The sequence below is a fragment of the Lynx canadensis genome, chromosome B4 (assembly GCF_007474595.2).
Source record: "Lynx canadensis isolate LIC74 chromosome B4, mLynCan4.pri.v2, whole genome shotgun sequence".
In the NCBI taxonomy this organism is placed as follows: Eukaryota; Metazoa; Chordata; class Mammalia; order Carnivora; family Felidae; genus Lynx; species Lynx canadensis.
In genome coordinates, this window is record NC_044309.1 from 44,835,805 (window position 1) to 44,907,893 (window position 72,089).

Here is a 72,089-nt window from a genome sequence, read left to right on the forward strand (position 1 = left end):
CCCATGAACAGTGAGATCATGACCTGAGCCGAAGTCGGACGCATACCTGACTGAGCCACCCAGGTGCCTCGGAACGTGTATTTCTTTACTGTAGAGTAATTGAGACTCAGTAATTGTGGCTCCTCCATGGTTACAGAAAGTCAGCTTCCGAGTCAGGATCCGAACCAAGATCTCTTTCCAAGTTAAATGCTTTATTAAGTACATACTTGTACTTAAATATCTGAAAATTAATAATAAAACTCAACTTTAGGGGCACCTGGGTGGCTCAGTCAAGCGTCTGACTTTTGCTCAGGTCATGATCTCACCATTCATGGGTTTGAGCCCCACTTCGGGCTCTGTGCTGACAGCTCAGAACCTGAAGCCTGCTTCGGATTCTGTGTCTCCCTCGCTCTCTGCCCCTCCCCACTCACGCTCTGTCTCCCTCAAAAATAAAATAAACATTAAAAAACTCAACTTTAAAATATATATAAATATCTAAAGTCTCTAAGAAGTGATTAAGAAATGCATTGAGATTAGGAAACCCAAATCCTGTTAAGGACTCATTATGTTATACCAATGCAGTGGTCTAAGTAGAGTAGAGAAAAAGAAAAACCAACGAGTGAAATTTGTCAAGTGCATTCAGCATCACCTAGGGGAAAATATGCCTTGATCAGATGATGTGAACATGTTGTTACTGTTACATCATGCAAGATCCACAGTACCTCTCTGACTGCACCTCCCCGGCTTCCTACTTTCAAAAACTCTAAACATGTTCCCAGACCAGTGTCCTTGCCATTTACTGCTTCTAGAACGTTCCAGATTTTTGCACAGCTAATCACCTCACTTCCTTCGGTTCTCTGTTCACATGTCATCTGGTCAGTGAAGGCTTTCATGACCATTCCACGCACTCCATCTTGGTACCTCTATCCCCCTTACCATTACCCCCTCTTAGGACTTAGCAGCCCCACACGTACTAAAACATCATTTATTTATCATCTCTCTTCCTTAATTACATAAGGCCAGAATTTTATTCTTTGCACAGATGTATCCCCAGAACTAAAATAGTATCTGACACATAGTAGTCACTCGATAAGTATTCATCCATCATGAAATAGATGAATGGATGAACCAACATTCCATGGGTTATATTTCCTTCTGGTTTGAATATTTATTGTGGTTGTACATGTTTTTGAAGCAAATGATTTAATTCTTCTCATAGATTCAGTGCACCCTATAACTATTTGTGTTTCCATCTTAGAACCAAATTCATTGTCTGCCCTATTATGTATATGATTTCATGGCTAACATATTGAATTCTGCTTCAGTCTTGACTCGAACCTCATCCGTCCTTCACCTCGTTCTCTTGTCAATGTTTCACTGATTTGATCTTTTTGTGTCATATATCATTGTAATTCATCTTAGAATAGGGAGGAGAAAAATATCACTAAGCCTAGGGAAGTTTTTAGGTTTAGATTATTAAAATGTCATTTGTAACAAATCATATTTTGTAAACACAGCAATAAACAATGCTCGGTGAGCTAACAAGTAGAAGGTTTATGAGGGAGCAGAGCTGAGGACCTGACTAGGCCCCTACCAAGTGCAGCACGAAGAACCAACTAGTCTTTTTTGTTGGTCCTTCCTTTGCTTTGCAGGGCAACATAGCATAAAGAGAAAAGCATAGATCTTATAGTCAATCAGACCACGATTAAAGCCCAGATTCATCTCCTAACACATCACGCTTTGGAATTGGGGCAGAGATTATGGTCAGATCTGCTCACCTAACCCATTTCCTCTCTCCCGATGCAGTTAAGGCCTTGCTCAGCCCTCTTAAATCTAGGTACAGCCACGTAACTAACTCTTGGCCCAGGGACTAAGCATCAGTGATGTTTCCCTTACGATCCAAAACAGACTTGTCCTCTCACTTCCCCATCTACCTGCTGGATGACAGTGGGACAAGCTGAGACCACATATTAAAGATGACAGCACCATGGCATGGGAGGAGACTATTCCTAAGGAGCCCCTGGGAGGAAAACTGCCCAGGGGAGCCACCCACCCAAGCACATCTCCAAGGAAAAAATGTAATCTATCAAGCCACTGAAATTTCAGACTGGTCGTTACAGCAGCTAGCCGGAACCTAGGGGGAAATACGCCTTGATCAGATGACATGAGCATGTGTGGTCACTGGTACATCATGCGGGATCCACAGTACATCTCTCTGCACCTCCAACTTTCCAGAGCCACTGTTCTCCACATGGGGAATAGTATGTCTTGAAATAAAGGTAGAAGACCACAGATTTACAACGCTGGGTGCCGAGGTTACATTAGTGAAAGCTATCTAAGTTAGGAGGAAAATACCAAGATTTGCTTGTATTTTTATCCTGAAACACGTGAAGGCCAGCTTTCACTAACATTCACTCCGTTTTCATATAGAAGAGCGATGACGGCACCCTCCGCGTCTGTGTGTCACAGCGTCCGTGTTAGCGCACATGGAAGATGAGGCATCCCGACGCAAAGGAGGGCTATGCATGAAAGAACGGAGTTGATCATTTGCAAGATGGATGTGTTCGTGCGGGTTTAACATGATGCCACCTGTGGTATCAGTGTGGTTTTTTTTATAAAACCCAAACCACTAAATGGTATAAACAGAGCAATACTATGAAATAAGAAGGGGACTAATACCTAAAACTGTCCTAGGGTGAGCATGGCATAAAGAACTTGAATCACCGTGAAGCACACCCGAACCTAGTGCAACACTGGATGTCAACCAGACTTAAAAGGAAATTCCAAATTAAAAAAAGGAAAATAAAGAAAAAAAAATTGTCCCACCCAGGTGCTTCGTGTTAAACAACTGTCAAAGTACTTAAGAGAATTGTCACTTTTAAAATATTATGCATTTTCCTGGGGCACCGGGGTGGCTCAGTCGGTTAAGCATCCAACTCTTGATTTCTGCTCAGGTCATGATCTCCCAGTTCATGCATTCAAGCCCCACGTTGGACTCTGCTGGGAGCATGGAGCCTGCTTGGGATTCTCTCTCCCCCACCCCTCACCATCCCTCCTGCACTCGCACATGCACGCAAGTGCATGGTCTCTCTATCTGAAAATAAATAAACTTTAAAAAAATAAAATAAAATATTAACTATTTTCTTTTTACGTAAAGTCAGGTCTCCTAAATTTATTCTTTTCTATGATGAGTGGCTGGCAGGAATATGCTACCTAGCAGATAGTTTTAGAAAAAAATGAACATCTTCAAAGGGAAAGTGATTTTTTACAATGAGTAAAATTCTTCACGGTGAGTGAAAATGGAATTTCTTTGAAAAGAACCTTTGCTGGGTTCAAAATAGGTTTTTGGAAATGTCACTATTCATCATCTGGTGTTTTTGTTGCTGAAGTAAAAAATGTCTCACATAGAATACTCTCATATTTACATATTATAAAACTTAAAAGAATTTTCTAAACTCTGCAAATTATCCTAAGTGGTTTCCATTTATTTTGGAAGTTATGTAACAATTTCTAACTGGTTTACATAAACTGTTTTGATACAAGGGAAATGGAAATTATGTAAATTTCAACAAAAACATTTAAATAATTGGTCAATGAAGTAAAAAATACGTATGATGGGGCCAGAATACTTTCTTCCATTCGAAACTGTATATTCTTTTTTTTTTTTTTTTTTTTCAACGTTTATTTATTTTTGGGACAGAGAGAGACAGAGCATGAACGGGGGAAGGGCAGAGAGAGAGGGAGACACAGAATTGGAAACAGGCTCCAGGCTCTGAGCCATCAGCCCAGCGCCCGACGCGGGGCTCGAACTCACAGACCGCGAGATCGTGACCTGGCTGAAGTCGGACGCTTAACCGACTGCGCCACCCAGGCGCCCCGAAACTGTATATTCTTTTCTGCTGTTACAGCCGTCGAAATCAACTATCAAATTAAACTGAACAAAAAAGTAGATTAAGTAGACACATTTACAAATAATGAAACATTTAAATCACTATACTGATTAGTATTAAAGTACTTTAGTAAGAAGTTTGTTACATTAATAAAATATTTGCAAAATATTTCATCTTGCAATTTTGTTTTTTGTTTTATAACACATGCTGTGAGTGGATACTCATGTACATACATACATGGGGTTTGTATACTAAAAATATACATGTATCAGGGTATATGCTTACTTTAAAAAATGGATTCAGGGGCACCTGGGTGGCTCAGTCGGTTAAACATTTGACTCTTGATTTTGGCTCAGGTCACGATCTCACGGTTCATGGGATTAAGCTCCACATCAGGCTCCATGCTTGGGATTCCCTTTCCCTCTGTCTCTCTGCCCCTTCCCCGCTCACAGTCTCTCTCTCTCTCTCTCTCTCTCAAATAAAAAAGAATTTGAAAACAATAAAATAAAAAATGGATTCAAACTGATTTTTAAAAATTTTTTTTAATGTTTATTTATTTTTGAGAGACAGTGGGAGTGGGGGAGGGGCAGAGAGAAGGAGACAGAGTCTGAAGCAGGCTCCAGGCTCTGAGCTGTCAGCAAAGAGGCCAAGCGGGGCTCCAGCTCAAGAACCATGAGATCATGACCTGAGCCCAAGTCGGAGGCTTCACCGACTGAGCCATCCAGGTGCCCCTCAAATTGATTTTTTAATTAGAATGAAGGATTAAAAGCACAGAGAGATGACTGCTCTCGATGGTATATCTAAAATGTAAATAACTCTGCTTGGAATCACTAGCAAAATATCATGAGAAAAACTGTACCACTGAGTCTTCTGTTCATGAAATTCAGGGAACTTATTCCTGAGCGTTGTGGCAGGGAACCCCTCTCCCCCCACCCCACCCCCACCCCCCACCTGCACACTCTACGTTAGAAGTACACAAACGGGCACTGTGAGGAGTGAGATCGGGAAGGGAAGTGCAGAGTCGAAGCACTGGAAAAATCTTCCTGGGTTTTATCTACAACCTTTGAACTGGGGTCATATATGTAAGGGAAGATGGTACTGCTATAATTAAATCACTATCTCAATATCCATTGATCGCTGCTTGTTTGGGATGATGGGAATGACTAGCAATTGCACACAGCACGAGCAGTAATTTACTCCTAAAGTGAATAAGAAGAAAGAGGAGGAAAAGACTAAACAGAGAAGCAAAGAAGGAAAGGCCTGAAAAGTTCAGCTCCGTCAAGGGAATTTGGGGCATCTGGGTGGCTCAGTCGGTTAAGCGTCTGACTCTTGATCTTGGCTGAGGTCATGATCTCACGGTTCGTGAGATTGAGCCCTGCATTGATGGAGCCCCGTGTCAGGGGTTGTCAGCTCAGAGTCTGCTTGGGGTTCTCTCTCTCTCTCCCTCGCTTCCCCTCCCCTGCTCACTCGCTTGCTCTCAAATAAGTAAATAAACTTTTTTAAAAATTAAAAAAAAAAAAAGAAAGAAAACGACTTCAGTGATTTTTAACCTTTACTAGTATGTTTTCCTTTGAATGACTTCAGGGTTACCTCAAACTATACTTGTCAGAAAGGCTCTCATATTACAATCTAAACACAGTATTCTAAAGAGACACTAAGTGAGCAGAGAAGGCAAGGTGTCTCATCCTTGCTCAGCCTCTCCCTTATTGGAGTTATACTTACTGCACAATGTTCCCACACACCGGGAACACTCTACATTGACTGTTGTCTCCACGAGCCTTCGTCCTTCAATTACGTACAGCTATAGATTACAAATCTCAGCCAGTCAAATACAACTCTTTCATGCCATCCCTAGGTGTGACCTTGACAGAGTAACACGCAAAGAACAATGGCATATTTGAGTGGAGGGGGGGCTGACGATAATTCTTTTTTTTTTTTAACGTTTATTTATTTTTGAGACAGAGAGAGACAGAGCATGAACGGGGGAGGGGCAGAGAGAGAGGGAGACACAGAATCGGAAGCAGGCTCTAGGCTCTGAGCCGTCAGCCCAGAGCCCGACGCGGGGCTCGAGCTCACGGACCGCGAGATCGTGACCTGAGCTGAGGTCGGACGCTTAACCGACTGAGCCACCCAGGCGCCCCGAGGATAATTCTTAAATGACCTCACTCTGACCACCGGTTGAAAACCTCTGATCCATACGACTCCTTTTCAGGCAAACACCTTGAGACCATGATGTTGGATGAGTAGCCTGAGGTTAAAGATTGTGACAGCTTTGGACTTGAACCTACATCTACTCACTTCCTACAGGCTTTTCTCTCTGTAGGCTCCATTTCTGTGAGTTTGAGCCTTATAAATGAATTTGTGTGACCTAGATCCACAACGCCCTTACTAAATAGCAACAGAAGTTTCCAGGGGACTCTTGGATGGCTCAGTCAGTAGCACATGTGACTCTTGATCTCAGGGTTGTGAGTTCAAGTCCCACACTAGGCATGGAGCCTACTTAAAAAACAAAAAACACAAAACTACTAGCCAGGATTATTGTGAGGGTCCAAAACAATGAGAATGTTGGTACTTAACATATTCACTTATGCAAGAAACTTTAAAGTTTTTAAGTTAATGATACTATAATTTCTTAACGTTTTTTCACAAAATTTTTATCTTGTGTTTTGTCCCACCCAGTTTCTTGAACATTTGAAGGAGTTAAGATAGGTTTAAGTCAGGTCTAATGAATCCATAATGGAGGTTTCAAAGAGGGAGAGGTACTAAGATCATGCCCTTACTTCACACAGCCTGGCTCATAAGTCTTTTGACAAACTCAGTTACTAAAGGGCCCCAGATTTCTTTTGTCTCCCCCCAAACTCAGCAGTATCATGTTCATGGAGCAGAAGCCACAGGTCCCAGACAGATGTTCCCTCAGTGCAAAAAATACAGAAAAATTTAACAACACCATCCATCAACAGGATCTAGTTGGCATTTATAGAACACTCCACCCAAAAATAACAAAATTATTTTTAGAAGCCCATAGAACATTCACTAAGAATGTTCTTTTTTTATGCTAAAAACCAAAATACTGATGAAAAATCAAAGCTCTGAAGAAACAGATACATACCATGTTCATGGATTAGAAGACTCAATGTCAATTCTCTTCAAATTGATCTATGGGTTTAAGACATTTCTTTTTTTTTTTTTTTTTTTTTTAATTTTTTTTTTTTTTTCAACGTTCATTCACCTTTGGGACAGAGAGAGACAGAGCATGAACGGGGGAGGGGCAGAGAGAGAGGGAGACACAGAATCAGAAACAGGCTCCAGGCTCTGAGCCATCAGCCCAGAGCCCGACGCGGGGCTCGAACTCACGGACCGCGAGATCGTGACCTGGCTGGTCGGACGCTTAACCGACTGCGCCACCCAGGCGCCCCAAGACATTTCTGATCAAAATCCCAGCAAGACTTTTTATGGAAATAGATAAGATTATTCCAAAATGTACATGGAGAGGCAAAAAAACTAGAATGGCTAAAATAATTTTGAAAAAAAGAATAAAGTGGGAGGAACTCTACCTGATTGTAAGATTTACAGTACTCAAGGCAATGTGTGGTTGGTGGAAGGAAAGACAAACTAGACCAGTGGAACAGAAGAAAGACACCAGAACTAAACTCACATGAGTAAGGTCAACTGGGTTTTAGCAAAGTTATAAAAGCAGTGCAATTAAATAAAAACGGTCTTTTCAAGAAATGTTTCTGGGATGATTGGAAATCCATAGGCAAAAAAATCAAAACTCACCCTAAATCTTACATCTCATACAAAAATTATCTTGAGAGGAAAACGGAAAAAAAATCTTCAAGGCTTAGGCTAGGTGAAGAGTTCTTACGTACCACACTAAAACCATAAGCCCTAAAGAAAAAATAATAAATTGGAATTCATCAGAATTAAAACCTTTTGCTCTGCAAAATGTGGTGTTAAGGAGGGTGAAAAGACCAGCCACAAACTGAGAGAAAATCATTTACAAATCAGATATTTGACAAAGGACTCATATCTAGATTACATAAAGAACTCTCAAAATTTAGACAGTTTAGGGGCGCCTGGGTGGCGCAGTCGGTTAAGCGTCCGACTTCAGCCAGGTCACGATCTCGCGGTCCGTGAGTTCGAGCCCCGCGTCGGGCTCTGGGCTGATGGCTCAGAGCCTGGAGCCTGTTTCCGATTCTGTGTCTCCCTCTCTCTCTGCCCCTCCCCCGTTCATGCTCTGTCTCTCTCTGTCCCAAAAAAAAATAAATAAAACGTTGAAAAAAAAATTTTTTTTAAAAATTTAGACAGTTTAAGCAAAAACAAAATAAAGTGCAATAAAAAATTTTATAAAAGACATGAAGAGACATTTTCCAGCACATAAATACATGATAAACAGGCAAATGAAAATACGTTCAACATCATTAGCTATTAGGGAAATGTAAGTTAAAACCTAAATGAATATCACCACACACGTACTATAGAAGTGTTAAAATTTTTAAAGGGACAACACCAGATGCTGACAAGGATGTAGAGAAATGCTCATACATTGCTGCTGCAAATTAAAATGGTATCAGTTTGCAAAGGCTGCCGCACGAAAATATCACAGATGGAGTGGCTTATACAATCAAAATTTATTTTCTCACATTCCTAGAGATGGAAGTCCAAGGTCAAGGTGCCAGCAGATTTGGTTTCTCTGGAGGCCTCTGTTGGCTTGCAGACCGCTGCCCTCTTGCTGCCTCTTCACGTGGTCATCCCTCTGTGCCCGCAAACCCTATGTGTCTCTTTTTTTTGTAAGAGCACCAGTTCTTTTGGACCCTACCCTGACGGCCTCATTTTAACTTAATCACCTGTTTAAAGACCACATCTCCAAATATGGTTACACTCTGAGCTACTGGGGGGTTAGAACTTAACCTTACTGGGGTTAGAACCCTACTGGGGGGTAGAACATAAATTTGGGAGGGACACAATTCAGCAACAGCCATTCTGGAAAATAGTTTAAGAATTTAATAGTTTAAGAATTTCTTCACACACCCACACACACACACACACACACACACACACTTTCCCAGTATTTTTATTGCTCGAGAAGCTCTGCCTCAACTGATGAAAGGGACTTTCACCAGTGGTGTCCCATACACCCGGGAGGCATAGGAGTCATTTCGAACCCCACCAGTGTGAAATCTTCTATGAATTAAACAGTGAGATCCGTGCAGGAAAGGAAAGATACTATGGTAATAACAAAGCAGTGATTTCTCCTCTCTTTTATCACAATGCCTCCATTCTACAATCCTTTCAATAGAATACTGCCCACCAAACCACAGAAGGGTAGGGAGGGATCAAAGTAAGCAACATGTATCACATTCCCAGTGTGGATTTCAGTCCCGTTACAGTTTACTGGCCCTATTAATAGTGAAAATTTGGGTGGTTCTGGAGCTCGTTTGTCAGATGAATTGCTTTCACCCTAAGAGAATGATGAAACTGATGAAGTCTTACCTTTGCTGGATGAGATTACCTAACTTATAGAGATTTATATCAGCCAATTTCCTTTCTAGATTTTTCCTATTAAACAAAAAAGACACTCATGCCGTAATATACGAAATCACTCCTCTGAAGTCAAGAGATTTTGTCTTCTCCCCTTTTCAACTGAAACCAAGTACAAGCTCCCAAAAGTTTCAATCTGCATTGGCTCCAAGATTTAAAGAACTTTTTTATTTAGCATTATTAGAGATTTATGAACTTTATTCAAAAATCTCAAAGGATTAGTCTGTATAAATACATTTTTCCATTCCACTAAGAGCAAAAGTACTTTCAAAAATTGCACCCTTGCAATAAATGCAGGAGCCCCTTACAACGTGTCAATTGAGCTATTTGTGATAGCATCACTCTCGGCAAATGAAAAGCATGCAAGTATTTCGGGTGTAGGATTGTCTCAACAGGTGCTGTTCTATCAAACATGCAAAACTCATGAGCCTTATACCAATTACAGCTAATGTGTGACCACCGGATGATAGCCTTCTAGTTAATCTCTGGCTATGTTCTCACCCAGATAGCCTCTGTCTTTTGATAAAGCAATTCAAGTCCCCGATCCCTTGCTGTAAAGGAACAAAAACCAAAAAACAAAACAAACCTACTTCAGGCCCATCCAATTCGTATTCTTTCTTCTGTACCTTCAACCAGTGTTTTAGGGTCGTACTTATGTCCACTACTGAAGACTTTCCAACTCTTCGGCATTCGTTGTTATTGTTTTTCCCTCTAGCGATGGGATAAATGTAACCCGGAAACTGACAGTGTTTAGAGGTAAGGATGTTAGAACTATGAGATAAAGTATAATTGCAATTTTTAAAAAAAGCTTCAATATCCAGTAAGAGGGCTGACAAAATTATGGATAGCTATATAACTGAAGCGTTGAATAGCCAGTACAAATGAGAGGACTCTACCTATACTGATAAAGGAATAACAGTAAAGATACCAGATGGGCAAAAAATCTCAGTGCCGGGAAGTATAGAGTGTTTTTTGGTTTTGAATGCTTATTTACTTTGAGACAGAGAGAGACAGAGCATGAGCGGAGGAGCGGCAGAGAGGGACAGAGCCACAGAATCCGAAGCAGGCTCCAGGCTCTGAGCTGTCAGCACAGAGCCAGACATGGGACTCAAACTCACGAGCTGTGACATCGTGACCTGAGCCGAAGTTGGATGCTCCACCGACTGGGCCACCCAGGCAACCCAGGGAGTGCGTAGTGTTTTTTAAGACATTTAAAAAATGTTTGAAAGACTCCATCATAAAATTGTTTAAAATGAGCAGGAGCAGAGGGGAAAGGTATAAAACAGCACCAGCTGGGCAGTAAACTTACCCATAGGGTTTTAAAAAGACATTACCTAATGGTTGTTGTTAGAGTAAAAACGATGCCTTCCCCCCTTCCCTGAATTTGCATCAGTTTGCCAATCACACACACACACACACACATAAATCGGAAAGAGATTAAAAAAAAAAACTACTACCTGATTGCCTTGAGGGAATCAGAACTTGGATAATGTTTTTCCATAAAATACTTTCTTATACCTTTGAATATTGTCATTTTGTGTCTATTACCAACTTTTTTTTTTTTTAAACTTGCAAGGCAATCCAAGGTTCTTGAACTATCCACTTCCCCTTACTTGCCATTTCTGAAACAGGCCAAAGTATGCTCCCTCCCTGCGGTCTTTACATCTGCTCTCTGCCTAGATTCTTCTCCCTAGATATTCAAATGGTTACTGCTCTCCTACCTCACGAAACCATTTTCATATTCTCTCATTATTTAGAGACCTCCCCGTTTAAAATAAAGGTGCCTCCGGCAATTACGCCAATCCTTATCCCTTTCTCGTGTTTTTTTCTTTTACAATTATTTATTGCCACCTGACATTCTATTTCACGTTTACGTATTGGTTTATTCCCTGTATTGCTAAAATGCAAGCTCGTAGAGATTAGAATCTCTTGTTGGTTTGTTCCCTCCCAGCCATTAGAATAGTGCTTGGCACAAACCTGGGGCTCCAAATGTACCTGATGTAAAGGATCCGTAATTTGTGCAGTGTATCTAAGAAGTAATTGCATAGCACTGATTGACATAGTGTAACATTTCTCAGCTTGAAGGCACCATATTCCCCTGCGGGAAGAAATCTGTAATGCGGTTGGAAAGAGCCCCTCTTCCTCTCTTCTGAAAGACCTACAAACATACGACACAGCAGCTGGGTGTTGAAAACCTCGGGCTGGGAGTTCAAGGTTAGAACTACCCATTCTTTCATTTATATAAAGAAAACTGTTAACCTAAATGCCATCAGGTCACCTCAATGAAGATTACTCAAGAGACAGAGTACCAAACAAAGCACACCTACTGCCAAACCCCAACGTGAACTTGTTCATTCCCGGCTGTACATTCAAGGAGGAATCTCACGATCTCAAGCTCATTTGCCTACATTTACCAAATGGCACTAACGCACCTTTCCATTTGGCGGAGTTTACTATTACATGAGTCAAGTCAGGGGTGAAAGGGCGGGCCTACGCCGGCCGACTCCATCTTGTTCTGTGTCCTTCACCTAGACCACGCCTCCTCCCCTTGAGTAACCTCCCGCTCACCCGCTCAAACTTCCTGATCAAAACACACCCGGTGACCTGCGTAACAGGACACCGACCCTTCCCCAGCCAATAGGCTGAGGCCACAGCTGTTACCTCACCAACTGCCCCTAGGCCCCAATAAAACCTTTGTGCTTTTGAAACTCGCTCTCTCTCCCCAGGATCTCACCACTGCGTCGGTGCAGGTAGGGGATTGAGCTCAAGCTAGCTCGAATAAAGGCTCTTTTGCTTTTGCATCGGATTCGGCTCCCTAGTGGTCTTTGGGGATCATGAATTCTGGGCATAACAGGGGGAAGACAAAACATATGCCAAGACAGGAAAACGTACTCCAATTATACATCATTTCCTTTCAAGGGTAAAAATTTTATTTTTGAGGAACTCCATACTGCACATTTTTAGCAAGTCACGTAAGAAAGCAAAAATGTTATCCTCCCCTCATCCTAGAAATAAATAAGAAGGGCAAAAAATTTCTTTTTAAATCACGACACTTGGAAGTTTAGCACCAGCATCCAAAATGAACAAAAAAGGGGAAAAAAAAGCATTTACTATATATTTCAGATTTCTTTGGTTGGGGTTCTCCCCATGTGGTATTAATATTTCTTCTTTCAATTTATATTACCAAAACAGTAAAAACCAGGAAAAAAAAATATAAACCTAGTGGTTGCTGAAACTGGGGAGGTTGCTCTCTCGTCTTGTGTGCAGGCATTCCCGGATCTCAGCTGGCTAGGAAACTTGGCTGACATTTTCCTTTCATAGTTGTCTGTTTCATAAAGAATAGTAAACGTTCTAATGTCCACATCTTGGTCATGACTCTTCCACGTTATTGCTTGCATGTCTCTTTGGTGTTGGTAAGGTCACGGTCTGCTCTGTGCTTTCTTTTTCTAATGGTCATTAATTTTCTTAGGTCACCTGGAAAAAAAATGAAACCAAACTCAGAGTGACAAAATGACCAAGAGTTTAAGAATAAAAAGGCAAAAAGTATGCTTTTCGTGTAATTCAGGAGACAGTATTTCAGAAGGTCTACACATAATCCATTCTCGCATCTACAGATCTGTAACCCTACGCATTTAATACAACATTTGTGTAAACCTGAACATTCAGTACATAGTAAAAATTTTATAGAATTATATGAAAGCAGGTGTCTGAAGGGCTCAATCGGTTAGGCATCTGACTCTTGACTCCGGCTCAGGTCATGATGTCACAGTTCATGAGACTGAGCCCCGAATCAGGCTAACAGCGCAGAGCCTGCTTGGGATTCTCTCTCTCTCACCCTCTCTCTCCACCCCTCCCCTGCTCATGTGCACTCTCTCTCTGTCCAACATTTCTTTTAAAATTATATAAAAGAAAATTACCATCAGGACGCCTTTTCAAATAAATGATACTACGGCATCCATAATTCTTCATAATTATTTTGGTGGTTGCACAATATCTCCTAACGTGAACAAACCCAACACTGAGCCACTTCCCAACGTTAGACAAGTTATAAATAGTACAAATATTTGTTGCCCTGTACTTTGGATTATTACCTTAGAAGCAATACCCAGAAATAACGTTACTAAGTAGAAGGTTATAGCCAAATGACTGATACATAATTCTAAGTCAGTTAATGCAAGCAAATTTAAATAGGGAGTTTATTTCTTTTTTTTTTTTTTTTTTTCAACGTTTATTTATTTTTGGGACAGAGAGAGACAGAGCATGAACGGGCGAGGGGCAGAGAGAGAGGGAGACACAGAATCGGAAACAGGCTCCAGGCTCTGAGCCATCAGCCCAGAGCCCGACGCGGGGCTCGAACTCACGGACCGCGAGATCGTGACCTGGCTGAAGTCGGACGCTCAACCGACTGCGCCACCCAGGCGCCCCTAGGGAGTTTATTTCTATGATACTGTCCACACAACCTAGAGATAAAACTGAATATTCCCAGCACAGCAAATGTCTACCTGGTGGAAGGCTGTGAGTTTTACAGCCTCTTTTAACTAAAAGCGTATTTTTTATTTAATGCAAAGGACAACAACCAAAAAATATTCAAAAATTTAAGCCCCAGGAGTTAGTAGGTGAAAAACCCAGAAAGAAAACAACTATGGCTTATAAATTCCTTTAGGAGTGGCTCTACAATTGGGTCAGTCTAGTTCTATTTCTACCTCTATACTGAAAGTTTCCAAGATCTTTACCAAGAAAACAGAAAGGCAGGAAACATCAATAAAGACAAGCTAACCTTTACGGGGAGGTTATGCTTCACCACGCCCTGATTAAGCACCTTACACATGTTATCTCACTAAATCTTTGCAACAACACTTGGTGAGTAAGTCTAGTTGGTATCCCTGTTTTACCAGCAGCAGACATTGCTGGGGCAGAGAATAAACAAACTGCTCAGTATCACCCAGCAAATGAGTAGTGGCTCCCGCACTGAGTACATAAACCTCTTGGCTCTCGCTCATTATACTGCACGGCCTCAAAATCAATTATGTTAGTTATCAAAGGGAGAAGGGAAGGAAAAAAATACTCTAGTTTATTCTGTAGATCAGTCTCCTGTTCAAACTGGCCACTAGGTGTCACAAAAGTAAAACTTTCAAAAGTTAAGAGGTATTAATATTAAAAATTATGTCTATAGAGAAAAAACATGACCATCAATAACTGTCAAATGCTTATGCCCCCCAAAACCTAGCAAAGTAAGGTCAAATCCCATATTTAACCACTAAAACTGCTCTTTTTCCGGAGTCCTAAAGGAGATGACGGCTGATCCAAATGAACCACAGAACTGGCTCAGACTGAAATCAACAATACTTAAAATATCAGGGGCGCCTGGGTGACTCAGTGGGTTAAGTGTCCGACTCACGTCATTAAGCTCAGGTCATGATCTCATGGCTCGTGAGTTCGAGGCCCGTGCCAGGCTCTGTGCCGACAGCTCAGAGCCTGGAGCCTGCTTTGGATTCTGTGTCTGCCTCTTTCTCTCCCCTTCTCTCGCTCATGCTGATTCTCTCTCTCAAAAATGAGTAACATTAAAAAAAAAAAAAAAATCAACTCTAAGGCCCGGGCTGCCCGAGCTCTTACCTGCTGATGGTGAAGGTGCCTGGGGAGCCTGGTGTTACTCAGCACTGCTCTGCTCGGTGGCTGGAGCGGGGTTCTCAGATGGCGCTTCGCCTGCCTTGGTCTAAGTAAGACACAAAACAAAACCACAGTCCGGAAATGAATCGACCCAGACGACAATGGAAAGTTCAAGACTAAAAGGTCTCAAAAGTTGGGATCTTCCTGCTTACGAAGGTAAATCACTCTGCAAAATTAACTATTCTTAAGTGGGAGTCAAAATTTAGTATCAGAGAAGAACGGCCAATAAATGGCAACTAAACACCACCACTCTCCGCAACGAAGTCTCTGATACACAATTGCTTTTAATACTTGCTTAGAGAGACCTTCCTCTCTGTAAATGCTGTCCTACGTTTGACTTCAACATTTTAATTCTGAATCTCCATTAGTATGCATAATCCTTTCAGAGAATGATAGCTAGTTGAATTCAAATGTTTGTTTATGTTATGTACAGGGCATTCTTTCTCCATAATATATAGATGCATAGATCTTAACTAAAATATTAAAAATATTATATTATCTTTCATATACAGATTATATATAGAATACCTATAAATGCTACATACATATTACCTTAATATATAAGTAGTAGACATTTATATGATTTGTAAATATAAATACATATGTAATATAACGATAACATAAAAGGTTATATGATTGCCAGTTGGCAGGTTATCAAACCACACTTAGGATGGAATACTAAATAAAGTTTGACGTGATTAAGGATGATGTGGCAACATCCCCTTCCGGCTGGTTGGATTTACCTCTTTGCCATCTTGTGAAGGAGCATTAGGAGGACGGGGGCGACGCCTGTAGTTGTATGGGCGCCGGTATCCACGGCGAGCAGATGGCTGGTTTGAACCATTGGCTGCTTGTTGGTTCTCTTTATCTTCAGCCTCTCCAACAGCTGGGGCAGGTCGGGGGCGAGGAGGGCCTCTAGAGCAGAGAATGCAAAAGAAAAGAGAACAGTGCAACAGGACAGGGGGCCGCAAGAATAATCTTTACTTTTGAAGGTTAAGAAGTCAAGTGATCGGTATTTATTGCTAGAACACACAGGCTTGGGGCGCCTGGGTGGCTCAGTCGGTTAAGCCTCCCTATTTTGGCTCGGGTCATGATCTCACGGTTCGTGGGTTCGAGCCCCATATCAGGTTCTGTGCTGACGGCTCGGAGCCTGGAGCCTGCTTTGGATTCTGTGTCTCCCTCTCTCTCTGCCCCTCCCCCGCTCACACTTTTTCTTTCAAAAATAAACATTAAACAAACAAAAGAAAAAGAATTATACACAGGCTACTGCAGCAAATGGAGCAGAGATTTTGTGGAAAAAAGCCTATTTTCCCACCATTTTCCCTCTTCATCTGAATACCTATTTGTAGTGAATAAACACACTCTGGACACATATCATGGTCCTGCCAGGCACTTGACAGGCACAGATAGTAAAATTATAAAAGAAGAGTGGCTCCTGGTACCTGCCCTCCATGAACTGAGTTTAGTGGAGCCTGGAGGGATTAAACACGGAAGGAACTCTAACATTACTTCGTGCCAGAGTCTGTGCTGGTATGTTTTTGGGTTAAACATTTAATTTTTTTTTTTTTTTTTTTTTTAAATTTTTTTTTTTCAACGTTTATTTATTTTTGGGACAGAGAGAGACAGAGCATGAACGGGGGAGGGGCAGAGAGAGAGGGAGACACAGAATCGGAAACAGGCTCCAGGCTCCGAGCCATCAGCCCAGAGCCTGACGCAGGGCTCGAACTCACGGACCGCGAGATCGTGACCTGGCTGAAGTCGGACGCCTAACCGACTGCGCCACCCAGGCGCCCTAAACATTTAATTTCAATGCTAATTCTGTACATTGGATTTCTAGTGAGAAAAATCAAGAGGTGTTGAGAGGTTAAGTATTTGGATGGACCGTAGAGAAATGCTGCTTTTTACAGGTCGAAAAAAGTCAAATGTAACTTTCCCAAGATCACACAGCCAGGGATTGACCGGGATGGAACCACTGTCTCCTTTCTGTTTTTGTTAAAGCACTTCTGTGAAACCTCTTATTTTGGAAGTTCTTAGTATTTAATCGTTAAGAGTCATTATGTCTACAACTGGAATGAATCCTGTGAGGAAAAGGACACAGACTGGCATAAATCCTTTCCCAAAATAATATATTCTCCTTTCAATAAACCCATGTTGCCAAACCTCCAGGTGGTATAAATATTGATCAGGAGTGAAGGTCTACTTTCTTCACTTACATCAAGGACCAGGAAAAGGAATAGGAAGGCTTATGATACAAAGAGCTTTAAAAGGTTCTGAGGGAGTCGAGCTCAATTCAGTTTTCACAAGGCATGAAGCACAAAAACCTACTCCTTCACTAATATGAATACCATTGGTGGTGTAGTAACAGTATCTAATATTTACTGAGGGCTTACTATATATATACACCAGGTACCGTTAGCTTAGATTCGTTAGTACTTTTAAAAACTGTAAAATATTCCTTAATGTCCATTTTTATAGACCTGGTAAGTAAGTCTTAAGAGTCCAGGAACCTCCCAAAGGAGACACAGCTACTAACTTCAAGGTGGGAACGTACACACAATTTGATCTGTAGCCTGACTTAACCCCCAGACTGCCTTGGTGATGGGACTATTCAGTACCCCACACGCTGGCTGGCACTCACTTCCTCCTTTCTCTGGCATGGCCACTGAACAACGACCCATCAATTAATTTTCTGTTTGTTTCATTCAATAGAACAAAAAAATTAATATTCATCTATACCATATCACAGCTAACCCAAAAAACCAATGGTTTTGCACAAGGATACCAAAATATTTTGTTAAATAGGGGGGACATGCCCCATGGCTGTTGGAAAACACACTGCAGAGTCCCTCTAATCCTTAGACCTCCAGTCGAAGCAGCCACTTCTTCCAATGGATCTTCCAATAATAGATCCATAAAACAGGCCCCCAACAGTCTCATCCATTATGCTGTCTCTCTCAAGTCCTTCAACTGGCTGTTAGGGAGCAATGTCACATACCTCCGGTACCTTGGGCGGTAAGTTGGGTTTCGATGAACCGGTCCCTGAAGTTGTGTTCCCTCTGGGACTCCCTCCTTCATCTCTCCAATTTCACCAGCCTACAAGAAGGCAGTCAGACCCGAAAGTCAATGTCATACTACCAGACAGAAGAGACACAGAGCACACAGTTGCATTCAGATTTTTTTTTTAATTTTTTTTAATGTTTCCTTATTTTTGAGAGAGACAGAGCGTGAGTGGGGGAGGGGCAGAGGATGAGGGAGGCACAGAATCCGAAGCAGGCTCCAGGCTCTGAGCTGTCAGCGCAGAGCCCGACGCAGGGCTCGAACCCACGAACCACGAGACCATGACCTGAGCCGAAGTCGGACACTTAGACGACTGAACCACCAGGTGCCCCATCAGATTTTTTTTTTTTTAAGTAAAAAGTAAAATGCTTCATAATAAAGCTGAGAACCCTCAACTTTAACAGTGAACTGTTCAATGATTTAGATCTTTGTGAATGATAGGAAAGAAAAACTTACTTCTACTACAACAGTCTTTTGTGTGTCACAGAGCTCTTAGTCTTATTTGATAATACTAATTTAAACACTTTGAAATGTTTCATTCATCTCTTACCATGAAGAAAAAGAAAAAAGGACCCATTATTATAAAAGAAAAGAGAATGAGGGGCCCCTGGGTGGCTCAGTCAGTTAAGCGTCTGACTTCGGCTCAGGTCATGATCTCGCAGTTTGTGGGTTCGAGCCCCGCATCAGGCTCTGTGCTGACGTCTCAGAGCCTGGAGCTGCTTCGGATTCTGTGTCTCGCTCTCTCTCTGCCCCTCCCCTGCTCATGCTCTGTGTCTCTGCCTCAAAAATAAATACAACATTAAAAAAAGGGGGGGGGGGGCGCCTGGGTGGCTCAGTCGGCTGGGCGTCCAACCTCAGCTCAGGTCATGATCTCATGGTTCGTGGGTTCGAGCCCTGCATTGCGCTCTGTGCTGACAGCTCAGAGCCTGGAGCCTGCTTCGGATTCTGTGTCTCCCTCTCTCTCTGACCCACCCCCGTTCATGCTCTGTCTCTGTCTCAAAAATAAATAAACGTTAAAAAAAAAATTTTTTTTTTAAATAAAAAAAAAAGAAAGAGAATGATAGGCTACATTTGAGCAATGAGAATCTCTTCCCGCTTTCAAACTCAGATCCACTAATTCTATGAACAGGGTATCCCTTCAACCATTAATGGTTTCTACATTTAAACGTTTTCCCACACCTCTTAACACCTTTGCTTCTGACTGCTTCCTTCCATCTCTTTGCATTTAATTATAATCTTTTAAAAAATAAAATCATACTTCCTTGATGATGAACTTATTTCAAACTGGGGGTACAAAATTTATTTACTGTGGAACTTCCAAAGGAAAAGACAACTAAAAACAAACAAGAAAACCCACCAGACATCTCCAAAATTCTTTATAACACAGCCACATCTTAACCTTTTTTTCTCAACACTAACATCCTTTACTTCTCCATGTTACACCAGGAAAAGAAAAGCCATCGGCAAAGGATTTCCACATTCTTTCACTCTCAAATCTACCCACCTACGTGTTTGCTGTCATTTTCTTCTCTCTCCTAACCCTGGGTAAGTGGTCTATGCTCATATCCAAAGCCAACCCCTCTCTCACCTCCTAGAACACTTAAACTCTCTATCCCTCCTCCCCTTCACTGTATTCTTTTCCCCCCTTCTCTACTCCATCATTTCCATCCAGGTGCATAAACATGCTGAAAGGGCACCCATCTTTTGCAATTCTTACAATATAATCACAAACTTACAAAACAGTTGGAAGTACAAGATCTAATCCTCAGGCCCGGTTCAAGTATCACCAGTTGTCCCAGTAATGTCCCTGATGGCCAAGACCCATTCAGAACCATGCCTTGAATTTAGCTCTTTGCCTGAAACAGTTCTTCGACATTTCCTTGGCTTTCGTGACCTTGACGCTGTTAAAAATTAGAGGCCAGTTATTTTATACGCTATCCTTCAGTTTGGGGGTTGTTTGGTGTTTCCTCATGATTTAGCTCCTGTGTATCTGGCAGGGAAGCCATAAAAGTCACACCGCACCCTTCGCATCGCATCCCGTTGGGCGGCAGATGGTTTCAATTTGTGCCGTTACTGACAACGTTCAAGTTCAGAAGTAGTTAAGGTAGTATCTGGCAAGCCTACTCTGCTGTACGTTTACTCTTCTCCTCTTTGTAATTAGTGAGGATTTGGAGCAGTACGTTCAGAGTGTGTAAATGTTTCATTCCTCATCAAGTTCTCAACATATCCATTTATGTATTTATATCTGCATAGACTCATGGTTTTCTATTTTATTCAATGAGTTATAATCTGTTACTATCATTACTGGCCAATGGGAACCCTTTCAAACTGGCTCCTGTCCCTCTGACATGTCTCCAACATTCTTTGAGTACTTTCTTGCGTTTTGGCACAACAAGATGTTCCGGGCTCATATTGTACTTTCTCTGGCCCAGCTCTGAAATCAGCCACTTCTCCAAGAGAGCTTCTTTTTATTGGAGAATGGTATTTAGAAACAAAACACTGGAGGACAGGTATGCTCAATGTTATTAAGGAGTCACTGATTTCAGGCCATTTCTGGAGACAGAAATAAGGAACACACATATACAAATACATATATGCACACACACAGCACGAGTTCCACATATATAAACGTGGGTATATGTGTGTGCACGTAGAGCATACTTGATCTGTCCACCTATAACGGCTTTCACAAAGTTGTTGGTGAAGAGAGGGCTTGGGAGGCCAGGAGAGAACTCACTACATCTCAAAATCAAACAAAAACAAAAACCCTGCTCTGACCCCATAGCCTCCTCCCAGCTACTGCCCCATTTGAGTTCCTTTACAGACAGACGGAAGGAAAACCACCACCACTAACTAACCACCACAGAAACCTCCTCAAAGGAGAATAGGAGACCTCTTCTCCCTCTCTTGAACTCATGCTAATCAGACTTTTGCCCTTACCGGGCCACTAACTCCCAAGTTACCAACAACAGGAATCCACTCGCAGTCTAACTCCCTCCTCTCCTCCTCAGTATTTGACACGGCATCTCCTTCTGGAAATATGTTCTCCCTATCTGCTCCTTCTCATCATCCCAGACTCTTCATCTTCCTCATCTTAGAGGAAGCTGGTGTGCCCAGGACTCAGTCCTAGGATCAGTGTTCCACCTACACCCACTTTGGAGTTCATCCCATCCTGCGCCAGACCTTTCAAACTCGCACCTGGTCTCGTCTGCCCTCCTCAGGCTCTCTTCGGCCTCTGTCCCTGCCCTTCCCTCGGCCATTCGTGGCTTCTCCCAGGACCTAAAAGACTCGCTCCCTCGCTTCACGTAGGTCTCTTCTCAAACATGAGCCCAAAGACTTTGTAGCCACCTTATCTAAAATTATACCTTCCTAACCCGAGCCGCATATTCCCTCTTGGCTGCGTTTTATTTTTCTGCCTACTTACTTCACATCTCCACTTGGAGGTAAAATTTAACGTGGGGGGGGGGGCGGGGGCCGCAGGGGGGGGGCAGAGGGGGAGGGAAGATCTCCAGATGGTTTTCACCTTTCCCCTAAACCCAATCTTTATTATTTTCCTGTATTTGCTTAAATCAAAAACCACAGGGGTATCTTTTATGCCTCACACCACACATTCACTCCATCATCAGATGCCGTCACGTCTAGGTTTAAAATATTGCCAGAAGGTGACCACTGAGCACAGCCCCACTGCTAGTACTCTCATCCACGGCAGGACCATCTCCGCACAAGGGATTATAGCAGCCGGTCTCTCCCACGTCCACTGCTGCCTCCTGTGGTCTAGCTTCCATAAATAGTCCGATGGGCTCCTAAATATGTGTCTTCCCTGTTGAGATCCCTTCACTGGCTTCTCATCACATTTGGAGTAGGTCAGCAGTCCTTATCAGTCTACCAGACATGCTCTATCTGCTCTAAGACATCGCCCTAATCTCATGTCCTACCCCCCTGGGCCTCGCCCACACTGTCACCACAGGAGCCTCCCTTTAGTTCTCTGAACAGGCCAAGCTGCTGCTTCCTCAGGAACCTTGATCACAAAAAGCAGACAGGAAAAGCAATTAGCATGTGTGAAGGGCTAGAGTTTACTAGAACTGTGGAACGGGAAGAGCATTAGCAGAGGCTGAGTTTGAATCCAGTTCTACAACTTTCTGCCGCAGGACCTTAGGTACAAGTTGCCCATTTTTTAGAATATGAAAATCTCTTCATTTGTGACAACACCAACAAAAATATGGAAACCACTGCCAATTTCATAAAGCTACAGGGAAGACTGAACGAGAACGGATTTCAAACGTCTGCCACTTCGTCAGTGCCAAATAATTCATGCTCCCTTTTCTCTATCATACAGTTCTTTTCTCAGAGACACAAAATGTTGCTATTAGTTCAGTAACCGATTCGACTTAATTTCCAAGCGGAAATTAAATTCAAATTAAGCTAGATAGGTATTATCTTTGAAAAACCAGAAGTCGTGTGGTCACTGATGTATCATGCTATATCATGTCCTTTGTACAGAAGGGAAATTCTATTGGTCTGTATATTATCATTTTTTTTTCCCCTGTTGTGTCAGTTTCGGTTTTTATACGGTAAAAAATGTTTCCAAAGACTTTTCTATTTGACCTCAATATTTAACATCCTAGAGATCTCACTATACTTTTAAACCATTAGCCTAGCTATTATGGAAGAGAGTTTTAGGGACTTTCATTTGATGCTCTTGATTGCCTTAAGCAGACTTCTTTAGTGTCTGAACATCCAAGCATGGGATGTATTAGAAAGATTCTAAAAATACTGAAGGAATCTAAGGACAGCTTTTATTTCATATATGGAATGGGTAAGATAGTCAGCTCAAGTTAAAACAACTCCAGGTGATTATCAGAATAAGCACATGTTTTTCAAAACTAGTTTTCAACCAGCTTCTGCAAACGATGTTCTACATAGCACTGAAGAATCCCTTTGCTCTGAACCTTCAATTCCTAAGGTAAAATATACTTTATTTTAAACCACATAGAAAAGAATCGTGTTCTCAAAAAAAGATACGTGCGGATGTGCAAAATACTAAGAAAGATTATTTCAGGAAAGTACTACTAATGCCCTAAAAATAAATGTGTATTACAATCTCCCTGACTCTTCCTGTTCTCATTTCCTAGAAGCCCAGAGTGCTGCCCTAAAGAAACCTACTATGCCCCATGTACCCAGTCTCTCCATATATGCAAGTCTACTCGTTATTTTTAGCACATTCGTCAGGGACAGCTGTTAAAGAGTAGAAGAGAAATAACAAGAAGCAATGTAGAAAGAACATAGTCATGCATGAGGGGATAAGAGATGGGTAGCAAAGAACAGACTGAACATAATGTTCAGTCAAAACACTTCGTGGAAAAACAGAAAACAAAAACCAAGGACACTAAGAGGAAAAAGTTATAGCTAGTGGTAACAAAAAATCATGTCCTATGCCAAGTTTTCCAAGTTTCTTGGGGAACTGCAGAGTTGTTACAATGTTTATCGATTATAGGTCAGGTTCACAATAGCTCTGTCAGTATTTTTCAGCAAAAAAGGAGAATAACAACTCATCAACAATCCCCATCTACATAGCTTTTCTTACTAACACCATCTCATGCAAATTAAAAACTCTATAGATTTCCTCTATCCTAAGACACCGAGCTAAATATCTTCGCCTTTGATTTAATCACCATGACCCCATGGAAGAGGTACGTTATTATGCCCGTTCAATGGATGAGAATTAACTCAGTTTTTGCAAAAGCTCACAGACTCAAGTTGGCAGAGACAAGATTCAAATCCAAGTCTGCTGACTTCAGAGTTCAAAGTCTTAAAACGCATAACCACCTGTCTCTCTACTTTAAACTGTCCCGTGTTCCCCAGGGTGCCCAATTACGGGCATGGCTCCTGTGGTTATGCTTTTGAAAATGTCACTAGAATGGCTGCTCCGAAAGAGCAGACTAAAGGCCTCGCCTCACAGCTTTTGGAGCATCAGGAAGCCACAAGCAAGGTCTGATTTCCGGCGGCTGGTGTTGGAGGAGGAGGAGGAGGAAGAGGAAGGACGGAGGGGTGAGGACGGCTGAAGAAAAGTCCCAGGTGCAATTTTACCTGCATTCTGTTGGGATGGGGAAAGACCCGTGAGCGACGGTCAAAGGTCTGTCCCACGTGGTAAGGCGGGAACCGCCTCCGGTACTGAGGGCGATACTGGGGGCGGCGCAGCTGACTCCGGGCCCCAGAGAACTGCCCGTCAGTGGCAGGGGGGTCAAATCCTTCACTGCTGCCGCTCCCTTCCTCCTCCTCCTCCCCAGCGTACTAGCAAGCAAAGAAACAGAGATTCAGAAGAAGTTTCAGCAAGGACAGAACCAAAGAATACTGCTCAGGATGAATATCACCAAAGGAAAAACAAAATCTCCCCCAAAGGGAATAATCCCCTCTATTATACGGACAAAATGCATTTAACCCAGGTTATCGTGTGATTACCTGGGATAAACTACATTAAGATTAAAGTCGATCTGGGCAGATAAAATATTAAGAAGCAGAAAAGCAAAAGCAATCAATCTATAATGAATTGACGAGTCATCTCATTAGAATTGGTGAATAACGGTGGGGCTGGGGAGGGTGTCTGGGTGGCTCGGATGAGCGCCCTGCTCCTGACTTTGGCTCAGGTCACGATCCCAGAGTCCTGAGATTGAGCCCGTTAGTCTCTGTGCTGAGTGTGGAGCCTGCCTCACGTTCTCCCTCCCTTCCTCCCTCCCCCTCTGGTCTCTCTCTCCCTCTGTTCCTCTCCCCCACGCATGCTCTCACTCTCTCTCTCTCAAAAAAAGAATTGGTGAATCATCAGTTGAACAACCAAAGAAAACATGTACAAGGTTGTTAACAGTTTAATAGCTCCAGCTAATGTGTGTCTCCCAACATCTGCCATCCAATGGGGCAGAGTCAGGGCAAAGCAAGAAAAAAAACATTGTGTGGTGTTAACAGTTTTGTCCTAAGAGTCCCACCTTCCTAGAGCCGTTCTCAAAGTGTGGCTGGGGTCTCCAAAAACCTTTCTGAGGCAGGGGGCGGGTACCCAGTTCAAACGATTCTCAAAATGGTGCAAGGATACTATTTGCCCTTTCCACTCTTATTCTCTCATGGGTATATGGAGGCTCCAAACAGCCACAGGGACACAGAGCCTCTTAGCTGACTGAATGCAGGAGATACGAAAGCCCAGCTGGCTTCTATTAAACCTAGTAGAGATCTGCAAAAATATGAAGCAACACCACTCTTCTCACTCAATTTAAAAACCTAGTTTTCAGGGGCGCCTAGGTGGCTCCGTCGGTTAAGTGTCTGACTTGAGCACAGGTCACGATCTCACGGTCCGTGGGTTTGAGCCCTGCATTGGGCTGTGCTGCTTCAGATCCTCTGTCCCTCTCTCTGCCCCTCCCCTGCTCTCTTTCTCTCAGAAATAAACATTAAAAATATCAAAAAATAAATAAAAATAAAAGCCTAGTTTTCATTAAAAATGTTATTTATATTTATGTGTAATGAGCTTATTTACAATCAATTAAATATCTCTTAAATGTCTGCTCTAATTGCTAACAGATATAAACACACATAAAACCTCTGGGATCATTGATAATAATTAAATATACAAATGGGTCCAAAAACCAGTCAGTTTGAGAACCACTGACTTACAGCATGATTTTCTTTATAGGCTTTGGAATAAAGTTTTAATGGTACTTTTATAGTAGTAAGTAATAGATACAGGCAGTTTCTAAATATAGGCCTTATTAACAAAGGAAACTACCGACCCCACATTTTTTCCTATATTTAAGCTACTATATATCACATACTAATATTTTATATAAAAACATAAATAGCCAAACATCCCTCAAAGAATTTATTTCAAATCTTACACTAAAGGATATAGATATGCGAATACAAAAGACAGTCAAGGGAAGTAATTATAGTTTTCAAAAATGAATAAATTAAAAACTAATAAAATAATGACCCATTTCTTTTGGGGGTGAGGGTATTTAAGATTGAGAACACTCCAGAATCAGCCACACAGGCAACTAAATTCCCAAAAGGTGAAAGTTTCAGCTATCGCCTCCAGTAATTTCAGAAAAATCCAGCCATTGTATACTTCATAAAACCTGTACCAGCTACAATCTACAACTACGTAACACATATTAGCATAAAAAAGTAAAAAAGAAACATTAGCATAGAAATCATACACCAAAATAGTAAGTGTGAGACTGCATTATTCTTCTTTTTAGGCTATTCTATATCTTTTTGAGTTTTATACAGCCAAATCTTTCATTAATTATCTTTCCAAATAGGAATAATGGCATCACCCTTGCCAAACATGCTCTTGAGAGATACTCAATAAGCTGTCAGGATGTCAGGACATCCCAATAAAAAAAAAACAACAAAAAAAAAACACCTTCATTTACACGTACTTTCAGAATTTTGAAAGTTTTCTTTCTAAGTATCTTTCACACGCAGGACTTTGCAATTTCCAGCTGAGGAGGAAAGTCTTTAAGGAAAAACTGCTAACGTTTTTCTATCGCTTTTACTTCTGAATTCACGTAATAATCAAAATCCAGTTGCCCCTTGAACAACGAGAAGGTTAGGGGCACCAACGCTGTCAAAAACCCATGTGTTCGAACTCCCCCAAAACCTAACAACTAAAAGCCTGCTGTTTCCTGGAAGCCTACTGACAACATACAGTCAATTAACACCTATTTTGTGTGTTACGTGTATGATACACTGTATTCTTACAGCAAATTAAGCCACAGAAAAGACAATGTTATTCAGAAAATCATAAGGAAAATACATTTATATTCATGTACTGTATTTACCAAAAACACCTGCTGTCAGTGGACCCACACAATTCAAACACGTGTTTTTCAAGGGTCGACTGCCATCACAACCAGAGTTCTGTGAATCTGATGAACTTGGAAAAGTTAACATGCTATATAATAAACGCTACAGTAGCTCATTCCTACTCGCCACCTCCGGCACAGGTTTTTATTAACAATCAAACAGGAGGGGCGCCTGGGTGGCTCAGTCGGTTAAGCGTCCGACTTCAGCTCAGGTCATGATCTCGCAGTCTGTGGGTTCGAGCCCCGCGTCAGGCTCTGTGCTGACAGCTCGGAGCCTGGAGCCTGTTTCGGATTCTGTGTCTCCCTCTTTCTCTGACCCTCCCTGTTCATGCTCTCTCTCTCTCTGTCTCAAAAATAAATAAATGTTAAAAAAAAAAAAAAAAAAAACAATCAAACAGGATAAGGGGGGCACCTGGATGGCTCGTCGGTTAAGCGTCCAACTCCGTTCAGGTCATGATCCCAGGGTCGTGGGATCCAGCCCCACCTTGGACTCCTCACGTTGGACTCTACTGAGTGTGGAGCCTGCTTAAGATTTTCTCTCCCTCTGCCCCATCCCCACGCATGTGTGTGCTCTCTCAAAAATAAATAAACTTTAAAAAAAAATCAGTAAGATAAGCAAAACACGGGTATGAAAAATACAAAACTAGATGAGGGGATGGGAAGATGGGTGAAATAGGTGATGGGGATGAAGGAGGGCACTTGTCACGATGAGCACACGGTGATGTATGCATCTGTTGAATTACTAGATGATACACCTGAAACATGTTAATGTAACACCTATGTTAACTAACGGAAATCAAAATAGAAACTTAAAAAGAATAAAAATAAAATAGCAGTAAAATAAAAAAAAGAAAAATACAGAAAGAGAAAAATAAGAGGTCATCAGGTAGCTAATAAAAACCAATCTGGGGGGGGGGGGGCGCGCCTGGGTGGCTCAGTCGGTTAAACATCCGACTCTTGATTTCAGCTCACATCATGATCTCACAATTCATGAGATCAAGCCCCGTGTCAGGTTCTTCCCTGACAGTGTGGAAGCCTGCTTGGGATTTCTGTCTCCCTCTCTCTCTGCCCCTCCCGGACTCATTTGCATGTGTGCGCACTCTCTCTCTCAAAAGTAAATAAACAAACATTAAAAAAAATCAACTTAGGCAGGGTGTGAAGATGACAGAATGAAGAGGGAAAGCATTAAGGTAAGTGGAAAGATATAAATCTATCAAAGCATAATAATAAATCATTCTCATTTTGCAGACTTTCTTTTCTGGTGACATTTTTCAAAAGGTTTCCTCAAATGATACGCAAAGTCATAGTCTAGGGCTCACAAAGCATCTCGAGTCTTACTCTGTAAGTGCCAATCCCAAGTACTAATTCTAGAAACCTCAAAAAATGACTCAAATTTAACAGGCTCCTCATGACCACAAATGAATGGGATTCTTTTTGGGTGCCTTGAGCGTGCTTCAAACTGAGCCTTCTAAGTAAGCTCCAGACAGACCCGGTTGTAAACCCTTTCGCCTGGATTGTTACCAATTTAGAGAACTAAACATCTGGAGTATCACTTACTGCTTCTTTACTTTAAAATAATGGGAAAATGCTACGCTGAATAAACCAGCTACTTAATCGAGGTAAATTAATACTTCTGCGGTCAGTGCTGGGTTTTTTGCCTATTCCTGAGCTATCCCCCATTCTCCTTGCCAACCAAACACTTCTTTTCTTAGAGGTCAACAGTGCTGGTGCCAAGAGATGAACCGCGTTGGGCCAATCATGGAAATCCCGTTCCCCTTTGCCAGTGAATGCCACATGACCAGGTTCTGGCCAGATAAAAGAGCCAAATAAAGAGAAAGCCCTTTTGACGACCCTGGCACAGCCTATCTTAATTAAGCCCTCCCTCTTAAAAGATAGTTGTCTGTTACTTGCAGCCAAATACGTACAAACGGATACAACTTCTGAATGGCAAGTTTCCGAAGAGACCTGTGGCTGTGGATGAATTCTGGGCACTACAAATTTCCCTTCCCAAACCAAATCATTCTGTGCCTCCGGGAGGAGATACATTTATCTGCTGCAGGTATGTATACTTCATTTTACACGTGAAAACTCTTTCGGGCACTGAGACAACATACATTACGGGGAGGCCCACGGCGTCTGCCATAGTAGCCACGTCGGTAACGGCGCCGATCAGCAGCGTAACGGCTCCCTTCCACGGGAACGCCATCCGGTCCAGTCACATTGGCTGCTTCTGCACCCTGAGGAAGAAGACAAACAAAGACGGCCTCAAAATCAAAAGAAGCTAACTCAGCTAACCCCTTTCACCCCTGCCCCCCATAAAAAAACCAGCCTGGGACAGTCAGAATGTTAAAGCTGGCAGAACGTACCCACAATTCCTACCGTGATCTCAAATACACACCCAAGTCTTAATAAGATCAGCAAGGTGCTTGGTGTCCTGATTATAAATGTAGTTTCTTTGCTCACACAACCTAAACTCTCCCTTCTTGTTTGGTTATGCTAACTTCAAAAACGGTATGTACCTCTTTAAAGAACACACACTGGTAAATGTAATGCGGTTGTGAAAGAAGTAATGCTAGACCAGGAAGAATATTTCTCCATGGGAAAAAAATGAGATGTTATCTTCCTAGAACAACGCTGAAACCTAGATTATTCTAAGAGGCACTAAGAGAACAGCTCTTCATGGGCTCGAGTGGCTCTGTCCAGCACTGAGCTATTGAGAGGGAAACTTCTCCCATCTCGGCAGCAACAGAAGAGTCCTGGATTGAGTAAGACATCGTTTCCACAAATGTAGTGCTGCTTTAGACCGTCTTAGTATCCTTCAAACACACTCAGCGTTCTTATTCTCTTACGGACAAAGAGATAAAATAATGCTTCAAAAACATAAAAAAAAAAAAAAAATCAGACAAAAGAGATTCAAAAGAATATATTTCACATTCAACATCTATTTGTAAAACCTCAAGTTCTGAAAACATATGAAGGTGAAATTAACCTGGCAATACAAAATTTTAAGAGTTGGATGGGATAACAGAGATCATTACAGGTCAGCATTTGCTGGTGGATGATTTGAAACTCCAGGTTTGCAACACAGCTGAGGGATCACATTAGTAAAGAAATCATTTAAGTTTCTGTATTAAATAAATGTGGAGCCTGGGTGGCTCAGTCGGTTAAGCATCTGACTCTTGATTTTGGCTCAGGTCATGATCTCTTTCTGCACTTTCATTGTGGAGCCTGCTTGGGATATTCCCTCCGTCTCTCCCCCCACCCCCCACCCCGCCCCACTCATGCTCTTTCAAAATAAATAAATAAACTTTAAAAAAGATATCTTTTTCCCCAAAGCAACTTTTATCTATTTGTAATATTATAAGTGTTATGGGGCACCTGGCTGGCTCAGTCTGTGGAGCATTTGACTCTTGATTTCAGGGTCATGAGTTGGAGCCCCATGTTGGGTGCAGGGATTAAAAAAATACTATAAAATTTTAATCTACACTGGAATATACATTTGGTACCGAAATAAAATACGTCCTTTAACTTTTGAAAAATTAGCTTCTCCCTCTATAACTAAATAGGGCTCTTCATCATTTATCAAGTGAGAAATTACAACCTCCTTTTATAATCAATCAAAGAACATTTATAGTGGTATTCAGTAATCAAAAATTTTCTACTTAAAAGTCACTTCTGTCAAAAATCCAAAATAAGGTTAATTCATAAGGGGCTGAGAGACCACTCACTATGCAAGAAAACCGTGTGCCAGCACACTTCGATACCCAGCCACGATAGTCTCACCTTCTCCCCCTCAACCACATCAAACTCTACAGTTTCTCCATCTCCTACACTGCGCAGGTACTTCCGTGGGTTGTTCTTCTTGATGGCAGTCTGTCAAGAGAACAGAAAATTCTAACTGAAGAGTATGTCAATATTGGCCACAGATTTCATCTCGCAAGTTTACTGCATACGTTATTACTTTTTGAAATTACTCTCCCACTCACCTGGATCTTCAAAACAGTAATAAAAAACAAAACAAAACAAAACAGAACAAAAACACGGCAAAACTATGTTCCGCGTTTTCTTAATTTGTGGTATCCTTTGAAATTCATCTTGGTAGGTGGATTCAACAGGATGTGCAATTAGTACCCACCTCCGTTACAGCCTGATCATGAAATTGGAAATATTAGTTCCCTCAAGCTATTAGGCATCCAAGATTTAGACTGTACCTCTATGGGTGAGGGGAAAGGGGGGATGCCTTCATGAAGTCCTGCTTAACACACATATATTTTTTATTTTATTTGTTTATTTTTCTTTTTAGGTGGAGAAACTATCTACAGACAAGAGAATCTCAAAAAGAATTTTAAAAGGAGCGAAGGAGAGGAGGGATGATGAAGACTAGAGAAAAGGAATTTTAAAATGCCAGGGGGGGATAAATACACCTGATGGAACACACAAAATTACCTCAGGAACGAAACATTACTGATAATCATAATCTGGCCTCTTCTCCCCCTTCCTCCATTTTATGGAGAAGGAAAACAATGAAGCTGGTAAGGGATTTTGCTGAAGACATGAAGATACAGCCTGCGGGGGGGGGGGGGGGGGGCGGGTAGGCAGGGTGGGTAGGGGGAATCCATATCCCTGCACTGTATCCATGATATTTATCCAATACTTTCCCCATCACACCATTCGTATCTCACTCATCCCTACAAATTCTGTGATAATACATTAAAAGTTTAATGGAGATGCTCTGCTGCATGAAACACCTGCACCTCAGTATCTGCGTATGAAAAGGCCTCCCCTTTTCAGTCAGTGGCGGGGAGAATAATTCCTGCAAAGAATTTCCATTTCTTTTGCTGGTATCTCTAAATAGTTAAAGGGGCTCTGAGTTTCTATGGAACTAGGTCAACCTTATTTTATAAAGCGATTAGGCATGTGTAATCCAGCCCTTCCCTTACTCTGAGTGGGAGGGAGGAGGGAAAAAAAGGAGCCAATGCCACAGAGACCTCACCCGCGGAGGAAGAAAGGCGGCTCAGGGCAGGATATCTGCGCGCAGTTAGCACATTCAGCCATTCCAAAAACAGCCCCTCCCTGCCCGCTCGTTCCCTTTTTCCTGTTCAACGGGGCAGGCCTCAACACATGGAGGTGACTCACCACGCAACCTCATGGGGGCTGGAATCAGGTCATAGACTTGCAGGCTAATGATGCTGGCCACCAGGACACAAACTTGTGAGGTCCCTATAATGTAGCTGTCAAACACAGACTGCTTAACCCCAAAGGTCTACCTATTAACCTCTAGGTATGAGAAGCAACACTTTCTTTCAGTCTGTTTTAACTTTAAAGGTCACTGGGTCTCAACAACAACAACAACAAATCTCAAATTATCTAGGCACAACTGAAATACATCCAGTCAAGCAGAAACATAAACAGCAGAAACCACAATAGAGAGCTTAATCTTAGATATTACTCTCCCCAGTCACCACTCCCACCCCAATTTGCCCACGACCCAAAACAGAAGGAAACAAAACCAAAGAAAACCAGATGCTGCTTCACAGAGCCCTGCAGGTAGGTACTGGTCTTAGTACCTGACTCTGTATTTTCCTGTTACACACTAAGCTCCCCACAGACTTGAGACAATTGGCTGGAAATTAAATAAATATACAAAAAGAACAACGAGGGCAGGCATCTCTTCTTTTAACCTGTATTGTAAAACGAGTCCAGGCTGCATAATGAAATAAAGAGCATCCTAGGCCAGGAATGTAAAGAAAGACAAAGACATCAGTAGCCAAGAAGCCCATGGTTCCCATATTTTACCCATCTCCTACATCTCCGAATCCAAAGGGATGTGGACCTTTTGACCCGGACATGTGCTAACCATGCCTCATTTTTACAGGAGTGAGGATTATCCCGGGCATTGGGGAGTTTTCTCATGTCCTGGCTACACACACCCTAACCATCTGCTTCGCTGCGCTATTTACTTCAAGTCAGAGCCACTCGGGGAGAAGAGCTTTAAACCAACACCCACCCAGGCAAAAGCCACATCAGTTCCAGCCAAACACGGAAGGGGAACCACAAAATCAGGAAAATAAGATGGTAACACGGGAACAGAGTTCTGCTAAGGAGTCAAAGGCTTTAAAAATTAGCAACTGGTCTGAGCATTACTTCGCTCGACTGCAAAAATAAAAGGCTAAAATGATGGGACAGAAGAGTTTATCTGCCGATCTTAAAATGTGCAAGTGAGCTCTCTTGCCAGAATAAAACCGTGCAAAGAGTTTAGAGTGGAATGATGGTTTACAGGACTTCATCTTGGAAAAGGGACATGAGCACATCACAGACACCCGTCTCTTCACACAGCAAATGTAGCATTTATTATCCCTCTTACCTGATGTACAAACACATCTTCTTTGGTGTCATTTCTGTTAGAAGACAAAAAGTTCACAAATGAAAGTACTAGATATGGGGAAAAACTTAAAAGAACAGATGTTTTATGAGTTTAGATCCCAAGACTTCAAAAAAGGCAACATACATCTTTGTTTCTCCTCAACTTAACTCAGAAGGCCAGAATCGGTCCCTGGTAAAAACTTCCAAACCTGCAAGATCCCCATCATACTCCTCCACATTACCACAGTGCTTAGATCCAAGTGTACAGAATCTACAGAAACATCCCTTCCCTCTCATCGCCTCCTAAATCACGTGGAATGTAATCAGAGCCCGAGATTTCCTTCCCAGTAAAAAGCAAAGCAAGACGGTAAAAGGACAGGGCACAGCTGTGAACTAGGCTCTCCTTACACTGAAACCTAAAACAGCACCCTCCCCACCACCCTGCCCTAACTCACCCCACCCCCCCACCAAATCAGATAAGGAAGAAATTAAGGAATCTTTAAGGGGGGGGGGGGCAAAGCGAATGACTGTATCACGTAAAAACATCACCAGACTGCCAACAGTCCACAGCTGCGTTCTCCTTCCTATAGGGTTAGAAGCTACCGTCGTTTAAAGAAAACACTATACTTTCTACGCAGGACTTGGGCCAGACCTGGGTTACAGATCTAGCTCAATTACTTACTCACTAGTTGTGTGACCCTGGGAAAGTTACTTAACCAGTCTAAGACTCCATTTCTCCATCTGTGAAATTACAGATAGGGTCTCAATCGTCCTAAGGCCCTTCCCATGTCTCTTTTATCTCCCTCACCTTCAATTTTCTTTTAATGACTGGATGTTTAAAAACATGTCATTTATCCATAATCTGGAAGTGTATTTTAATTAATATTTAATAACCACTAGCTTAGAAAGGAAAATGGTCACAGTGCTTACACATCTTAAAACTTACTCCAGCCATCAACTGAAAACAAAATGAACAAAAAAACTTACACAAGCCATTTAAAAAGTCTGGTCAAGGATCTATAAACTGCTGGTGCCACAAAGCAAGCATGCATTTAAAACATGTACGGAGATACAAGCACGTACCGATTTATGAATCCATATCCATTTCTGACGTTGAACCATTTAACAGTGCCAAGGACTTTGGTGGCTAAAATAAGATTAAGCAGATAAATTAGTATCTGACCTACAAAGAGATAAAGCTCATATCGCTAAGGTCTTGATAGCATTATATAAAGCCTAAACATACCCGAGGAAACCATTAAAGGCTTAATTCTAAAATATATTAGGAAAAGAAAATGGAGCAAGGGAAGACACCATAGGAAAATGCTTTCCAGAAGCCTACAGCTTTCTTCCTCGTTAAACGTTTCAGTACGGTCATAAGGAGTGGTCGGAAAGTCTATACATTTCTGCAATAACTCAAATTGAAAGACATCACGGAAAAAACAAACAACGTTCTTTACGATTAAAGTTTTCGCATGGAAAAGTTTTGCCGGTGCCAAAAAGAAGGGTCTAATGAAATGAGAATGTAGACAGACGAACAAGGTCAAGTACCAATGACCCTAACACATCACTTTTGCACTTTGAGATTAGGCAAACTTTAGTAAGTGAAATAGTAGCTCCCTGTTACTAGCTAATCTACAAAGACGTAAAGTAGCTTGTCCAGCCGCCAGATGGGGGCCTATCAGAGGAGTCAAGAGTAATAATAGAACTGATGCTGTCTCAACCCGTTCTGTACTCACCACCCCAAGACAGGAGGTAACAGGCCTTTCCAAACCATAGTGATGAATTTGGGCTTCTGTTTCATTGTTTACCCTGCTCCCTGCAGTTGGGGAGAGTCAAACTCATCCTTTTTTGGGTGTTCTGGGTTTTGTTTTTGTTTTTACAAAATCTCCCTCTTTAACTTGAATGTCTCTACTTTCCATCGCTGAGTAGGGCCCTTTCTGTACCATGCCAGACTTCAACAGAATTGAAGAGAAGGAATCTAAATGAACAGGATGGTCCTATAACTTGTAATTCGTACATTCATATTTATGTCAGCCGTCGAGTATGATTTGAGAAGACTCCTTTGAATCACTTGTGAATGTCAAATTCAGAACCTCTAGGAAATGCCCATGTCTAAATTCAGGAAATGCATAAAGCGATTATCAAGACTCAATGAAACAGGAAATCTGACAATACAGTACCTAACAAAAAAAAAAAAAAAAAAAAAAAACGCTTAGAAAAGAATGAAAGCAACAGCATTAACTGTTACTAGGGCTGCTTCTCTATGACATACAAACTTTATAACTTCCAAGGATAAACAATGAGGATTCAGTTTTCAAATTTAAGACTAAACTAGTAATTAGGACTCGTTTTGTTGTGGACAGAGCCAGTTCTGAGTTTCGCTATATTGATATGCTTAAGGAAGTATTTTAGCTCTCTTTGTAAAAAGAAAAAAAAAAAAGGAAAGAAAAAAAAACCCCAGCTCTATCTATGCCTCCAAAGTCATTCAGAGCCCATCACTGACTGAGCAATCTCCAGCTCTAATTCCAAGTGAGGAAGATCTTTCCAACGAAGAGACTGAACCTTTGGAATGTTCGGTTTTAAACCATTTAATTAGAAATTAGAAGGTCAAGGAAGAAAGAAAAAAAAAATTATGTTTTAGATCTAAATGTACACAGAGGAGCCCATTTTTGATAAACCATAGGCTTTTATGTCACACTTTTAAGTTATTTCAAGTGATAGAGTTTTTGTGCCTCCTGTCATTTGCCCCAAAATTAATGACCTAGGACAATATAAAGACAGGAACTCTTTTATTTTTTTTTTTTTTCAACGTTTATTTATTTTTGGGACAGAGAGAGACAGAGCATGAACGGGGGAGGGGCAGAGAGAGAGGGAGACACAGAATCGGAAACAGGCTCCAGGCTCTGAGCCATCAGCCCAGAGCCTGACGCGGGGCTCGAACTCCCGGACCGCGAGATCGTGACCTGGCTGAAGTCGGACGCTTAACCGACTGCGCCACCCAGGCGCCCCAAGACAGGAACTCTTTTAAAGGAATAATCTTGATTAGAAAGGCAATACTAACAGAACAGCAAAAAAAAGATGAAAAATGGTTTTCAAGTCTAACTTCAAACCAGGCTGAAGGCTATTTTGACTCCTCAGTGTAGGTTTTTAAATTTTCCTAATTCCACCAACACTCCCAACAATTTCACAGGGTCAAACACATTCATGCACACTTCTTGCTTTAAAACCATACCCTCACGTCACATACACAAGGAGGAAGGGGGGACAGAGGAAGACCATATGGCTTCCATAATGTTTATTAGAAGGAAAGTTTTCTTTCACCCGGGGAAACCACTTTCTCCGGCCTATGGCTATCCACTGAGGCTAAGGACTGTTTGTAGGAACTCAAATGAAGACTCCAAAACCAGAATTCCATTTCAGTCAGCACTGTGCCTGGCACATTTTAGGCACCCCTGTGTTTGCCTGGCAGAGGGAAGGAGATGGCAGGACACTCTGGGCAGGGACAGCCAGTGTTGAAATGTCATGTAGAAGGCCATCCTTCATTTTAAGAGTTGGGAGTTACAGCAGAAAGATACAAGACCTCCAGACTCATCACCTGGGATGCGGGAGAGGCTTAATAGCAGTTGGTGGTTAAGAGAATTAATTTCTCTGTTCATCTTTCAAGATGCCTGCTTTAGTTTAATATCCAGCAGTTCAGTTGAGATCCAGAAGGGTACAAGGATCAAGGGAAAACCTGCAAAAGTTCCTGTCCACAAAATAAGTTACCGTTAAGAGTATATCTTAACTCTGCTTTGGAAAGCGGGAGGCTGTCTCTCTCACTCTGCACAGAAGTGCTCCCAGAAACATTTGTTGGAAACAATAATCAGAATACTGACTAGACTGAAGTACCCCTTTAGTCCAGCAAAATAAGAGCAAGTTGTGGGGGTTTTTTGTTTTTTTTTTTTTCAATTACTATTATTTTTTCTGAGAGTGAGAGCGCGCGCGCAGGGGAGGGGCAGAGAGAGAGGGAGAAAGAATCCCAAGCAGGTTCCAGGCTGTCAGTGCAGAGGAGGGCAAGTTTCTCTCTTAACCTACACAGGTTAGTTTTAGCATGCCGCTCCCCAGCAACTGAGAAAAAGCCCCAGGAAGAAAAAAAAAAAAAAGGAAACCGGCCTCTCAAGGTAGGGAACATGGAACTGTTGTATTACACGCTCTTCACATTATTCGCTTTTCTTCCCACGAAATTGGGCAGGCAAGGCTCAGACAGATCAAACCCGCCCCGCCCCAAACACTGGAAATGTCTCCGAAGCATCCGACACCATCTCTTAACTTTCCTGTTTAAAAGAGCGACTGACATAGACACGCACCCTTTGGAGGGTTTCTTCACCACCCACCTGCTTCATAAACCCGCTTAAGGCCTCACAGGGCGTTCCAGAAGGGCTGAAAACGCTGAAGCAAGACGAAGCCAACAAGGACCACAGAAAACCATTCGAAGGCTCTGCCCGCACAAACCTGAACGAGACCTCTTCCCACCTGCTCTGCTAAGTTACAAGTCCCAAGATAAGGGTGTTCTGAACAAACGTCATACCCACGCTATCGACCAAGTTTTTTCAGCTGCTGCACCGAGCGCGTTCCCACAGTCCGGGAAGGAGAATACGCGTGAGCGATTGGTGAGCGCAGCAGTGGGCACGGGGAGGGAGGAGGACGTAGGACCGAGACCCAAGTTTCCCGGAGAGGATTGCAACACCCCTTCGCCGGCATGTGGCCGACAGAAGCATGGCGTCTTTCCCGTGCCCATGTGGGAAGGGCGTCAGGGACAGACACCTGAGCCTTCTCAGCAAGAAGCCTTTCCACCTTGCCCTGCCCGTCCTCCGGCCCCCACTTCCCCCGCCCCCCCCCCCGGGGGAAATCCTCCCCTCACCCCCGATCCCCAGCGAGGGCTCCACGGTGCCCGTCCCACGTGTCTGTCCCTCCCCTCCATCCACGGCCATCCCTGCCCTGCGTCCTCGCTCCCAGACCGCCGCTCCTTTCCTCTTTGGACCGAGGTAGCCCCCCCACTACGGGAAGGTGCCACAGTGCCTGCGCCTAAGGTGACAAAAGTCAAGATCCCAGCTCGCCGGCCCGGGACCGGGAGGGGCGCGCACCGGGCGGGGAGGAGCGCAGGGCGGCGCGCGCGCACCCGGGAGCCCCACAGGGCGGGCGGGCTGCGGCCCCGGGCGCTGGGGACCCCCTGCTGTCACTCCGGCGCCCCCGGTGGGAAACGCGGCGGGCGCTGCCCGCACGTGCCCGGCCGCCCGCCCCACTCGGAGCGGTCCCCACCCTCCGGGGCCTGACTCACCGAGAACTTTTTTCTCCGCGTCTTCACTGCCGGCGGGGGCTGAAGAGGCGGGGGCCGCGGTGCCCGTGGCTGCGGGGGCCGCGTCCCCACCGGGGTTTCCTGCGACGAGGGCGGCGGGCGCCGGGGCCGCGGCCTGGGGCGCGCCGCTGCCCACCGGGCTCTTGGGCGCGGGGTCCTGGGGGGCCGCGGCGGCCGCCTCCGCCGGAGCCTGCGGGAGGGTGGTGCTGGTGGAGGTGGTGGTGGTGGCCTCGCCCGCCTCGCTCATGCCGCCTCCTCTGCTCTCACTCGGGCACCTCGGTGGCGGTTGGTCGGCGGTTGGCGCGGCTGGAGGTCGCGGCGGCCGGGGCTCGCTCTCTGGGAGGCCGGTGGCGGCTCTCGCGGCGCAGGCGGCGGCGGCCGAGGTGGGGTCTCGCGGCGGAGGCGGCTCGAGCTCTCGGGCTGCGCGCTCGCTCCTGGGCTCCTCGCTCGATCTTACTGCCCCAAAAATGGCCCCGCACAAGTTTTTCTAGGCGGCGCACCGGCCGGGGAGGGAAGAGGGTGGGGAAAGTTGGCCTCGGAGTTGGGCACGACTCTCATTAGCATTTAAAGGCGCCCGATGCCCTTTCCGAGCCACCAATCCGCCCGGGACGGGAGCGCAGGGGCCGAGTCGAGGAGTCCAGGAAAGCCAGGCTAACTCCGCGCCTTGCACGGCAGCCTGGACTTTTCCGAGGAGCACGCGCCGCCGGCCCTTTGTTGGAGCCGGGCAGCGGGGCCCCGCCCCCGCAGCATCTTGACGCCTGAAACTGACCCCTGCGCGAAGGAAAACGCGGCTTCCAAGTTTCGCGGCGCTTCTCGTCCTCCGAAGCCTTGCTTTTAAGCCCTTGCTGTGTATTCGTCCGACGTTTATGAAGCACCAGGAACTATTTCCGACACGACAATACAGAAGTGAAACAAAAAAACTCTGCTTGGCCGTTTACCCCTGGAGAATAGCTTAGGGATAATTGCACCTGCAATCCCCAGGTGAGGAAACTGAGGTGCAAACGTCAGAGAATCGGTGTCCATATCAGAGCGTACCCCAATTTCATGGCGATAAGTAACGAGCCGCTGAAATGTGTTTAATACTATACTTGGGGAAGAATGAATAAATTCACATCCTACCGTCTGTTCCAATTGCATCTCTCAGCTGGCGAAAGCTTAAGCAACTGAGCCCTCTTAGTCTCAGGGATGAGAGGTACGGAGAAACAGATCACCCAATAAACGGTATTCCCAGTTTGAGGAGTCCCCCTGGCTTTTAGAGAATCAGGCTAAACACACGGCCAGAGGGACAATGACCTGGACCCAGCGCCTATTTGGAATTTAGGAGTATTTCGTGTTCTGGGCCTATAGGTTGCAGGCACACCTAGGTCTACATTCTAGTACTGCTCTTTCTTGAGGGAGTTTACTTGGACTAGGTATGCAGAGTGCATTTCCTCCTTTGAGGGAGTTTCTCAAAGGCACTCTGGGAAGTAGTTGAGATTATCCTATGTAACTCTCATGTCTAGTCCAACAAAAACTCATTTTCTTCAGTTTCTAATCTCCTGAATCATTTACCAATGGTTCCCCCCGGGAATTGTCTGTTTTGTGGCTACATCAAGAGGGTTGCTGGCGAGTGTGATTCACCATTGTATCCCCGAGGGCTAACACAGTGCCTAGAATAGAGCTAGAACACAGGGAATGTTTACTAAATGAAAACAAACAAAAAGACCAAATTTTCCCAAACTTATCAACACGTGCATTATCCATAATTGTGAAAATGCCCTGCCTTGTTTCTTTCTTACTCCATTCATAAAAAAAATACAAATTAAAGAAAATGAATTCTTAGAAAAATAGCAGAATATGGAATTTTTTACTTTTCCATGTACTGCTATATTTTAAAAATTACAAACATCTAAATGTTAGATTCATATTTTAGTTTGACTTCAGTATGTAGCATTCGGTATTGTTAGTGCGCGTGTTTGAAAAAATCCTGGTCAAATACTAAGCATGACTAAAGTATTTCTTAACTTTAAAGACTCTAGTCTTTAAGTCACAAGGAGGACTTATTCTGGCGAAGACTGGCCATTGACTTCCTTACCCCACAAAATGATTATCATTGCCATTTACCATGTAGAAATGGATTGCAAGAAAAAAGATGAGAGGGCTTGAGCTCTTCAAACTCCAATCTAATTCATCCTAAAGCCCTTTCTTAAAATACATGCAAGTATCCCCAACTCGCAAAGGTTCATGTTAAGCCATTTGCCTTCTACGAAAGACGTACGTTAGTACCTGTTTTCACTAACAGGAAGAAATCCAAAGAGGATTTCGCTTCTGTGAAAGAAGGTGAAAAGCAAAGATAGTATTCAGCGCTTGTTTTGCACAAGTCATTGAAGAGGCAGAATGCACCCCAAGCAGGGAGAGTGGTCCTGCTAAGATCCTTCCCTGAAAACTGTACTCAACATCTCGGTATTAGGTTGCCATAGCTTTGAATTGTTTCTGTGAGCATCTGTGTTTTGTCTTGATTTATTTTGTGCATCTGTTAGCAAGATGTGTCCTAAGGTATCATAAAAGCCCAAGAGAGGCTGTTTTTTGGGTCTAGGAATGCTCAAAAAGTTTTCCGTATAAATAAAAGATAATTGTGTCTTCAGTTTACGCCATTTTGCTTTCATAGAAACACTCTACATTCTGATAGCAGGGGAAACCTGTATATGTATATTCACCCCTGGAAAATAATTCTTAATGAACAGGTATGGTCTCCAACCTCTGAAGATTGGATACGTACTTACAGATGCATCCTGGGATTTCCTAGAATTCTGTGCGGGCATGGCTCCCAAAACTGCTCATCATTTTCATCCAAGGAAAGCAGTGAGCAGCTGGTAATTCTTGGTATTGTGCTAAATAAATCTAGAGAGAATGATTTAGAACAAACAAGATCTATGTTGTTTTAATAATCATAACTAGAGAGGGGTGCGGGGTGGCTCAGTCAGTTAAGTGTCTGACTTCAGCTCAGGTCATAATCTCGCGGCTCATGGGTTCAATCCCCACATCGGGCTCTGTGCTGACAGCTCAGAGCTGGAGCCTGCTTTGAATTCTCTCTCTCTCTCTCTCTCTCTCTCCCTCTCTCAAAAATAAAATAAAACTTTTTAAAAAACTTTTAAATAGTCATAACTAGAGACCAGCTTGGTTCAGATGCACATAATCTTTCATTCCTTCACTCACTCGTTAATTCCCATACTCACTTAGCACATATTTTCTAAGCACACACTATGACAGACAAAGTGCTACATTATGAGTTTCCAGTGTTGACCAAAATGAAGTTTACACTAAGGTTTTCTTTCATGTGATGTTAAATAATTTCTTTCACTATCATTTCCTTTGTAAGAAAATGTCATTTTTTTTAAATTTGAGAATAAGTGGAACAAACAAAAACTGAATTGTGATCTAATTGTTGACAGCAATCATTTTTAAGCAATGACTGTCTCGATCATGAAAATAAAAGCCACTCTGTTCCTAGTATGAAGGGACTTAGAACTTCCACAACTTTCGGAAGGGCTGAAGGGTTGGGGGGGTGAGAGGGAAAATCCGAGAGACTCCATTGAAGATCTCAGAATCCAGCCTGAAAGCCAGTGATTCTTGGGAACTCTTGCAAAGTCACTGGAGTCACAAGCTCTCTAGGAGGTGCTCAACCATTCAAGGCTACAGCCAGGTTTGGGGAGACGTAAAGCTTACGCAATTTAGACAGCTCTTTAAGAAAAAAATAACGCGAATTTGCTAAAGCCACCCTCAGTATCTTAGAATAGGCCCATGCAAGAAAGGAGCCCTCCGGTCTCGACTTTATTAGCTTCAAAGTGTGTCCACCCATACTACCTGTCTTAATCAGCAACATAGATGCTGGAGTTCAAGTTTAGGTGTAAGCAGCTTTGAACTTCCATCTGTCCATGCATCTTCCTGTAACTAACTTTGGAAAACAGTGGCATCCTTCTCTTCTGCCTCTCAGTCTTGAACTAAATCTTGAACTAGTCTCATTGACAGATTCCAACCTGGAACCATTCAGAGAAGGAAATTCTGGGAAATGTAGTTCTTGCCTTTGAAAAGGCTCAGAATAATGCTGGGTTGCCAAGAGACTATCCCGCATATCATCCTAGGGAGGAAAATACGATCAATTGACTAAAGGAGATTAAGGAGAGTTTAAGCCATTCAAGGAACTAGAGCTTTCAAGTATGTAAGCATTGATATATTAGCACATCTGACACCAGAAAAACAGTGAAGTGCTCATCTAAACCTGATGAGGGGGGGAAATGGTCAGTTTGGAATAAAAAAGTAGATGAATCAGAGAGCAAAGATACTTCTTTTTTTTTAATTTTTATTCATTTTTTGAGAGACAGAGAGAGACACAACATGAGCAGAGGAGGGGCAGAGAGCGAGGGAGACCCAGAATCCGAAGCAGGCTCCAGGCTCCGAGCTGTCAGCACAGAGCCTGATGCGGGGCTCAAACCCACGAACGGTGAGATCATGACCTGAGCTGAAGTTGGCCATTTAACCAACTGTGTCACCCAGGCTCTCTGAGAGCAAAGATTCTTCTTGGTCTCCAGCAGTGTTCTCCTTCCAGGGGAGGAGATACCCTGACTCCCTTTGGCATTCACTAATACCTTCATACATTTACTGACTGTTCCCATTAGGAGCTAGGGTGCAAATCAAGACCACAAGGGCCCCTGTATTCAAGGAGCTGTTGGGCTAGACCAGCACTGTACCACTGAAATATAATTTGAGCCCCAAATATGAGGCATGTATATTTTTTAAGTTTTCTGGCAGCCACACACACACACAAAAAGCAAGTAAAAAGAAACATTAGATTGATGTTCATACATTTTACCTAACCTGATATATCCAAAATATGTATTTTTATTTCAACATTTAACCAACATAATATTATTAATTCTCTATTTTACTCTTTTTTTCCCCCCTTTGTTACTGTCTTCAAACTATGGTGTGTATTTTAAACTCAAAGCACTTCTCAATTTGGACTTGCCTCAGTTAAAGTACTCAGGGTGGGGGTGCCCAGGTGGCTCAGTTGGTTAATCATCCAACTTTGGCTCAGGTCATGATCTCACAATTTGCGAGTTCAAGCCCTGCAAGGGGCTGTCTGCTGTCTCCCTTTCTCTGCCCCCACCACAAAAGAAATAAATTGACATTTAAAAAAACAATAAAGTACTCAGTGTAGTTAGCGGATACAAGTATTCTAGGCAAGGAGAAGTTTTTCTTTTTTTTTTTTTTAAGTTTATTTATTTAACTTTTGCAATCTCTACACCCAATGTGAGGCTCAAACTCACGACCCTGAGATCAAGAGTTGCATGCTTTTCTGACTGAGCCAACCAGGTGCCCCTAGACAAGGAGAAGTTTAGCCTGAATAATTCTCCAGAAGGCTAGTATAAAAAAATCCTGGCCTTGAACTCTGGACCATGCATCTGTCTGTGGTAACCCATTAAGATAATGTTACCTATCAGGCTCCCTTGAGCTTCCTTATGACATAGAATACCCAAAGAATTTACGTGAACCATAACTTCATGATTCTGAATAGTTCTATGACAGTGTCACTGATAAGTTCTAGAGCACGTAAATAAAGTTAATTTACAAGATCCTTTCCTTGCCACCACTGCTCTTGTAAACACGCACTCTTATCTTTTTTTTTAATGTTTATTTATTTTTGAGAGAGAGAGAGAGAGAGATCATGAATGGGGGGAGGAGCAGAGACAGGGGGACAGAGGATCTGAAGCGGGCTCCGTGTTGACAACAGTGAGCCTGATGTGGGGCTTGAACTCATGAACCAGGAGATCATGACCTGAGCCAAAGTCAGACACTCAACTGACTGATCCATCCAGGCACCCCTGCACTCTTCTTTTAAAATATATATTGTCATACCAAGGTGAAGATATAATCTAGGATTTCTTCTTTTTCATTAAGAGAACTAAGGGTAAGGTAGGGAATTGCCTTTACCCTCTCCTAAGGGAAACTGGACTTAGGATTTGGAAAATGTTGCTCCTCTAGATCTGAGATTATTGAGAGGGGAGAAGCAATTACTGAGAATGGAAAAAGCAAGTTTAAAAAAACCTGATTAGGGGCGCCTGGGTGGCTCAGTCAGTTAAGCGGCTGACTTCGGCTCAGGTCATGATCTCGCGGTCCGTGAGTTCGAGCCCCGCGTCGGGCTCTGTGCTGACAGCTCAGAGCCTGAAGCCTGTTTCGGATTCTGTGTCTCCCTCTCTCTGACCCTCCCCTGTTCATGCTCTGTGTCTCTCTGTCTCAAAAATAAATAAACATTAAAAAAAAAAAATTAAAAAAAAAAAACCTGATTATTTCAACATACTTTTTTATATAAAAAATACTTTTTTTTAATAAAAAACTTACTTTTTCATAAAAGTAAGTTTACTTACAACATACTCTTTTTGTATAAAAGTGACAGCTTCTCAAAGACTTTGTTGCATTCGTTTGCTTCTCTTGTTTTTTTCTAAACTACTCTTTAATTATTGGGATAAATTCTTAATGTTTCTCTAAAGATTAGCAAATTGGTATACTTTTGGTTGAAGAACTTAAACAGATCGTCTGATAAATAAGAACTGGAAATAAATATTAGAAAGTATTCATTTCAGGGGCGCCTGGGTGGCTCAGTCAGTTAAGCATCTGACTTTGACTCAGGTCATGTTCTCACAGTTCGTGAGTTAGAGCCCCACGTTGGGCTCTGTGCTGACAGCTCAGAGCCTGGAGCCTGCCTCAGCTTCTGTGTCTCTGTCTCTCTCTCTCTCTGCCCCTCCCAGGCTAATGCTCTGTCTCTCTCTCTCTCTCTCTCTCTCTTTCTCTCTCAAAAATAAATAAACATTTAAAAAAAATTTTTTTAAGAAATTAATCATTTCAACCCCACTCATTTTACAAATGAGAATCAGAGGTATTAACCAACTTTCTCAAACTAATTCACCTAGTAAGTGGTGAAACTAAAATCAAAACCTGAGTCTCTTTATACTAGTCAAGTACTCTTTCTACTACACAATTCTGGTTGAAAAAAAAAATCTCCATTGCTCTGACACTGGGGCTAATGGTGTTTCAACTCTCCTCTTTGATTAAGCATGCATAAAATCTGGTAAAATGCATAGAATCTGGTAAAATGTAAGAAGCATGCATAAAAATCTGTAAACACTCTGAATTCACCTCAGAAACGGAATCAGCTTGGGGCACCTGGGTGGCTCAGTCGGTTAAGCCTCCGACTTCGGCTCAGGTCATGATCTCACTGTCTGTGAGTTCGAACCCCACGTCAAGCTCTGTGCTGACAGCTCGGAGCCTGGAGCCTGCTTCAGATTCTCCGTCTCCCTCTCTGACCCTCCCTGCTCATGCTCTGTCACTCTCTCTCTCTCAAAAATAAATAAAGATTTTAAAAATTAAAAAAAAAAAAAAAAAGAAATGGAATCAACTAACGGGGTACCTGGCTGGCTCAGTCAGTAGACCATACAACTCTTGATGTCCCCGTTTCAAGCCCCCATGTTGGGCGTGGTACTTACTTAAAAAAAAAAAAAAAAACTCAACTGAGAAGGCTCTCTGGCCACTAGAAGATGTGCATCTTTCCAGTGGGAACCCCTAGAGAGGAAACCAAACAGCTGTGTGCAATTTTAGTTCATAGCGTTTGGAACTAACTCCCTAAAACAATGCATGAAATATATTCTCGTCTTCCTGAAAAAGCTTTCTTCTGTCTCTTTCCACACAGATTACTTTTCTTTTTTTCCTGTTTTAATGACTTCCTCTGTTCCTTTTCATCATCTTCATTATTTCCCTTTATATCTTTACTTGTTCAAAAGCAACACAAAAAATAAAAAACGAAACAAAGCAAAAAACAAAAAAAAATGTATGTCATTCAGAAATTAAGTCTCATGGCCATGGCTCAAGCTTGCACTCTCTCTCAAAATAAATAAATAAACTTAAAAAAATGAATAAACATAAAAAAAAATTTTAAAAAGAAAGAAATGAAGTCTCATGGGATATCTAATCTAAACTCTTGTCTAGGAGACCTAATACCTTATGGTTTTTTGTTTGGGGGTTGTTGTTGTTTTGTTTTGTTTTTTTGGGGGGGTGTTTTTTGTTTGTTTTTGGTTTTGTTTTTTTGTTGGTGGTGGTTTGTTTTTGGTTTTGGTTTTGGTGTTGGTTTTGGTAGATATGACAGTTCTGGGAAATAAATCCTCAACCAGTAAAAGAAAAAAAGGGAAAGTACCCTATAGATCTCTTCCTCAGTTTTTGCTTTTCAAAACCCCTTCTCCTCTCCTCTTTAATTTAAATTCTTCCTCTTGGTCAGACACCATTAGCATCTGTAACTGCTCCCTGTAATGATCTATTTCATTTTTGTTATTTGTTTGTTTTAAATTTATTTATTTATTTTGAGAGAGGCAGAGAGAGAGAGCACACATGTGTTCCCGCACACCCACAAGGTAGGGAGGGGAAAAGACAGAGAGAGAGAGAGAGAGAGAGAGAGAGAGAGAATCCCAAGCAGGCTCCATGATGTCAGGATGTCAGCACAGAACCTGACTCATGGCTCAGTCTCACAAAGGGTGAGACATTGGCCTGAGCCAAAATCAAGAGTCAGATGCGTAACCAACTTCACCACCCAGGTACCCCAGATCTATTTCATTTTTGGAGACACCAGCTTAATTTTACTGTGATACTCCCCCAACATGGGAACTTTGGTATAGAGAACAAGAACGAGAAGATTTGTGAGGGTACAGAAAAAACTAGGGACACCTGGATGGCTCAGTCGGTTAAGAACCAACTCTTGCTTTCAACTAGGGTTATGATCTCACAGTCGTGAAATTGAGCCCCGCATCAAGCTCCACGCTAAACATGGAGCCTGCTTGGGATTCTCTCTCCTCTCTCTCTGCCCCTTCCCCACTTGTGCGTGCACCTGCACACACACACTCTCTCTCTCAAAACAAAACAAAACAAAAATGATAAAAACCTAGCTTGTAATGAAACCACAAGAAAGGAAGACTAGTCACGCACCATCAGACTTTTGACTTCCATATGATAAGTTCACAGTATTAAAGAAGAAAAAAGAAAACATGTCTATACACAAAATTACCATGAAGGAGCAATGTTTGCTAGTGTAGATCTGAGCGTATACTTGTTTTGATATTATGAACTAAACTTATAAGCAAGGAGAGTAATAGCTACCTCTTCCAAACATTTAGATCTCTAGAAATCTGACTGCACCCTGAGCAAACTGCTTCTAGTCCTCTGCTTTCTTTTCCTTTTTCAGGTAATCTCTGTAGCCAAAGTAGAGCCCAAACTCACAACCACGAGATCAAGAGTTACATGCTCTACCAACCGAGCCAGCCAGGCACCCCATCTAGTCTCCTTCTTTTAATTCTGCCTTTACCTGAATTCTTTGCATCCATCACTATTCGTCTTAGTCTTTTATTCAGCGTAGGATGTGGGGGAATGTGAACTTGAGCTACAACAAAGAGTTGAGTGATGGAGCGAAGTGTGGGCAGAGCACACACTCCAGAGAGGACTTCTGTTCCAGGTAAATCCAGGTAATAAAACATCAGTTAAGCACTTCCCTATGGGCCTTTCACAACAAGTCAAGATTCTATCTAACCACCAGCTTCCTGCCCACAAAGGTTGTCTTTAGAACCTTCCCAAGTAGGGCACCTCAAAGTCGTTCTGTCACATGGTTAAATTTGAACAAAAATAAGTACAGTAAAACCTTGGATTGTAAGTTGTTCTGCGAGAGTTCTGCAAGACGAGCAAACATTTCTAACAAATTTTAACTTGATAAACGAGCGATGTCTTGCAACGGGAGTAGTACATGATGCTGAAAGCCACATGATCACAACCGAGCCAATAGTTCTCGATATTCGCTTTGATATACAAGTGCTTTGGATTACAAGCATGTTTCCGGAAAGAATTATGCTTGCAAACCAAGGTTTTACTCTATTATGACAGGATAACTGTGTCCTAACTAGATAGTATTTTACTATAACATACAAGCTTATTGCAAATTTCCAGAAACACATCCACCTAATACTGTTTTGCTTTGAGTCATGAAATATATTTTCAAAAATAGTTTTCATAAAATAATCTTTCCTTTATTTGTGTTCCTGGTTAAGCAACTTACAGTGATTTTCAACATCTTGGCTCTCAATCTAATCTCTTCTTCTCTTTGGCTTTTTATGCCATTTAACATGAAAAGGAGTATTAAGTAAACAAGTGGTTTCCTTGGTAAAGATGGAGTAATTTTAGAGTTTTTTAAGATGAAAGCTGAAGTTTTAGAATGTAAAGTTATACCACACTAGGAGTCCCCACAGTGAGAGTTACATGGAAAATGAAAAACAAAACAAAACAAAACAAAACTCAGAGATATGAAGTATCAATAGAAAGAACTTAAATTCAGGTAGGCTAATTTAAAAAAAAAATATTGCAAGAATTAAGTGGAGAGGTTTTGTTTGTTTTCTGAGGAAGTTACTTTTGTTTTGGCGGTGGTTGGGGGTGATGATTTGTGTATGTGTGTATATGTATTATAAAAATTATTATTTTGCCATTGTGAAAGAAAAAAAAAACACTGCTAAGCTAAAAACATGTCTTTGAGATGATTGTCAATATAAAGAAGTATGTTATAGTAAAGGCATATGTTATGCTGTTTGTCTATGGCTATGCGTATTCTCCTGTATCTTAATTCTAGGACTTTCTATTCAGATTCAACGTTCATAATCTATAAGTATAATGAAATGAAATGTTGTCCTAAAGCTAAAGAATGGAACTTGACTTTTATTTTATTTTATTTTATTTTATTTTATTTTATTTTATTTATTTTTTAAGTAGGCTCCACACCCGGCGTGGAACCCAACACAGGGCCTGAACTCACCACTCTGAGATCAAGACCTGGGCTAAGATCAAGAGTTGGATGCTTAAGCAAATGAGCCAGTCAGTTGCCCCAGAACCTGACTTTTAAAGGAACCCATTATCAGGTTCTACGAAAGAAGAATAATGGCATTTTATTTGTATTTCATTAATGTATAAAAATAGTAGGCAGCTTTTTTTTTTTTTTTAATCTCTAACAAGAGTAAACCAAAGAACACAAGTGAAGGTGTACCAAGAAGGATCTCGGTTTCATGGTATCTAACCCTGAGATGTTGAGAAATTTAATCATGTGACAAAATGACTTTGAGGTGTTCCTGTTTGGGAGGGTTCTAAAGACAAGCTTTGTGGGCAAGAGGTTGTTTGGGAGTTGGATAGAGTCTTGACTTCTGTGAAGGGCCCATGGAGATGTGCTTAATTTGCATTTTATTACCCAGATTTGACAGGAGCAGGAATCTGCTTGGAAGGTGATGTACACTTCGCTCCATCACTCAACTCTCATTACTCTCATCACTCGTTATAACTCAGGAAATAAGATTCATTATGGCTGCTCAACAAGTAGGACTGGGCACACCTTAGCCTTAGTTTCTGATCTCAATGTATTCTTGTCCCTTAAGATTAGTTGGCACTTTCTCAACCTCTGTTACGATGGACACTCGTAAGCAAGCTATACATACCTCCAAAAATAGGCCACAGTGTTGTTTGAAATACAAGTCTGTCAAGAAGATGCTGAATTGGGATTATTGATGGCTATTCCTCCAGATGGGGACCAAAATCATATTGAGTGTCAGTTTTGTGATCAGGATCCCTCCCATTCCCCACTCAGACAAAAACTGGAAAGAAGAGACAAAAATACTCCCAGGTAGAGACTTTTTATTCCCTTCAGTGGACCTTTCCCTTTCCCTTTTTTTTTTTTTTTTTTTTTTTGGCCCTTTTCCATTCTTATAATTTCGTTTGGTCTTGCCTCTAGTCCAGGTCATTTTTTTAATCCATCACATTCTCAGATATTTCTTTCGTTTGTAATCTGTAGCAGTGATGGTGGCACAATTACTTGAATACTATTAGGAAGCATCATTTATTCAGTATAGACCATAGTCTAGGAACTCAACGGCGGCCTCATCTTCATCATTTCTAATCCCTGCACCAGCTCCATAAGGTGGGTATTGTTATCCTAATTTTACAGATGAAGAAACCAAAACTGAAGAGCGGTCGTAGACCTAGTGGGTCAGAGAACAGAGACTCAAACTCACGTCTTCCAGGGTCTAAAGCCAGACCCATCTCTTCAACTCTGCCGCGATGCTCTTTCCAGCTCTTATCCGTATCGCTTGTGTGAGGCTACCAGCTCCAGAAAGTAATCTGACGTTCATTCGGAAAGGCAAGTTTGTTTGAAAATCATAGTTGAAGCCATGTCACTATATGGTTACTTTTATCATCCCATATGCCTCCATTTCTATCAAACTCAGAGGCTCAGACACGTGAAAGTGAGGAGAGAGGGAGAATACATGGGGAGTGAAATAAGTGACTAGGCCATGGCTGTTTTTTCGGTCTTTTTATATACTGATTTCCTTTATTTACATATTTTTTTCTGGTTTCTGTCTTACATGGTAGGATTAATCTCAATTTCCCCTTCGGCTCTAGTACCCCAACACAATTTTAATTTCCAGCATGATTTATGTAAATCAAGCTGCATGTTACTTACGTTGCAATGGAAGAATCAGAGAGAATTCTGACAAACTGGGTTTGTTTCTGTGATATTTTTCTTCCTTGTTCCAAGAAGAAAGCCAAGATTTTGGTAGTTACCAGTCTGCAAGACTGACAACAGAAGCTGTCTCGGGAAGCCCTCTCTTTATATTGTAAAAACCCAAATCCGCTAAAGATAATGTGTGAAGGTGTTTCCACTGGAAGGGGAGAAGAGCTAGTGTAATTGTAAAAAGATATGTAAAAGCAGGAGCCAAGGCAAGCAGATTCTCAAGCCTGGGAAAGGGACAATAGTGTGCTGTGGGTAGCTGGCACTGGGACCTTCCCCCTCTAGTGCCCTCTGGAAGGACTTGGCAGTGTGGTAGCCTTCTGTAGGGTGAGCACATTTGGGTAGCATCGTTTTCGTCTGTGTTCTCAACTCTGGTAAAAACTCTCAAGATTGGTACAACTCAGCCAAAGGGAGGGTTGGACGTTCTGGCAAACTTGGACAATGCCCATCCCAGCAGCAACCATGAAAACAATGTAGACTAAAGTTTGCTTTGCGTAATAAAGGTCTTGGGTGGGACGGACATGAGTGAGGAGGGGAGGCAGGTTAACGGATGAACTTCTGTGTGAATTCCACTAATGATGGAATCTCTTACAACTTTGATGGGATAGGTCCTTCAGATAAGATTACTTGTATTTTTGTTTATCCCTTGGATCTATTCTCCACCTTTCTTTTCCCTGTTCTGTGCCCAAAGGGGCTAACCTTTCTGGGCAGCTTCTATAGACTTCTTGGCCCCTGGATTCCAGTTGTGTCCAGCCATCGGGAGGCATTGGCAGGAGATCAGAGGAAGAGAGGAAAATGAATTGGGGTATTTATTTCCAAGGATCCCTCCTTATGGGGTGACAGTCTCTTTACTGAAGGCAGCAGATCCCATCTGGTGGCTCTCTGGGTTGGATTCTAGCAACCATTCCTTCCCCTTACTCCCTCAAGCTTAAGATCTTTAGAAACTTCCCCATTCTTGTTAGCCCAAGGTGAGGGCAGCATTGGAGGAGGGGTGGGGGGGCGGGTGGAGATTCTGAAATATTTCTAATTGATTTCCCTTAATCCTACCTAAACATTTTAAGTAGTTTCTTTGTTAAATCTTTCTCAATTACTTTTTATCATGCCATCTTTTAAAAAAAAATTTTTTTTTTGTTTTAGCATTTATTCATTTTTGAAAGACAGAGACAGAGCACAAATGGGGGAGAGGCAGAGAGAGAGGGAGACATAGAAACAGAAGCAGGCTCCAGGCTCCAGGCTGTCAGCACAGAGCCCTAGGCGAGGCTCGAACTCACAGACTGCGAGATCATGACCTGAGCTGACCAGTCAGCTGCTTAACTGACTGAGCCACCCAGGCGCCCCATTTCTACCAGAACACTTGATAATGCATTAGGTGACTTCCTCCCCATACCTAAATATGTGGACTCATAATCCTTATATGTTGCTTCCCCCACCCCTTGAATTATCTTGTACAGTCCATATCAGAGCCATGATAGATTATAGCTCCTTGCACTGAAGCCAGATTATTTTGAAATTTTAGCAGTGAAAGTCCCACATCCTGGGCAATGCCTCAGTCCCAGTAAAATCAGGTACTTGACCAACCAACTTATTACTTTGGTAATATACTCAGAAGTATAATACACTCTGTGTATACCAAGTATTCTCTGGTGTATACTCAGAAATCCTTTGTGATTTATGTCTAGCGGGATATAATGAGTCAGAGTTTGAAAATTACTACACAATTCTACATATAAGATTGTCCAGAAGACGATGAAGGAAATTGGGATAAATGCAACTCTGCCTAACAATTGTTTCAAGATTTTCATTTCAGAAAAAAAAATTATTAAAAATTAAACCACTGCTTGAAGATTGAGGAGCTGTATTGTCAGAGTCCCGGATACAAGGTGAAAATTATTCTCCAAGCCCGGGCCTGCCATTTGAAGCATGGTTTACCATGTTGGAGCAGATGAGAGAGCTAAGGAAAGGCCAGTTGGCTTGTGACGGGAATGATTACCAGAAACTGAGAGTGTTTTGAGGAGATACAATTTCCATCCCAAGAGAAAAGACAGTTGTACCCTTGACAGAGCTAATATTGAGCTGGCAGGAAGAACATGATCTATGGAATGTCTCATAAGGTCAATCTGAGGAGGCCACGAGTGCTCTGAATTAACGTGTCAGTGACTGGTTGAAGGTGCGAGAACTGGTTTCAGGGGCTTCAATCCAGAGAATGTGGTAGGCAAACCTCCTAAGTGTTGCCAGAAAGTTAGGGAAAGCTGGCTATATTTATAGTTCAGTTTGCAGACTGTTGTAAAGGAACCTGCCGTCGAAGCCTGAGGAAAAAGTGGAGCTGACCTACTTCGCACAAGTGCGGGCCGGAGAAAAGATGGGCATCTTTCTTGTGCAAAGTTTAACCTGACTGAACTCACTCCTTTTCCAAACTTCTCCCAGATAGTGAGGCTGGTGAAAAAAGAGGGAATAAGAGAATGCTGTTTCCTTCTACAGCAGGGAGGTGGAGTTCAAGAACATGGGTCCTTTTCAGTTGATTGGCCCAACCATGCAAGTGTAGATGGGGAATTAAAATGGCAGTTAAGGTCTCTGAATGCCAGCCACTTTCCAGAGTTTTAGATAAGCAGAGGTGATTACCTTTCTCCAGAACAAGCTTCTTCTTCTGAGAACAAGCTTCTGTGATGAGTGAATCCTGGCGCTCCCACCAAACTGCCACAGACTTGAAGCTGCCATCAATATGGTAGCCTGAGGCACCCACAGAGAGCCTGTGCCTGGAAGAGGGTGGACCCCACAATGAGACCAGCATTGACCAGCATGCTAGTATTACGAATGAAGATCTGGTGCCATATTTCCCAGATTTTAATCTTACAAGCTATGAGACTTTAGAAAAGCTTACACCTTCTCTCTTACATTTCCTTATCTGAAAAACGGGGATAATCATAGTACTTATTTCATAAAGTTGTTGTGATGATTAAATGAGATAAGATATATAAAAGTCTTCAAATGGAAATGTCACATGGAAAGTATTCCGTGAATGTCTATTCTCCTCCTCTTCATCAGAAGGCACACATTCATAAGATAGCTGTTTCTAGTTTAGGGTGTACACTCATTCTTTTTTTATTGTGCTTTTGAGGAAGATGAACGCTCCATGATGGTATACACACTGAGTGCTTTTGAAGGAAAGGCTGAGATGTGCTTTGAAGTTCCCAAGGGAGCGCCAAAGGGGCCACTGTCATCTCAGGAGAGGCCACGCTCAATTGACACCTCTTTTGCTTGACTCACCCTCCCTTTATGATCTTCTTTATGTGCCCCGTGAGTCAAATAACACCTGCTCCACACAGTCTTCTCAGAAAATGGCTTATTAAGGGAGGTCTGGGTGGCTCAGTTAGTTATGTGTCTGACTTGGGCTCAGGTCATGGTCTCACAGTTCATGAGTTCGAGCCCCACGTCGGGCTCTGTGCTGCCAGCTCGGAGCCTGGGGCCTGCTTCGCATTCTGTGTCTCCTTCTCTCTCTCTGTTCCTCCCCCACCCATGCTCTCTCTCTCAAAATAAAGAAATAAACCTTTAAAAAAAAAGTGTGGGTGACAGAGCATTAGTCATATTTTTAAAAAAGAAAGAAAGAAAATGGGTTATTAGTTGTTATCAGAAAATTTTTCTCCACTAGAGAACTTCCTGTGTTTTATGTGGGAAATTTATTAAATGTGAATTTGGAAAAGGAGAGGTGCAATCTAAACCCTCATCAGCTAATGAATGAAGGTCAAGGATAAATGAAGGAAATGGAGTGATATACCACCTTCCACTCTCCTCAGGCATGTATGAATGTGAGCAGGAGATTCTGACCAAAAGGGTGAGAGGAAAAGGAGGGAGACGGTGCCTCTCAGGGTGAGGAGGCTTGGCTGAAGACTTGATTTGGGTGAGCTACTCACATTTCTTCTCACCAATAAACCCCGTGTGCTTCTGCCCTAAGCCCCTGGTAAATTGATTAAGCAAGACCATTAGATTGAAGTGACTTTAGTGCCTTAGTAACCTGCATAAGCAAACCAAAATCTAAGCTTGTAATGCCTAAAGTTTACGAAATTAAAACCTAAGAACTACAAATGACTGATAACCAACTAGGCTTTCTCAAATAACGCAACCACTAAACCTATAGCCAATCAATTTTCTGGCCTTGCTCCTGTCTTCTCTATAAAATCCTTTCTCTTATTTCCTGTTGGTGGGGTTGCTCCTAAGCACTTCTGGTGTGGCCCTGGCCAATTTGAGTCAATTTTTGCTCAAATAAACTCTTTTTTTTTTTAATGTTTATTATTTTTGAGAGAGAGAGAGAGAGAGAGAGAGAGTGGAGGAAGGGCAGAGAGAGAGAGGGAGACACAGAATCTGAAGCAGGCTCTAGGCTCTGAGTTGTCAGCATAGAACCCATGAACGGTGAGCTCGAACCCACAAATGAACACACAGAACGGTGCAGAGCTCGAACCCACGAACGGTGAGATCATGACCTGAGCCAAAAACAAGAGTCAGATGCTTAGCCAACTGAGCCACCCAGGTCCCCCTCAAATAAACTCTTAAAATTGCTAATATGCCTCTGTTTATCTTTTTATAATTCTCGTGTCAGTAGTGTGATTCCCTTCCCACACTCTTGCCCACCCTTGGGAGCAATGAGCAATATGCAGGCAAAGGTATTCACAGAGATCATGCTGGTCACCGCTTTCTTGTTGCATCTGAGAGTCACAAGTAAGTCCCTGTCAGATATATGAACTCTGTAGCTTTTTATTATTATTATTATTTGAGAGAGAGAGAGAGAGAGAGAGAGAGAGAGAGCATAAGCTGGGGAGAGGGGCAGAGGGAAAGAGAGAATCTTAAGCAGGCTCCATGCTCAGTGCAGAGCCCAACATGGGGCTCGATCCCATAACCTTGGATCATGACATGAGCCAAAATCAAGACTCTGACACTCAACCAACTGAGCCAACCAGGTTCCCCAAGCTCTCTAGTTTTTGCATTATGAGCTCCCAGACTTTATTTGAGCATTTCTCTACTAGATTGGATACAACTTAAAACAGACTAGGTCTGACCAAAACCAGACTCGTCCAGTGTGCAACCTCAGGTAAATAAAATTTTCTTTTAAGGAGAAAAAAGAGAGAGAGAGAGAGAGAGAGAGCAAGGGTTGCTGCTTCCAACTCCAAAGAGCTTAGGACTCCAGCTAATTATAAGTATAAAAATTATAAATCTAGAACTTTTGTTTGTCTGGACAACTGGGTTAACCTTGTGAAAGATAATCTTGAATTACAGTGGACAAAGTGGGAGACTTTTATTTTTTTCCTCTTCAGCCCCACAATGGGAGACTTTTAACCTAGATAAGCTTATCCATTTATAAGGTGCCCTAGAGAAAAAGGAGCCTCAGCCAAGAACTCAGAAGGGTAGAGGAAAAATTACTTTTCCTCCACCACAGTTTCTGATAATGCAGATGGGACCTGCTGGGTCACCCCACTGCTTCAGGAGATCCTGCATATGGGATCCTGGGAAAACTAGTAGAAGCTGGCAAAGGGCAAGAATTCTTACCAAAGTCAGCTTTCTGGATCTCTGTAGTGTCTGGTCAAGAGAGGAAGGTAAAATTTCACTTGTCTCTTCCTCTCCAAATTCAGGCCTTATGTATTTTGTTTTTTCAGTGCCCATTGGTGATCAATCCTTTCCCTTCCAAGAACAGCTCTCGTTTTCTTGTTTGTCTCTTTTTGTGTCCTGAGAACTTGGCTTTCCTTCTGTTGGGGTATGCAGTTGCTAGCTTTTGTACGTGCAGGTTTGAGGTCCCAAGAATATGGCGGGATAGAAATGTGGGTTTCACCCCATTTGTAGTAGTGTCCTACTGATTGTTGCCAGCGTTCATGGAAAATTGTCCAGGTCTTTCTTTCTTTTGGTTATCTTTGTGAGTGGTTCTGGATCTTGGGAGGGCTACATCTTTTGCACCCTCTTTGGGGATGCCGCTTACGTCTGTGATTAAGCCATAAAGGCTTATTGGTTTTGGTTTTGAGTCATTTTAAAGTATACCTTTGGTTTAAAAGAAAAATGGAAAAAAAATAATTTCTAAAAGGAGTTCAATACAGCTGGGACCATTTACTGTTTGTTCTTGCTAAAATTTGATAATAATGAGATATTTGAAAGGATTTTTTTAAATGTCTATTTATTTATTTTGAGAGGGAGAGGAAGAGAGAGGGGGAGAGAGTATCCCAAGCAGGCACCACACTCAATGCAGAGCACGACGCAGGGCTTGATCTCACAAACCATGAGATTATGACCTGAGCAGAAGTCAAGAGTCGGACACTTAACTGACTGAGCCACCCAGGCACCCCGAAAGGATTTTTTTAATGAGCTCTGTGGTCAAAAGTTGGTCAACTTGGAAGCTGATATTCAGAGCCTGGCAGGAACTTTTTTTAAGGCCTCCTCTGGTAAGCTAACATGGAACAGTGTACTCAGAAGGAAAGAAAACATCCTGAAGGCATTGTGGAAGGATTTACTAAAACATTCCAAAGACCTGCAGCTCTAAATCTCTTGGTGTCCATCTTAGTTGGAAATCATCTCCCTGATGTAAAGAAACAATTTGGATGGGTGGGTCCCCTTCATATCTTTCAGGCTGCAACCAAATTCTCTGAGGAATTAAAACAAACAAACAAAAAAAACAAACAAAAAAACTGTACTTGTTTTTACAATAGAAATGCAGCACTGAAAGCAATTCAAAGCCTACCAATCCTTTTTAACAGTCCCCAAACCTTCCCTATTCATCTCCAAAGGCTTGTAGATATTGTAAAAGATCCAGACATTGGAAATAAAATACCTTCTTGGAGGAAACTTCCATCCTTTCTCTGTGCCTTTGAGATGTAAATTTTTGACCCAGTCTCCTCTAGGAACACAAAGCCATCTCTTTGAAATGCAAACTTCAGAGAGATAACTCTTATCAGAAGGGGGGGAAAAAGAAGTTATTTGGAAATTAGGCGAATGAAATAATCTTGAAAGTCTTCTTCATAAATATTAGTAGAAAGCTTAAGCTAAATGAGCAAGTAAACCTAACTCATTCCTTCTGCCAGAAACACAGTTTGGATCTCTTCTTTTATAAACTAATGTCTTGTGGCATTTTCATGAGTAATCTAAATGTAATAGTTTACGTGGGTGGCTCAGTCAGTTAAGTGTCTGACTTGGCTCAGGTCATGATCTCACAGTTTGTGGGTTCAAGGCCTGAGTCAGGCTCTGTGCTGACAGCTCAGAGCCTGGAGCCTGCTTCGGATTTTGTGTCTCACTCTCCCTCTGCCCCTTCCCCACTCGTGCTCTATCTCTCTCTCTCTTAAAAATAAATGAACATTAAAAAAAAAAATTCAATGTAATTGTTTACAAGTCATTTCCAAAATCTTTTTGGTAACTTGAAACCTTAAAGCGATACTGTTAGGTTAAATGATGGATGTTCATTGAATATCTAGATCATTTCCAAATACAATAAAATTTTGAAAAGATTAATTACTGAACCATAGGTCTATCTACTTTCGGCTTCTTATTAGAAAGAAATGAAAGATGTTTGGTTCCATTAGTAAAAATGGCTGAGTCACACTGAAATATTTACTATGAGGAAGAATGTACTTCTAGAAATCATGAAAAATATTTATAAATTTGCCAATCCAAAGAATGCAGGAATAACGAATAGTCCATAACTGCTTATTTCTTAGCTTTCACTAGAAATTAAGGTTTCTAAGGGTTAAGAATTCTAATCAATGTATGTAATTTAAAATACTGGAAATAATACAGGGTAAAAGAGACTGTAGGAAAAGTAGGTAAGGAAAGTAAAATGTGTTTTCAGGCTAAGGAAAGGTATGCAAGGCATGCTTTCGTTCAGAGAAAAAGTGAGTCATTTTGTCCTAAAGTAGAATGACTAGTTGTTCCAAACTGAGAAAGGAAAAATATAGGACAAAATCTGAATGGATGCAAAAACATTGTAGAAAGTTTGTGGAAAAGGGAATCCTGGAAAAGAAATTTTACGTGTGGTCCAACTGGCCGTGATCGGAATGGATTTATTCAAGTTTTTAAAGAATGAGCCTTAGGGGCGCCTGGGTGGCTCAGTGGGTTAAGCGTCTGACTTCAGCTCAGGTCACAATCTTACAGTTCGTGGATTCAAGCCTCACATGGGGCTCTGTGCTGACAGCTCAGAGCCTGGAGCCTGCTTCATATTCTGTGTCTCCCTCTCTCTCTGCCCACCCCCCACTCACACTCTATCTCTCTGTGTCTCTCAAAATAAATAAATTAAATAATAAATAAATAAATAAATAAATAAATAAATAAATAAATAATGTTAAAAACATTGGGGATCAGATCTAGGCCTTCTTAAAAAAAGAAAGAAAGCGGGGCGCCTGGGTGGCGCAGTCGGTTAAGCGTCCGACTTCAGCCAGGTCACGATCTCGCGGTCCGTGGGTTCGAGCCCCGCGTCGGGCTCTGGGCTGATGGCTCAGAGCCTGGAGCCTGTTTCCGATTCTGTGTCTCCCTCTCTCTCTGCCCCTCCCCCGTTCATGCTCTGTCTCTCTCTGTCCCAAAAATAAATAAACGTTGAAAAAAAAAATTAAAAAAAAAAAAAAAAGAAAGAAAGAAGTGATGATATAAATACACAGGACAAACTCGTGGTAAACAGAGGGGAGAGGAGTACAGAAATGAACAAAATAGGTGAAGGGGATGAAGAGGTAACAAACTTCCAGTTACAAAATAAGTAAGTCACAGGGCTGACACAGTATGGGGAATATAGTCAATAATAATGTACTAACTTTGTATGGTGACCAGATGGTAACCACACCTATCGTGGTGAGCATTTCACAACGTATATAAGTGTTGAATCATTATGTTGTGCCCCTGAAACTAATACAACATTGTATGGCAACTGAACTTCAATTCCAAATTTTAAAAATTTAAAGATATTACTATTAAAGAAAAAAGAAGTGATAAGAATGATCATAAACTTTCTTAGCTTATAGGTGTAGGGGTATTTGTTACACAAGGTATTCTAGAAGTTGAAGTTCATAGAAATTTGTCAATACCTCTTTGTCCAATTAATGCCCTTAGATTATTGTATACCATGGAAAATAACTAAGTTTCCTTATTAGATGAAGTCTCATCAGATCTTTAACCAGGGCTGTTTTTAAAGTCTTTTTGTCACTTACAGACAGTTACTGTTTTGCCTTGATAATTTTGTAAAAGTGCTTTATCTTTAGAGTGATTTGTGGAAAGACCTCGAATACGTACTCCACGCTACGTGGAGTTTCTGATATTTTGAGATCGTGTCACTGGACTGGGTGAGAATTGTCAGAACTCTGTCATAATTTTTAATGACTTTATGTTGGAAACATTGCTGGCTCTTTAATATTTTGGTTTTCCAAGTTTGAGGAAACTCTTTTCTCTTCAGCTATCTATGACTTACAGCAATTTCATAAAGTATACCTTTATAAACAGAATGGAAACATTTATTTTTTTCTCCCTACATGTTCCCTCCAGAATTTGGGTTACCTCTGTTAGAAATAGGGGTGCCTGCAGAGACAAAAATTATGTTCCAATGGAAAACTATAGCATAACCACGTAAGCATGAAACTCTATTCTTATTCATTGTCTTTGAGGTTTTGTTATCTGCCTGTAAATTAGACTGAATCCTGAACTTTTCTGGTTTCCTCAAATACATGTCTATGACTCTCTAAGCTAACATTTTCAATTTCCTCCCACCCTTCTGACTTAGAATCACTGGCAACAAAGACTACCCTGGAACTTCTTTGGAAGGGAGCCTCCAAAACACCATACCAGGTCACTACCTCGTTGGCAGCCAAACTTCAGGGTCTTAACTTGTGTACACATCTCCGAACCTAAAAAGAGCTCCCGCAGACTCTTAGATCTGCACACCTGCTGGTGATCTAAAATAAAGATTACTTAGGAAGGTTCCTCCCCAGAAGCAGACAGCATCTTAGGGTAGATAGTTCTTCAAGGATTACAATAAGATTGCTTCCTGGCTGGCCAAGGAGGAATCCGTGCCATAGCAAATAAGAAGAACAGAAAAAACAAATTCATTCCCGGACCTGATGTCGTAACCTACTAGTTTCTATTGTGGGTTAGTTCCCACTAGTCTCTGATGGAGACTGAGAGGGGTGCTAATATCAAGTTTTGGCTTAATCTCTCGTGGATGAGAAGATGACCAAAAGGGGGTTTGGTATCGATTAATTCATTAAACCAGGAGGCTATTAGACTGCGGTTATTTTAATGGCTAGTAGACAGCATAAGCAAATCAGAAAGTCCTTTTTATTCACATGCTGTCACATCTCCGTGCATTTTTACAGATTGTGTCATCTATCTGGAATACACTTTCCCCTCCTGCACACCTGAGAACTGTCATTATTCCTTCAAGACTGCGTTCAAACTTGACTTTCTTACGAGGCCTTCCCTAGCTCCTCACGCATCTTCTGAGATCGCCAGATTGTGCGCCTCTGGAAATCTGATTCTTGGTCTCCCTCAACATACTGTCTCTGCAGCACCAGCAGTGACTGACTAAAAACAGGCACCAAAAGAATGATGAGCAAAGAAATGATCAGTCTCGAGAAAAATCACAATCTAGTCGGGGATAAGAGAAAACAAGTAGCATTTAATATAGAAAGTTGGGCATGAAAAAGCAAAAAAAAAAAAAAAAAAAAAAAAAGTGACCTAAAGTGCTGTGGGGATTTAGAGGCTGAGAAAAAATCCGGGAATAAGGCAAAGCATGAAGGAAATGACGTTAGATAATATTTGGCTGAGAGCGGTGGCTTCTATCATTGGGCAGATATCTATCTCCTCATGAAGGGAGAGTAAGGGAGAATGAAAATGCATTTTTATAATTCATATCCTTTATATCATTGACAAGACAATACAGACTGGTTATGCTGTCAAAATGGCTCTTTTGTGTTGCATATTCAGAGAGGATGAGCCATGGTGTGGTAGACATTCAGGGTCAGATTCCACCCCCACCCCCCCCCCCCCCCCCCCCCGGGAACCGAATCTAATAGCAGAAAGACTAAAGGGTTATTGGAGCAATGCAGGAGAGAAAAGGAAGACTAGATCATGAAAAGTAAATTTTTCCCACGTCTTCTTTTTGCCTAACTGGGTCTGCCAACGAGGTCTTGAAGGAATAAGATATCGAAGTAGCTAGCAAACATTGCTCAGAGAGAGAAAAGCTAAGGGCTAGGCTTGGAAATGGACTAAATGAGGAAGTCATTCTCCCGTGGGAACCTCTGGATCTTGGCATAGCCAGGGAACCCAAGATGAGAAAGCTAAGGGGGATGGAAAAGCTCATCTTTGTAGGAAGGCAAGCATTTGGCTTCAAACTATTGGGGCTCTGACCTTGAATTTTTGCCTATGTGATCGGGGGACTGTTTTCTTGTTTGCAAAGTGATAATGATGATGGTTATGACGATGATGGAGTCTCGAGGGGCTCTTGTGAGGACTAGAGAAGCTAGCATACCTTGCGGACTGACTTGCACATAATTGTACTCTAATATATGGTGGCTATTGGTTTTGAATGCTTACTATGTGCTAGACATTTTAACATATGTTACCTGAAAATGTTTTCAACATTCACTTTTTAAATATATTTTTTAATAATTTTTTGATGTTTATTTATTTTTAAAAGAGAGAGACAAAGCATGAACAAGGGAGGGGCAGAGAGAGAGGGAGACACAGAATCCAAAGCAGGCTCCAGGCTCTGAGCTGTCAGCACAGAGCCCGACGCGGGACTCAAACTCATGAAGTGAGATCATGACCTGAGCTGAACTCAGAGGCCTAACTGGCTGAGCCACTTGGGCACCCCATGAATAATGTTTTTAATGTGAGACTAAACTTTTAGTTTCTTACACTTCAATACATCATTAAGCTCTTTTTTTATTAACATCTCCCTTTCATCCGATTTCTTCTACATTTTTATTCTGCATTTTATTGCTATATTATTTTGTATGTTATTTTTACTTTGTATTTAATCAAACACATGGTTCCTTCATTTTATAAAAAGTAGCTTAAGTTTTTTTTAATGTTTATTTCTTTTGGAAGGAGAGAGAGACAGAGCATGAGCAGGGGAAGGGCAGAGAGAGAGGGAGACACAGAATCCAAAGCAGGCTCCAGGCTCTGAGCTGTCAGCACAGAGCCCGATGCAGGGTTTGAATTCACCAGTAGACATCATGACCTAAGCCAAAGTTGATCACTTAACCAACTGAGCCATCCAGGCTCCCCTTAAGTGTTATCTCTACTTGATCTGTTATTAAAGCACACTACATTTTTACACTTCATTTTTCAAATAGGCAGACTGGGGTAGAGATATTATAACTTCAGAATTTTCTAATTTGGGCCTAACTTTAAGTATCCTGAAAAATTATCCAAATCTTGGCCCTAAATTACAATTTGTTAGTTATCACCATCAGCATGAGGGGAGATATGGACATATTATATAACTTAAAATTTCATCCTAATGTCCTTTCTGATTTCCTGGAAAGGTATTTAGCCACATGGAACACATTTTCTGGGGCATTTGCCCCCCTCAGAGCATCCTTCTGTGATAATCATTACCCTTGTTTGTGTTTGACTCTACAGCAATAGTCATTCCATGTTGAATTCTTTCTCCGAGGTTAGGAATCTGATTCAAAGAGGTGGGAAAGTCTCTGCTAGTCACTGGAGCTGAGGATGTGTGAATATAAGAGCTATGGGGTCTAGAGAAGCAGAGAAAGCAAGTTACTTGCAAGAGGCAATAGCCCAGCCATGTCAAGAAAATCATGTACGAGGGAACATGGAGAGAAAGAATAAGTATGAGCAATTGCCATAGTTCCTATGAAGACTAACACCAAGCATTTATTATAAATTTTGACATATTTTTTAAACTTCATTTATTTATTTTGAGAGAGAGGGAGATAGAGAGGAGTGGGGAGAGCATGAGCAGGGGAGGGGCAGAGAGAGAGGGAGAGAGAATCCCAGGCAGGCTTCCTGCTGCCAGTGCAGAGCCCGATGCAGGGCTTGAACTCACGAACCATGAGATCATGACCTGAGCTGAAATCAAGAGTCTGATGCTCAAATGACTAAGCCACCCAGGAGCCCCTTGACATAATAATTTGATTATGATTCTAATCGGTGGTTTGATAATGATTCCACTTTTTTGCATCACCTAAAGGAGCTTCTTGTCTTTGGGATCTTTGAAATGCACCTCTATTCCATTGAAAACACATCCTTCCTTTTTCCTTTAACTAAGTTTGTTTCTTCCTGCCTAGCTTCTTCTGCAAAATAAGGACAAGGATTGTGAAGTCTCTTTTGCTTGACTGTGAACATCGCAGAAAGTCTAGGCGCAAGTTGGTTCTGCTGGGTGGTCACCACCCTGTTTTGTGCTCAGCCTTTGTTCTCCCAGCTTCCCTGGCCTTGCTGACATCATAAAAACAGGGGAAGAGAAATCTGTAAACATTAACCATTGAAGAAACTTGTTTCTTAGAATTCAACTCTGAATTCACTTTTAGTCCAGGGTTATTGCCACCCTGTGGATTTCTTGGGTAATGAAACAGTCTGAGAAATTAAAAGGGGAATTGCTGTTACTATAATTCAGTAAATCCCAGGTATCGGTGGGAGCGCCCTCTGCTGAGCATTGGAGGAATGAGCACACTCAGCCTTCCATTTGGGTTTGTAAAGGTGGATACCGTGCAGCGCGGTGCCCGGAATAAAATGATTAATTTAAATACTCCCTCCTCCCCAGTTTAAATATAAACTCTTAATCCTAAATAATTTGAATTTCAAAGATGGCTACTAGTAAATTCAGGAAGAGCAGTTTAGGCTTCCTGTTTTCCAATTGAACATAGTTTCCACTTACACAATTGGATAATAGATGCTTGTATACACAATTAGCAGATAGTTATTTGTCATTATATATTTATTTTGGAGGCAGCAGTTAATTGACGAATTAATTAATTTGCCTTGTAGCACTGAACTTACGTGTGATCCTGCTCTCTTCCAGTTGTTTTCTGGGAGCTGCCAAATTTCTTTCTTTAGAAGCATTGTCTTACCGCCTTTTTTATTTTTATTTATTTATTCATTTTTTTTTTTGGTGAAACTTTGGGGTGATGGTTTAAGAGCCTGTCCCTATTCGCTGAAGTTTCCTCGCAAATTTCCACTTCTGTGTATTCCTCCTGCATTCTGAGATATCCCTCCTCTTCTCTGAAGCTAATGCAAGGCACAATTCAAGTTCCACTACTTTTGAGACTTTCAGGCCATGACTTCTACATGTATACTATTATTTCTGTAGTTCAACTATGCTTTCTTGGAAAGTGAATCCCCAATATATACATGACTAATATGTATTTCCTGATTTCATTGTGTGTATTCCAGCTTTCATTTCCTTTTTCTATCACATTTCCACCTTTCTAAGCAAGCAGGCAAAAACCGCTATCTATTGAAGATTTTTGCTTTTTGTTTCTACTGGTTTTGTGTCAGCCCGGGTCCTCATCCGTGCACATGCATGCGCAGGCGATCGAGCAAGCGACAGAGTTTGATTTCTCCCATAACTTCCAGTTCCCAGCAATTCATCTGTGAGTTGGGATCTGGGTTTGAGTTGCTTTCTTCCACAAACTTTTCTTTTTTGCTTCTCTGAGGCAACTGAGGATATCACTTTAAAATAAATTTTCAGGGGCACCTGGGTGGCTCAGTTGGTTAAGCCTCTGACTCTTGATTTTCTCTCAGGTCATGATCTCATGGTTCATGAAATTGAGCCTGTGCTGTCAGTGTGGTATCTGCTTGGGATTCTCTCTCTCTCTCTCTCTCTCTCTGCCCCTCCCCTCCAATAATAGACAAATAAACTAAAAACATTAAAAAAAATTTTTTTTTACATTTATTTTTGAGAGACAGGGTGAGACAGAGAGCGAGTGGAGGAGGGGCAGAGAGAGAAGGAGACACAGAATCTGAAGCAGGCTCCAGGCTCTGAACAAGGGTTCAGCACAGAACCTGGAGCCGGGGCTTGAACCCATGGACTGTGAGATCACGACCTGAGCCAAAGTCGGACACTTGACGGACTGAGCCACCCAGGCACCCCAAAACTGAAAAGATTTAAAAAATAAATAAATTCTCAGGTTGAGGTTTGAGGACGAAATGTTGCAAACATGTTTGAAGACTGATTTGTGACTATGAATTCTCAGCGAAGATTATTTTTCTTCTCTCCCCTCATTTCCAAGGCGGAAACCTGTACGTTTGTTGTTCCTTTTTCTGAGGAGAGGAGTGGTTTGTTGTTTTAATTTGTTTGTTTATTTGTAGTTCACCCTCACAATGAGAGGGTAAACTTTTTATGTGCCAGGCGCATGTGTGTGTGGAGGGGTTCATTTCCATTAATTTTCCTCCAACCTGAATATTGCTTGTTCAACATTAGTGAACTTGAATGAGTGCTTGATTTTGTGTCTGTCCTTTTTTCTCTTGGGCTCTTCTCTGGCTGAGCAGATAGCCTGAGGGAGGATCTCAATTTCAGGCTTTCCTTCCCTCTGTAGATTACTGCTTTTGTTTCATTGGTTAAATCTCTGAGCATTTCCTTTGATTTGCCAGCTCAGGATTGCACTGAAAAAAAAATTTTTTTTTTCAAATTGTATCTAGAATTCCTACTTCTTTGAATTGGGATGGTTCACAGACTAATTCTATCCTGATATTGGACCGAGATTTCACTGAATTTATGGAAGAATTCAGGAAGACTTAATATCTTTGCAATAATTTATTTTTGTCTTTTTTTAAATGTTCATTTATTTTCGAGAGAGAGTGTGAGTGGGGGAGGGGCAGAGAGAGAGGAAGACAGAGGATCCCAAGCAGGCTCCCGGCTCTCAGAGCAGAGCCCCACAAGGGGCTGGAACTTGAGCTCAGGAACTCTGAAATCCTGACCTGAGCTGAAGTTGGACGTTTATCCGAATGAGCCACCCAGGCACCCCCTGTTTTTGTCATTCTTAAAACATGGCTTATCATTTCATTTATTTCCATTTTCATTAAGTCCTTCAGTAGCTTTTCTGTTTTTCTTTTAAAACTTTTACACTAAGGGTTTGTAATTCTTTTCTTCTCAAGCTTGCATTTTTTGATTAGTTACTGCTGTATAAATAGCCAATACTTACTTAGTACTTAGTACGTGCCAGGCGTTATTTTAAATCCTTTAGTAATCTTCTACCTGGAAAATTTGTATATTACATTGAATTTTCCTGTCATTTGACTTCTCTTGCATTTCCAGGAAAAGCAATGATATCACCTACAATTAAGGCCTCTTCCCTTGCTTCCTTTTCAATGTCTGCGCCTTTTATTTGTTTAATCATATTTGTCTTACTGCTGTTTTGGGCAGTGCCTCTCTTTAATGAAATTGGTTTTTTCCCTGTGTGTGTTGTTAGTCTTGATTGTAGGCTTGCATTCGCATTTGAGAATTCCTCTTCCCCCCTGACTGTGGACACTTTTCAAATTCGCTGTTGTCTGCCTCCAATGGCGGAATGGAGACCACTGGAATCTCCTAGTGAAGCATCTTCCTGTTATTCCTATGAGGATTTTTCTATTCCTTTTGACTATTGCCAGCCACCTGGAACCTGTAATGACTCTGTGACCCAGTTATTCATACTGGCTTCTTTAGTCTGGAAGTGGATGCTGAACTATTTACTTCTTGACTCTGTGTGCGTGCGTGCGTGTGTGTGTGTGTGTGTGTGTGTGTAATGTTTGTGTTTGCACAGGAATTGTGGTATCAGGGCCGACCTGCCCGACTGCTTCACATTCCATCTCTATTGCAGTCACCCTAATGATTGCCCTTGGCTCCCTTGTTGTCCTTATTTTTAATAATTCCGAGTAAGAAAAGTCTTTATAACTAATCTCACCCATATCTGCCGTTTTCTCTGGTGTCTGTCTTTGTACCAAATTTCCTTCCACTATTCAGTCCTGTCCGATTTCTACTTTAAAAAAATTTTTTTTTTACATTTATTCATTTTTGAGAGACAGAGAGAGACAGAGCATGAGCAGGGAAGGGGCAGAGAGAGAGGGAGACACCGAATCCGAAGCAGGCTCCAGGCTCCGAGCTGTCAGCACAGAGCCCGATGCAGGGCTCGAACTCACAAACTGTGAGATCATGACCTGAGCCGAACAAAGTCGGACGCTCAACTGACTGAGCCACCCAGGCACCCCCAATTTCTACTTTTTAGACATATATAAACACTTCTGCTTTCCTGATGACATTCTTTCTTCCAGTATGGTTAAGGATTTATTCCTTATTTTTAAGTTAATTTTTCAGGATTTGTTGTGAGGTGAAGTTTGCTGCATTTGCCCATTCTGTTACTACTACTGACTTACTAATTATTAATACCCACTTATAATTTTTTTTCTCTTCTAGTTATTTCTTATTGGCTCAACCGTTAGGAAAACACATTAACAAAACCAGTAATGAAAGGATATTTGTATCCAGCAATCTCTGATCAACACATAGATCAGAGAAATACTGTACTGAGTAAAACTGAATAATTATCATAGGTCATTCTATGTAAATTGAGATCATCTTGCACGTTCCAAATCATTTATAAATTATATCACCAAATTTTCTCCATAAGTCTTAGATAATTATTACAGTTTCTCAAGTTGAGAAAAATACGTCCAAGGATGAGCTGAGATTCACACTATTCGTATGCAGCAGAGAAATATTCAATGCCCACCATAATACACTTGTTAAAAGCACGACAACATCTATAGCCAGACAGTCTGGGTTCAGATTTTGCCTCAATTACAGACAAGTTTCATCACCTTTGAAATCTATCTAATTTTCCCAACTCTTAGTTTCTCATCTGCAAAACGTTATTAACCGTGGTACTGTCCTCCAAATATTTTAGTGAGGATTAGATTTCAAGAGCTTAGAACTGTCCAAAGCACATCATATGCACCCAATAAGCAGTAATTATTGTTATTATGATTGTTTCTACTGTTTTGAACTCACATCCCACCTCTTTCACTACCTTCTATCAGTATAGGTAAGACTGATTTTAAAGGTCCTTGTGATTTAGGGATAAGGTCAGAAAGAAAACAAGTGGAACTCTCCAAAGGTGCAAATCTCCACAAACGCAGCATATAAATATTGTCTAACTATTTGCAGTGGTGATAGCTTAACCTGGTGCTTCCTAGATGCTAGATAATACAAAATGTGTCAGGAAAACAGTGTTGAACAAGACAGATTCTCCCCTCTCTCATGCAGCTCACACACCAGAAGAGGAGGGATGTGGAAAAAATGATTCTACGAGGGGTACCGTGTTGGCCCTGTCAGAAGAGCACGCAACTCTGCATCTCTGGGTTGTGAGTTCAAGCCCCATGTTGGGTGTAGAGATTACTTAAAAACAAAATCTTAAAAAAAATGATTAGACTAAAACAAAGCCATTACATTTATACTAAGGCCTTTAAGGCAAGAAATCACATACTGCTCCAAAGGCAGAAATACTCAGGTTCAATTACAGCAACTAGAATTTTCTCTTCTCAAAGGCATCCGTAAAATAGCTGCCTTTTATTTTATTTTTTTTTAATTTTTTTTAACGTTTATTTATTTTTGAGACAGAGAGAGACACAGCATGAACGGGGAAGGGATAGAGAGGGAGACAAGAGTCGGAAGCAGGCTCCAGGCTCTGAGCCATCAGCCCAGAGCCCGACGCGGGGCTTGAACTCGTGGACCACGAGATCGTGACCTGAGCCGAAGTCAGACGCTTAACCGACTGAGCCACCCACGCGCCCCAATAGCTGCCTTTTAAACTGTCAAAAAATGTCATGGCAGAATATCCATGGTTTCTACTAAACGCGTCAAACACAAAACTTTATTATTTTCATCTTTGCTATTCAAGTGAGGGAAACAAAGAATCTGACAGGCAAAAAGATCAGGTCTTTGGACAAGTGTTCCCTATTGCAAAAAGAAGGACAGGAATTTTGTTTGCTTTTGTTGTTCTGAGGTGCTGGAGAGAGATGACTGAAACAGGGCACACGGGCATGAGTGGGTCCATGGACTATAAGCAGTGTATTAGGAAATTGCTATGCTCTGAACGGTTGTGTCCCCTCCAATTCATATCTTGAAATCCGAACCCCAAAGATGATGGTATTAGGAGGTGAGGTCCGAGGGGGATGCTGAGGTCATGAGGATGGAACCTTTGTGAGCGCGATCGGTATTCTTCAAAACAAATTTTTTTTTTAAGTTTCTTTATTTATTTTGAGAGAGAGGCAGAGAGAGCGAGCGGTTTAGGGGCAGAGAGAGAGGGAGAGAGAGAATCCCGAGCAGGCTCCGCACTGCCAGCACAGAGCCCAAGGTGGGGCTCGAGCTGACAAACCACGAATTCATGACCTGAGCCGAAACCAAGAGTCGGACACTTAATGGAGTGAGCCCCCCAGGTGCCCTGCGATTCGTGTTCTTATAAGAGACCCTTCAGAGATCCCTGACCTTTCCCCCTCCCAACACGTGAGCACATAGGGAGAGGTTGGCAGTCTGCAGTCCGGGGGAAACCCTTTGCCCAACCATGCCGTCACCTTGACCTTGGACTTCTAGCCACCAGAACTGTGAGAAATAGATGTCTGTTGTCTATAAGTTACCCAGTCTGTGATACGTGGTTACAGCAGCCTGAATGGACTAAGACAAGTCAAAAATTAAAACTGCCTCTGCACTTGCATGGCTCAGTCAGTTGAGTGTCAGACTCCTGATTTTGGCTCAGGTCATGATCCCAGGGTCATGGGACTGAGAGCCCTGTACTGAGCATGGAGCCTGCTTAAGATTCTCCCTTTCTCTCCCTCTGCCCCTCTCCCCTGCTCTCATGCATGTGCTCTCTCTCTAGTACAAAACAAACAAACAAACAAACAAAAAAAGTTCCTGTGTATTGATCAGAGATCACTGGGTGTTAAAATTCTTTCATTACTTGTGTCATTGCTCTGTTCTATTCCCAGGTGAGCCAATAATAGCCTCCAGGTTCTAATGATTTGTCAATATATAAATATATATAAAACATAATAATATATAAATATGTTTATAAATAATATATAACAATATATTAATATACTCATATTGTTTATATATTAATATATAGTTAATATAGAAATATTTAAATTATATATTAATATTTATAATATACTCATATTGTTTCTATATTAATATTAAAATATATAATTAATATATAATTATTTAAATCATATATATTAATATTTATAACATGCTCATATTGTTTATATATTAATATATAAATATATAGTTAATATATAAATATTAATCAGGTGTATTAATATTTATAATGTGCTCATGTTGTTTATATATTAATATATAAATATATAGCTAATATATAAATATTTAAATCATATATATTAATATTTAGGTGATAAATATAATTAATACTTGATGTATAAATAATATATAAAATTATCAAATATATACTGACTACCCACATGTTCTAGACACATTCTAGGCATTTGGGGGCATATTAGGGAGCAAACTAGGCAAAGATATCTGACCTTGGGTACTTTAAATAAGTCATTAGAGGGGCAGCTCTTCCTACCATGGGTCCTGTCTCCATGCTTTAAGAAAATCACCTTCTTGCACCAAAAAAATTGAATGAACGAATGAATGAATGAATGAATGAATAAATAAATAAATAAATGATATAAAATACCCTTTGTTCTCAACCCACCCTGTCTTTGTGGAGAGAGATGAGGGACCCTGTTTCTGATGATAGAAGTGAGGGGGGAAATAATAATAAAAAGAAAAGAACTGAGGGCAAACTAAAGACATCTGAGCTCCAGTCAAGGTGAGAGACCCCTGTAATGTTCCT

The 72,089-nt window shown here is 41.8% G+C and overlaps 1 protein-coding gene across 2 annotated transcripts; it reads right to left on the minus strand.

The window, feature by feature from the left end:
* Nucleotides 1–12,310: 12,310 nt before the first annotated feature.
* On the minus strand, nt 12,311–39,168 carry YBX3 (Y-box binding protein 3). Of its 2 annotated transcripts, XM_030321710.1 has the most exons (10): nt 38,664–39,168; nt 34,427–34,490; nt 33,345–33,378; nt 30,764–30,853; nt 29,095–29,217; nt 24,222–24,425; nt 18,073–18,170; nt 15,821–15,992; nt 15,024–15,123; nt 12,311–12,884 (listed from the first exon to the last, which is right to left on the minus strand). In XM_030321710.1, the coding sequence occupies exons 1-9, from the start codon at nt 38,926–38,928 to the stop codon at nt 15,058–15,060; spliced, it is 1,116 nt and encodes a 371-aa protein (XP_030177570.1). In that variant the 5' UTR covers nt 38,929–39,168; the 3' UTR covers nt 12,311–12,884; nt 15,024–15,057. The 2 variants fall into 2 exon arrangements, with proteins under 2 accessions (XP_030177570.1, XP_030177571.1); XM_030321711.1 differs by lacking the exon at nt 24,222–24,425 and having other exon boundaries at nt 38,664–39,162.
* Nucleotides 39,169–72,089: the final 32,921 nt, after the last annotated feature.

Excerpts from the sequence above, each read along its gene's own strand:
- YBX3 (XM_030321710.1), bottom strand. The coding sequence starts at position 38,928 with ATGAGCGAGGCGGGCGAGGCCACCACCACCACCTCCACCAGCACCACC. Across the intron at positions 33,379-34,426 it reads GGATATGGATTCATAAATCG|AAATGACACCAAAGAAGATG; the intron begins GTACGTGCTTGT and ends GTCTTCTAACAG. Across the intron at positions 24,426-29,094 it reads GCCGTGGGCCTCCCCGTAAT|TACGCTGGGGAGGAGGAGGA; the intron begins GTATGTTGTCTC and ends TTTGCTTGCTAG.